The sequence below is a fragment of the Dipteris shenzhenensis genome, chromosome 32, assembly GCF_047967505.1.
Source record: "Dipteris shenzhenensis isolate YYH24624 ecotype China chromosome 32, Dip_SZ_1.0, whole genome shotgun sequence".
NCBI lineage: Eukaryota > Viridiplantae > Streptophyta > Polypodiopsida > Gleicheniales > Dipteridaceae > Dipteris > Dipteris shenzhenensis.
Window position 1 is genome coordinate 28,712,522 of NC_141627.1, and position 51,768 is coordinate 28,764,289.

Below are 51,768 nucleotides of genomic sequence, written 5' to 3' on the forward strand. Positions count from 1 at the left end.
TGATGATGCAACCACTCATGGGAGCAACTAGAGGAGCACATTGAGCAGCTTGGCTCCAAAGTTGCCAATCTCCTCACTACATAGGCCATAGCTAGATCGAGCATCTAGGATTGTTGCATCGCCTTAAAAGCCAGTATCAGTCATCCTTTATTGCTCCTCAAAGCTCAACTGAGGGCAGTCACCAATCCGTCAGATTCACATATCTAGCTAGACCTAGACAGGCTTCAATAGCTCACAAGGATATTGAAGAGTGAGCACACATCCATATGGTAGCACTACATCAATAGCTGCACCTAATCCTCCAACCCAACTGTAATTGTATGGTAATGCTCCAAAATGATAGATTAGAGCCAGATTGTGAGTGCTACCTCCCCCTTACCTGGCCCTATAGATCACGAGTCCAAATGCAAAGGGAAATAAGGACCAAGAGGAAATCAAAGTATGGGACTAGCAAGAGGACTAGTATTGCCTAGGGATCTAAACTCTGAAAGAGCAACTCAATGCATTGCACGTGTGGAGAAGGAACCAAGACTCGACCCTAACAGACCCTAACTCTTGACATCATGGTTTGACCACTAAATAAATGCCACCTTCTACCCCACTTCCAACCCAATCGGCACCGGCTTCGACCCTAACGATGCTCCAGAGCTAAGAGCAGGGTCAAAATGTTTGCACCATGAGTCAGGTTTTCTAGTTGATGGAGATGCATGCCAAGATCTAGAACTTGTGAATGGGCAATAGGGATCTCAATCATCTTGAAACCATGAGTCCTTCTGGCTAGGGGTTGGTGGAGACCTAGCAATGGCTTGTGCCCCTGCAATCAAGATTTGGCAAATATATGCCAAGGCGCTTAGTGATTATCCTCCACGATGGCCGAAGCCTAACTTCCATAGTCATGGTGGTACCCCAACCTCTCTGCCCTTATGCAAGTTCATGTCGAAAACCATGCGGCCCTTTTGTAGCTACTTCCTCTACTCCCACCTGCGTCCACATGTCCCCATGGTCACGCCAATCCCCAATGATGGTAGTGTAGAGATCATCCATGCATCAAGCCTTTCAACATGATGGAAGGTGTGGCAAGCAATCTCTAGTGTTTTGGCAGTGGTAGCATGCTTTTCCTTTTAACCCTCACCTCAGAGAAGTAGACTTAGACAAATAGCCTATCCTTTCAAGGCCATCTCCTGATTTTGGTGGCACATCAAAGTAGTTTGGGGCAACACATCACATGTGAGGTCCTCAGTTCGGACATTAGTAGTAAGGAAAATTTCTAAATTGGAGCTTCTAATGCTTACAACCCCCAAATAGCTTGGGGGACTACCTTCTCAACCTCAAACACCTACAAAATTTTCTTACAAGAGGCGTTCAACTACACAAGGGTGTTTGATGAAGAGCAGAAGCTCAAATACACTCAGGTTGCAAAACCCACTAGCCTCCTTACCAACTGTAGGTGCTCAACTACATGAGGGTGTTTGATGAATAGTAGGAGCTCAAATACACTCAGATTGCAAAACCCACCGGCCTCCTTACCAACTGGCTTTTGCCATCTGTGATCTTCAACGGGTGGGGAGGCAGCATCGTTCAAGTGATTTTCAACTCAAGTTAGCATTGTTTGAGTCATTTATGGGTTCTCATCCCTGACAGTGGTCCTAAACTAATGTATATACTCACATAATCTATGCATATTGCATCTGACTTTTCATCTAGCCATGAAGGAGTTCACGGATTTTTATGTATACCTAGGGAGTGCTATAGTGTTATAAGTATTGCTCATCCAACCTCTAGTATGTCCAACTCTGGGTAGAGCCTTGTCTGATGCCCTATTGGATCACTTATTATTCTCCATAAATTACAATGATTGCAAATTCATGCATTCAAGCCTTTGTTGCCACCAATTTGCTTCACTATGAGCAATTGCGTCTAGTGTCTAGCATAGGGTTGCTAACCTACATAGAGTAGCGTCGCTTGCACCATGTGGAAGAATTCCATTTCAATTGAATATTATGCATTTTTCATGGTCAAGGAGAACCTTGATTCTTTGACCAGTGATTTTTGATATATAATAAATGCTTAGCTTGCGCTAGCACACATGTTAGTTGATAGATGCATATCTATGATCCATCAATAGGATTCATGATGATATCTCCCATGCCTTCAACTAATAAGTTACTACCATCATGAAATAATATTCTGGGGCTTATCCCATGGCTTGATCAATCTAAACCAATATATTTTGAACCTCATATGGACATTGCATTCCTAAATCAACATACCAAATTAGAATGAGTTAGGCACTTTGGTATCCAAGCATGTTGAGAATTATTTTTTAGTTGTGTTATATAACCTCTTCTCAAGATTTAGCATCTTCATATTCCATAATGTGATCTAGCACTATTGAGAATAACTCTTTTGCACGAACTATGTCCTCCAACAACTCATTCTAATTTTGATTGATGTCCATCACTATTGTGAATAGCTTTATTGCCATACGTGCACTTGTCTTGCTAAGTTGGATTGTTCCCAAACTATTGTCCTCTCTATTTGCAAAATTTGCATGTGCTTGTGCTTGCAACCTTGTTGATTACCTTTTGGATTTGACCTGCAAGCGCTTGCCATATGGTTTTATTTTTTGCAAATGTAGCATATTACCTTTTGCTTTTATTGATATCACTTGCTCTTTTTGAGCTAGTTTCCCTTTTGCTGGTTATAATGACCTTTGGGACTTGACCCTTGATTTTGCCACTCATTGTATCCATTATGTTGACCATGAAATTTTCTATATTTTCCTTTGCACCTTGTTTTGGGCATTAGGGCTCAAGGCACATGCTACCATCAAATTAGCTTCTTCTTGAGTCGAGGTGTGATAAGCTCCTCTAATGTAATCTACTTCTCTCTGGCAAGGATTGTTACTTTGGTGGTCTCAAATCTAGTGGTTAACTTTTCATGATCTACTTCACAAATTATTTATCTTCAACTTTTAGGCCAATTTCAATGATCTTGTCTCTAAGAATGCATATATATTTCAATGATTCTCATCACTACGTATTCTCAATTTGATATTTGTATGTGTGCGGCGCATATGTATGCATGAATATCACATGGTCAAAGTATTGAAATCGACCCAAGGTTGATTTGCAATCTTTGGCTCCATTATTGTATTCACCACATATTCTCAGTTTCTAATGTATGTGTGTGCTCATGCATATGAGGTGTGCAGGGGTGTGGGGTTTATGTGCCTTTCTCAAATCTTTTCCATCATTGAAAATCGACCTTAGGTCGATTTGAAAACATAGAAAACCATTCTACTCTAACACATAATCCTTGCATCCCTATATTGCTTTATTTTAATTGACACAATTTATTTGAAAGTTTTTTTAATGTATAAATGACACAACTTATATTGGTTTTCATATGGGTACTTGACATGCGCTTCTCAATTAATAACTACTGTCAAGAAAAATGTTCAAGAAGATAAAGATATACAAGATCCTTATAGAAGTGTTCATATATATGAAAACTTAGATATTTATAATCCCCATAGGATTGTGGCTCATCCCACATTAAAAGAATCCCATAGAGTAGGACATTGCACATTAAGTGAATGTATTCAACTGAAACAAGATGAATAAAGGAAATCTATGCATATATTTAGTGATTGCTCACATGAGTCATTTAACCATGATGTGGATGATGCAAATTCTCTACTAGTACAAGAGGACATTGAGATGGACATTTCTAAAAAGGATTTAGGAGAAACTATAGAATGGTCTTCTAAAACAAATTATTCAATGCCAGAATCCATGCACGGTTCACTGCATACAAAGGAGACTCATAGAATTCATAAATGAGTCATCATTCTAGACTTAAATGGATTATTAATATGCAAGGTTGATAAGAGCTTCTCTGATAATAGATGTTATAACATTGGGAGAGAAGATATTGCTATGGAATGGATGCATAGAGTTTCTCCATGTTCTTCTAGAACACTTTAATGTGGGTATATGTTCTTGTGCCTTGAGGTGGCATATGAAGCGGAGAATTGAATTACTGGAAGAGGTAGCAAATAAAAAGTTGTCTTTCTTCATGGTATGGGGACAAGAGGAATGTTATAAAAGGCAAAATCCTCCATTGTTTAGTCTGAACAAGCAAAATGTAGAAGCATTATTCAAGCCACTTTATAGCATGTGGGAATCCTGGAAAGGACAATATGATCAGACAAATGCTATCTTGATCGATGATAGTCCATATAAGGGTTGAGTAAATCCTCTTGGAACTTGTTTGTTTCTAGAGCCATTTACCCTTCATAGTCAAGGCAATGTTGAACTTATAGAAAAATTATTGCCTTATCTCCTTAAATCAAGACATGTTTTAGATGTCCGATCAATGATCATAGCAGATCCCTTTGGTCAGTCTCCAGTGATACTAGGTCATCCCTTGTATGGATACTTTGAGAGTGTTATCAAGCATTTTCAAAACTTATGGAGTTGTATTCCTCCTTCGAAAATATTTTGGGAAGAAAGTTACTCTTCCTCAGACAAGGAGAAGAAACCATCAAATGTTTTGAAGCATGATGAATAAAAACAAATGAAGTAGTTAATGGGAAAACCAACACACTAAGGAAATTTTACACAGAACAACTTGACATATTATAATCAATGTGCAGTATGGATTCAATGAGTGATGTAGAACAACTTGGATTCATGGGTCAATATATTACAAGCACAATTGCAAGAATTTATCTTCGGCCTTTGGAAGATTGGAAAAGACAACATGGCAATAAGAGAACAAGTAAGAAATGACCCCATTTGTCAAACTCAATTACATATCTGGTTTCTCTATAAGTGGTGCTACTTTTATTTTTTCCTATTACTCAAAAGAATTAGCATCAAGTTTTGTTTTAAATTAGTGTGCTAGTGAAAATAACACAATGTTTATAAGCTTCAAAGAATTGTACTAACTCTAATTCTTTACTAACATACATTCATATCATTGAAGGATGTGATGCCAAAGTGTTTTGAAGTTAAGGCATTAGTATAATTTCTCCAAGTTTTGGAAAGTTGATTTAGATGAAGCAATAAGTTGGCCACTTTTTGGTCGGTTGCAAGCACAGATGAGTTGAAGAGGCATGAAGAGAGGATGTTGGCTATTACAAAGATCAATTCTGCAAATGTAGCTGCACTGAAGGAATTTGGAAGCTCATTTAATGTTAGGGTTATCATTCGACAGCAACCTCAGTACGTGACATTTGGTACAGAGGAGATTTTAATCCTCTCAAATCCTAACAAAGAGGTTAATGACAAAGTAGTGATGGCCATCCTCAGGTTTAATACAAAATTTTTCTTAGCTTGATACTTTAGTATTTTGATTGAATCTAATGAGCTAACAGTATGGTTATATCACAGCTTCCTAGATTAGCATAAAATTGTGTATGTATGCTAGATTCTCTTCTTTCTTCTATACTTAGCGAGATAAGACAAAGACCATAGATGATGTTTGTGCCTGGTTGGAACCTCTTGGATGGTATGCGAGTCATCTTTATGGCATATCATGAGGCGTAAGTAAAATTCCAAAATTATGTTTACTCTTTCATTGATGAGATTGTGTCAAATAATAATTATTCTTGATTAATTATGTAGCTCACATTGGAGTTTGATGGTTTGGGACCTTGCAGAAGAAGAATTTTGGCTTGTCAATTCAATTCCAGGCTTTCATGGCTCGGTGTTAATGTAAGTGTTCTCTTAATATGTATCACTTCCATGTTATGTATCTTATGCAATACACACACTCATTTCTTTTGTATGTTATGATGGGTAGGTCAGCACATAAGTTGGTATCTACTATTGGGAAAATCAAGCAGCACCAAGGTAACTTAGTAGAAAAAAAAGATTTCAAAAAATGCTTGGCGGTGTTGCAAAAGGATGCGCACACCTGTGGATGGAGAGTGGGCTACAACTGCATGTTCATCCTCCTCAGTGAAATTTTTGAACGGAACTCGCATCTCTCAATCGAAGCATATACAGAGATCAACCTACAGAGATCAACCTATAGGCATTTATGACTGAGACCATTCAAGATCTAATTGCTACAATTGGGATACAACATGCAATTGAAGTAGGTGAGAATCAATTTACACCCAAAGCAACACAGTAGGTGATTGAGTCTCCAAAAGCATCACAACTTCCATCAGAGTTGGAGATACAGTCTACACCCAAAGCATCTACACCAAAAGCATCCCAACTTGGAGGGAAAGAAGAGATCGAGTCCCTCTTGAAGGAATGATAGCCTGTAGAGGAATTAGAGATCTGTTCTAACTCCAAAGCATCATATCCTTGAGAGCATCACAAGAGTCTATAGACTCCATTGTGAAGAATGTAAATGACATTATTCTAAAGTAGTCCAAATTTCTTGTAACAAAAACAATAGCAATTGACTCATTATGTTGTTTTTGTTAATTATGTTCAATGTCTAAGAGAATGAGGGACATTTACTCATGATGTAAATTTATTCCATGTGTATTATATAATTATATGGATGCCTAATGATGTGGCTCTTTAGAAATATTAAATGTGGTGATGAAAATATAATTATTATATTAATTTAAATTGCTGAGAATGAAGCAAAGCGAGAAGCAAGAAAGAGCATTAAAAAAAGCATTTAAAGCAAAAAGCATTCTCCTTTTTTGTTGCAAAAAAACACACATTAAAAGCATCTGCATAATATTAAAAATGCAACCTGTACAAAAAACATGCAAATGTAAGTGAATTTTAGTATTAAAATTCAAAATAAATGCAATGATAAAGGATTTGAAGCCAAATCTTGAAGCATCTAGGAAATATCTACAATGCAATTTTCACACCAAAAAAAGATTTGGAGCCAAATATTCCATTGACTTTTGGTGATACAATGATCATACTAACTTCAATATCTAGTCATGAATGCTTGTTTCAAAATTAATACCATGCATGTTTGTTTCAAAATTCATGCTTTCAACAAATTCATGTTTCTCAAAATTTCATGTTTTTCACAAATTCATGCCATGCATGTTTGTTTCAAAATTCCTCTTTTTTAGACCCCAAAAATTGTGAGTGCGAAAAAAATTGATCTTAGATTCATTGATTTTTATTTGCCCTTTCCTTCATTTTCCCTCTTTTTTTCCAACAATATCACCTGAGCTTGTGTAGCTTGAGACCTGGCCTGGTGCTCTAGTTCTTCTAAATCTTTTTTGAGTCTATCCAGTCTTTTGGCATGAATAATTGCTCTATTCTTTTTGGATTCTTTTAAGATTTGGTGAGTGTTAGAGATAGCTAGTTGCTAAGCCTCAACAACTATAGGGGTTTCCAAAGAAAAGGCATGTATTCAAGCTCTCGTGATGTCCCATTGGACAATCTATAAATTAAAGAGTTTGGGATTAGCCCTAACCCAAAATGGGCTTTTAGTCCCTTTTCCAAAGTCAAGGGTTGTCATCGCTGGTTTGTGATAAAAAAGAGTTAAAGAGGAAAAAGCAATAGTCTTTCCAAGTAGACTCTAGGGAACATAAAATCTATCTAATATTGCTTCACTCCTAAAATCCCCAACTTGTCTATTGCTCCAGGTAAAAGTTCCACAAGTGTGCATGAGTCAACTAGTTGTAAGTTTTCTTTGAGCTCTTCCCAAACATGCAATTCAAAACCTTTTAGTATAGAGCCCTTTTTTAACCATCTATCCTTAAGAATTTCTACCATGTTAAAGTCCTCTAGTAAAATAATGTTCAATCCCAAACCATTTAGACCATCCTAAGGGCATCCCCTTGATTGTGAACCACTGCGAGCATAAACATTGACCACTGTAAAAGAAATGTTTTTAATCATGGATCATAAAGCAACCCACCTGCCTTCTCTATCAATCAGACTGTCAACAATACCTTCGTTGAAATGGGAAAGCATTCCTAGGGCTGTACCACCTCTGCCATTCTCATGCCTAGTGTAGTACTAGACTCTTCTACTATCAATTGTTCAAGGGTCTCTTCAATAACCTTAACTTTTTGAAGGGCAAGAAAAGTATGGGAGAGATCATTAGCTCTCAACCAATTGGCAAGTTACTAACATCTCATTGGATTAGTAAGACCACACACATTTAAGGTGAGAAACGGAATGGGTTTACTTACCATTTTTGTTTTTCCCCTTTTTGCATTGGGGGTAGAACTCTTTGGGGGGAACTCTAGCTCTTAACCCGAGAGATTCTTCTCTTGTTCTGAATGATAGCTTGAGCTTTAACTTTCAAGCTGAGTCCTTCTCAATTGTCACACTATGTGGGGGAGGTTCTTCTTCTGAGCGTCATTTGCATCACTGTCACTCATAATAATATCCCTCTGATTTCCTGCTCAAATTCTTGAGACCATCCTCGCTTTACATCTTCCTCTTCCATCTCTTGTTCCCAAATCCACTATTCATTTTCTTGATCTATGAGGGCATCAAATGCATTTCTAATTTCAATAGCCTTGGGAGGAGGAGTGACCCCTTGTTGAGGGAAGGGAGGTTTGGCGATTGCTTGGACTAGAGACAATTTGCTCCTTTGTTTTTTTTAATGGTCCATTTGGACTTGGGGGAGGGGACAGGAGGAGGAGGAGCAACTTCTTTGGTAGGTTTAGCTTTAGTCTTCTTGAGGGTGCAATTTTTCATAGTATGTGAGGAAAGAACACAAAGAAAGTAGGAATTAGGGAGGTTCTTGTAAACTAGGGGCTGTTCCTTATAAACCTCACCATTCTTGATGACTATCACCAGTGTATCAAGCAACTCTTTGGCCCTCTTCGGCCACATCTAGTTTGACACAGACCTGTGGATTGCCTCTAGGATTGATGAATTGCTCTTTTTCTACCCCTATAACCTCCCCTAGACTTCTACACAAATTTGCAACTTGAGGGGCAAGGGAGAAAGGTAAATCTAGTAATTCAACCCAAATAGGGATAGATGTTGATCTAGGCCTATTTGGGTTGAAATCCTCAAACCAGTACTCCAAATAAAGTGGTTGGTTTCTGATATTTCAGAGAGCATGATGTAGAGCATCATAGGCCATCTCTCCTTGTTCAAAGAGAAAAAAATTAAAGCCTTAATTAAAGGTGAAATCCTCAAACCAGTACTCCAAATAAAGTGGTTGGGTTCTGATAGTTCAGAGAGCATGATGCAGAGCATCATATGCCATCTCTTCTTGTTCAAAGAGGAAAAAATAAAGGCCTTTCCTCAAGAACCTAACACCGTTGACAACCATTCTTCTGCTCCCCTAGTTTGTTCTAATCCAATTTTTAGAAAGTTTGCAGGGGTTCTAGGTCTAGGTAGGAAGCCATTGAGTACATGAGTGGACAACCAGTCTATTGGCTCTAGGTGTAAGTCTTCATTAAGAAAACCAACAACTTTACCTTTAGCACTCACCACATAGAGGTGGTGGAGAGATAGGACATGCAATGATGCACCACACAAAGGTGGTGGACAGATAAGTCACGTGGTTATTTGTTGACATGTCATCACATCCAACAATCTACCATTTGTTAAAAGTAAGCAAGCTTGCTAAACGATAACATGTGAAAGCTGGTACCATGCCAATAGATCAATGCCACATTCACATAGCCACATGGCCTTACCATGTCATCAAGGCCATATCATCACTACCCAATATAAAAGCCTCAGTTTCAAAAAATTTAAAGCTTGCTTGATGCATTTTTAGACATGACTTTAAGTGTAATATCATTCAAGTGCATTCTTTAGCAAAGTGATCATAACTCTTTTTATAAAAAAAACTAAACAAAATAAGGCCGACTTTCATTAAGGGGAGGTCACCCTCAAGACCAAATGCAAAGAAAGGTCCATCAAGCAAGGCAAAATGCCCGTGGCCTACACTGCATAAGCAGTTAACAAACAACTACAGAGAGTTACCAGTACAGAGAGTTACCAAAACACAAGAGAAACTTGCCAACCAATGGGTCTTTTATGGTTACTAGCATTCCAAGATCCCGAAGGTTCTCCCTCAGTTCACACATTATCCAAGGTACTCGTGACCCAAAAGCAATAACACTTCGAAGGATCAAATGATTCCTCATAGACCAAATTGCCAGTAATAGGGTAGCCCGACAGTAGAACCAACAACTAGCCAAACTTAACAGAATCTGAGCAATGTGCCCAAGCAGAACCATACGCAAGTTAATTCCCATCCATAAACTAAGAATATTTAGGACTATCGGATCTTGATCAACAAAAGCATCACTACTTCAACTCTTCAAATAAAACAAAGAATTAAAAATCCTATTATGAAAGGCTAGGAGGATTCTTTTTATACATTTTAAAAATCAAAACGAACAATAAAGAGTCCGATTTAGATGAGCTTTATTTGCTTATGCAATTTCATGTACAAAGTGAAGGCATTTTGACAACCAAGTGGAGACACATTAATTCAACAAGTGATAATCTTAATCAAGGATGAGTTAACATTATCACCCTATACTTGCCATCATACAAAAAAAGGGAATTCCACCCCTACATTATCTCAATGAACGAGGATAGCCAAGTCGATCTCTTAATAGGCATTGTTTCCAATTACCACTTGAGTAGCATTAAAGATGCATTTGAAAGCCATACTTGATACTATTTGAGCCCAAGTGACATACCTAAAATACGTGTTACGACATGATGGGTATATCTCCATCGATCTAGAAAGTGTTGCTCCTGTTAAGAGGAGAAGAAGAAGGGCCGTAGACATGAATATTTTGAGTTTTTGAGATCCATGATCCAATATATCAAGTGTGCAGACATCAATATTTGAGTTTTTCTAGGACCCATGACCCATCTATATGTGAAGATAGTATTAACAACAATGCACAAGTGACGTGGGTATTGCCTCCTAAAATAGTGGTAAGCGGCGCTTTTGGATGCAAAGAGGAAGCAAATGAATTTTCCAATATATAGGAATATACTAAAAGGCAATTTTAGCTTGAAGTCAAAAGCGTTGATGAATGATCTCCATAGAAAGCAACCCAACGAAGGAGAATCCAATCCTCCACTATAGTACTATCTGTAAGGAGGCAGTGCTAATTAATGGCATATTCATCCATTTGTCTAACACAAGTCTAAGGAATGACTAATTTTTTAAGGCAGTTTTAGCTTGGAGGTGAAAGCTTTGATAGAATGATCTCCATAAAAAGCAGCCCAACTCATTTAACTTTTGTAAAAAATTACATGTTGAAATTTGCATAAGAAGAACCACTCGAAGAGATTATGAATACGTGGGTTCGATGGAAGGAGGATGATCAATTGGTTCATTCCATACTCATGTTTGGGGAGTGTTTCCTCTAATTGTTCCATTTTTACAACAAAAGCCTTGGTGATGTTTCATATGGTTAAGTGCTTATGATGAGAATTGGAGGAATTGGCTAATGGTTCCATTTATCTAACAAAAGCCTTGAGTGATGGGTGATGTTTCATATGGGTGATGGATGAATGAGAAATGAAACAAGCTTGAGGGATGGGTTTAGAGTATTTGCAGCTATGGCTTTAGCTTGAGAGATGGTGTTAGCATAGTTTCTACACTGTGTGATTGGAGCTATGGCCTTATCTTGCAAACAGCTTCATTTCCTTCATCAGTCTCAGTGCTTTCGTCCTCCGGAATGCTCTCTGTTCCCTCGTTTCCCGCAGCAATCCAAGCCTTTCCCCCCCTTCTCTCAATCCTCCAATGTGCTTTCGCATCATCGGTCCTCGAAACTTTTCCCTGTTGCAGCCTCGCAAAAACCCAGCACTAAACCGTCTTCCAAAGGCTCCGACAAAAATATTGGCACCAGGAGGAGAAGCGACCTTCCCCCTGACTTGGAGGAAATTTCCACCCCCTTGCCAGAACCTCCGAATTATTTTCTCTGGGCTGCAGGTGAGGCTTGTCGCTTGTAATTTGGTTTACCGTGAGCGAATGTGCATTGCGACACACGCTCTGGGCTGTCGAAATCATCTAAAGAAAATTTGGCCGGACCTTCTGGTTCACTCAATGAATGAGAGAGAGAGAGAGAGAGAGTAGAAAAGGTCACTCTCCCCGCTGCAATACCAAGTGCAACAAGGATGTTCTTAAGGGTAATTTGTTGATCATTGTGCTTTAACACTAGAGGATTCGGAGTTCATTGTCTTCTAGAACCTTGGTTGCAACGTTGGACGGTGTAAGATATCATAGTTGTCAAGGCCTCTCCATAGTTCCAGTTCCAATCACTGTTGGCAATCCAATTGACACACTTGGTTGAGTAGGAGATGGGATATATCCGAATTTTCCACGTTGGAAAGTGACAATAGGCGATGCTGTCCGGAAGATTGTTGGACTGGGCGGATAAGGGTGTTTTCACCTTTTGACATATTTGCATATGCATGTGCTCAATTACCATTATCTTATTCTGTTGATGGTTCTGTTGCTACGAACCCAGGTCTTGCAATGATATGCTAAGCCTCCTCTTCAGCAGCCTTCAATTGCGGCTACATTTTTCAGATGAGATATCCCCTCTATCCTATGTCTCCCTTACCATTTTTCTGCCGGGCTAGTTCGCAGTACACATCCTGCCAATTCCCAGGAGAATTTAGACCTATCATTCTTGGGTACCTTTGTGAATTTTGGTTGGAGCCTGGCTTGCCGTGTTGGCATGATTATCAGGGTTTTGATTTCTGACTACGCCTCATGCTTTGAAGAGTTGTCCAACTTGTACTATAGCTTGCCCCAGACTTTCTAGTCCCCTTGTACTCCTGTGGTAAAATCTTTTGCAGGAGGAATGCTTTGCACTAGTTTGTTCAACTTTGATCTGCTCCTGGTCTTTGAGGGTACATCAGGACCACCATTACTTATCTCGGATGTTCTCTGTAAGGCTTTTTGTCTTTTCTTTGTTGGCCTTTTCGTGGGTGGGCTCTTCTTCTCTGGCCTAGAGCAAAGACAGAATCAATGCTCTATCCTGCTCATCTTTAGCATCTCAAGCCTCCTGTTCCCACTCCTCTTTGGCTTCTCAAGCCTCCTCATCCCTTTCCTTTGCTGCATGGTCCCGTTCTTCGCGGGCTTCTTTATCTGAGCACTCTTCCGTGGCACGGGTTTCCTGATGCTGTAAAGCCCTGTTGTGCCTGCATCTGCATCATTGCCTGGTGATTATGGCTAGCAGACTAGCTAGTGTAATCAATGCTTCAGGTTTGTAGACCACCTCCTCCTCATCACTTGAACTGCCTGGTACCGCTGTACTCATGGTGACCGTGCCGGAGCGAGCTGTAACCATACATTGGTTGGTTGTGTTGGATCTGGTGGATCTCCCACCGAGACTGAATAATAGATGGCAGTCATGGAGGGACTACCTGAGGTAGACGACACCCGGGGTGTCCTCCTTCCCCTCCCTACCCCCCCTACTGCTCCTCACATGTCAGGGAAAAAAAGTTTTGAATCTCTGATACCAATGTAATACTTGATGAAGCATCATAGCCTAACACACCAAGGCTCACCCCCAAGGCCATTGAACGTGTTAGGAGTAGAACAATCGGGTATGGAGAACCCTTGTGGATGTGCGAAGCGTCATCAATCTCGTACGGCATGTTGGTAATTTAATACCAGGTGGAGGGTGATCCGGTAAGATAGTCATTCGACTCGTCAATTCACTGGTGTGAAGTCCACCCCATGCACTAGCTTCTGCCATCCTATCACTGGATGTGACTGTGATGGATACTGAAGATCCATGGCCATGCTCAAGATGGCGTGCTGAAGACTGTAACAAAAGACCATACTAAAGATGGTAAACATAGGCTATGCTGGAGATGGCAAACCAAGACCGTACTGAAGATGGTAGATCACACTGAAGGTGATAGAGCCACGTTAAAGGTGACTGGTCGTGCTGAAGGCAACAGATCGCACTGAAGGCGATAAGAGTTCTGATGTCTGGAAAGGGTCACACTGAAGGTGACAAGTGCTATACTGGAGATAGCAATGCATGGTGATCAGCCATGAAAAGAGAGTACTCTGAACTGCCGATGAAGATGTGCACATGGTAGCAGAAGATGCCCGGCCGGGATGTGAAGTGACAAGTCCTGTCACAAGAACTCACATAGAAGGATACACACGTGTGGTCAGTAAAAATGAGATCTCAAGAAAGTAAAAATAATGATAAAAAAATATGGCAGTGAGAAAGAGTCATTGTTACATTCCCTCCATCGCCGAGCAGGGATGCCTCTTCCATGGAGCCCTCTGTCTGTATGAGTGTAACCATTCATGAATTCAGTTTACTTTGTTGGTATTTGGCATGTGGAAACTGCAAATTGAACGCACACATGAGGGTATCTTTGTCGTGTCCCCCCTTAGGATATCTGCCTTTTTGTTTAAGGAGTCCTGGATCATGGGAAGCCGACCTATTTGGCTATCTAATTTAATAAGAACCTTCTTCAAAAATTAGTCATATGGAGACATAAGAAGGTTGGTTTTAGCCCTGTGAGGTTATTGTTCATAATTATGCATCCTTTTTGTTAGGATTCTGAGATTTATAGGTGAAGTTCCATTTCAACTGGACTGCAGGTACGCTTCTTCTCAGGGTGGGTGGAAAGGTTGGTTTAAACGCTTGCCTAATTTTGTCTTTCTGTTATTTGTAGGTGGTATTCTTCTTTATATCACTCGGCATGCTGTAGCAACTGAGATCATCCAATGGGTTGCAATAGGAGGGGCAATTGGGCTGACTCTGATTCAATTAGCGCAGGGGGTCCTTGGGTCTGTCTTACATTATACAGTCCAACTATTATACGTGCCACTTTCACTTATGCTTACTTTGATTGGATGGGCTGGGCTGTTCACAAGGGATGTCTATATTTTCATTATCAACACCACTGCAGTGTGGCCTACTTTAAGGGCAGTACTCCTTGCTACAATGGTCCTAAGCTTGGGAGAGGCCACAAGGAGTACTGCAGTTAGTGGCCAGCCATGGACTTTTCTTTTCGTTACTTTGCTTGCAATTGGGGCAGTTCTAGGAGTGGTTCACCATACCGTTTTTGTTTTTCTGCTGCTACTTACGGTTGGCTATTCTTTATTGGTGCAAAAGAAGGATGCTGTTTCTGCATTCATGCCAGTAACTGCAGTATTAGTTGCCATAGCTGAGCCTCCAGTAAAAGCAGTGGCTTTTGGCTCCTTTCTGGCACTGGCGGTGTACGGTCATTGGAAGAGTCCTGAAGAGCAGGCCAAAATTACAGATCAAAACAAAAGAATTGTGCACCCCGTTATCATGGTTGCCGCAACAATGGTGCTGGGTATCACAATTGCTTCACGGTATCTTGATGCTTGGCAGGTTCTTTGGCTTGCAAAATAATTCAAAACTCTGTAAAGACTCTTGATGTCCACAGCTTTGGCTGTGCTTATTTTTTGCAGATAGATGAAAGCTATAGCGTAGTACATGTTCACTGTAATTCAACGCAACTCCTAAGTGTCCTCTTCAACCATCCTTCATAGAGGATCTTGTGTCGTAGAATGCCAGGTGCATTGCGTGTTAGAGGTGTTGTAAGGGGCAATCTTTTTGGATTAGGGCTTGCTAGCTGATTTTTGAATAAGATGTGTTACATTTCTTTGTGAATGTTTTAGAGTGGGGTGCTGCCAAGAAGGGAAAACGTAGACATGTGAAGGAAATCTGTTCTGCAAAGACAGCATAAGATTTGCGACCCTTATATGTTAATGAAATGGTTATCTCATGTTGTTGAACGCGAAGCCAAAAAGAAGTATTCTTCATCGCTATCTATGAATGACGATTGTTGAGGTTTCTTGATCACTTTCATGAACGACCAGTGCCTCTTCTCTGAATTATATTGTAGTTATATCTTTGGAATTTCATCTTTGTGTATGTTTAAAATCCTCGAACGTAGAATAAAAATCCCAAAGTGGGGAGCTTCAATGCCTATTTTCTTTTTAGTAGTAGCTTTGTTCTATTTTTGGAAGTCATCTACTCTTAGGTATCTGTTTAGTTTAGTTTAGTTTAATGTCATTATTAAAAAAAAAAAATCTCTCTCCCTCCACACTTTTATTTTATTATTTATTATAATTTTTATATTTAACATAAATAAATAAATAGCTAACTAATTACAAATAATGAAAATAATTATTTCCATGTGTTTGTGTTGGTGTTTCAATTGTTTTCTTATATGTACGTTGGTTTATCTTTGTTCCCTTCTATTAGCCCTCATTTTTTGGGTATTATGATGTCTCTCTCTCTCTCTCATTGTGTTGTTGTGTGTGTGTGTTCGATCCTTGTGGTCGACTTCGGATACGTCTACTGTGTGCGTCTTGGCATTGTTGCTACGAAGTAAAAAACTCTCTCTCTCAAACGTGTATAAGCCATCCTTCCCCATCAAGTTTTGTAAAACCTGCGTGGGTCTTGGTGGTTGAGGCTCTGGTTCGTGTCGTTGTGTGTGTGTGTTCGATCCTTGTGGTCGACTTCGGATATGCCTACTGTGTGCGTCTTGGCATTGTTGCTACGAAGTAAAAAACTCTCTCTCTCTCTCTCTCTCTCTCTCTCTCTCTCTCTCTCTCTCTCTTTCACTTGCATTGTATTGCGTAGCACTTAGATGATATTCGACGATGCCTCTTCTTTGTGGCACGTTGATTTTGTGCTATCTTATATGTAGAGTTCTTGATGTCCCAGGCCCATTTTGGCCTTTAGTGGACAATAATACACTTTCTTTCTTTCTTTCTTTCTTTCTCATTTCTCCTTTTCTCCATTTTTGCAGCCCTTCAGTCCTACGGTTCTAAGTCGCAGGTAGTCTCCACATAGCTAGCTCTAGCTCATTGAGCAGCTCGTTCTGTCAGCAACTACCTTTGAGTTCATCCACAATTCAGTCGCCTTTTAGTTAGCCTAGTTTCAATTCAATAAACTTTCCAAAGCTTCCCTAGTTTCAACACTTCAAAGGTCTAGCCTTTCCCTAACCCGAGTTGAGCTGAACCACCAACCCAAATCAACGCAAGGGTTGTCCAATCCACCCACCCATTGTGCTCAATGGGGAAGCCATGAGACCTCCTAGTGTTGCTACCCGGAGGTTATCCCCCAACACATGTACTAGCCAAGGCCACCCCTGACCTTGCCCACATCATCAAGTCCATCCTATAAGGGGTAGTTGATCATTCAAGGAGTCCCTTTTTCCAATAAAGGACAGTGTGGCTTTGGGTGAAGCATTAAAGGCTAAAAAGTGTGCACTTTCCATCGATCATTTGCCAAAATCTAATTAAACAATCCTAGCTGAAGCCATAATTAAGTTAGTCGATTCTCAATTGGTAACTCCTACAAAAAAATCACCGACTCGTGATCATTTCAGACCCACGAGCAGATATATTACTTTTAGTAGGAAATACGACTCGGAAGGAAGGTATATGATGCACAACAGTGGAAAACAATAATTTATGGCAGAAGTAATACACATGCAACATATCACTAGCACCACAATGGGTCTCCCCCAGTTAATGAGATGATCACCAACCAAGTAAGTTTTATAAAAGAAGAGATGGTTACTGATGCTGGTAATAAAGTAAATAAAATTGATCTTTATATGGAAGTAAAAGAGCATGAATCTAAAGTGAATCTTAGGTGTTGGGAGGTTGTCAGATGGTTGTCTTCATGATGATGAGGAGAAAGACGTAGATAACATAGTCACATGCCTTAAGAAGGAAGTGCCACAAGTTGATTGGGATAAAAATGATATATGCAATATTAGTCAAAATGGCTCATAAGCACATGTCTACTTCCGAGAGAGGGAGTAAGAGGTAAAATTCTTAGACAAACAACTCACTTCGATCCAAACAAAACAAAGAAATAGTGCACTCACCAAAGTAAAGGAAGCATGCAAAGCATGAAAATGGGCCGTTTATCAAGATGGAGCATGGATGATTTTTTCAATCTAGTTTCGTTAAGAATTTTATATTGGAATCGAGCGTTTATATGCCCTAATAAAAATAAATGTTTGAAACATTCGACATGATTTGAAAATTTAATGCAAAAAAATTTAAGGTTTTGCCAGGATTTATATTTTTTCCTTCAAAATTTAAAAGAAAATATTTATAAAAGGACTACATTCTACCAATATTGTGAAACTAAAAAAAGGAGCTTGAAAACTTTTGCCAAGATTTTATATTAATATGTAAGCATAGCTTCGATCAAAACATCTTTGAGATGGAGAAACACAAATTAGGAACTTCAGATCTAAACCCAAAGATTCTGTCTTAAATCGATGTTATAAAAGCCATTCTATGATAGTATTGAAATATCGGCAGTATTAAAATGCAGTTATGCCTTATAATAACTCGGGAGGAGCTAAGCTTTGTGTACTCCCTTGATTCTCAGGTTATCTAGAGGTAGTAGGTCTCTTTTTTGTGTTTGTACTTTGTCTCATAGACCTTTGAGGTCTTCTGTAAACATTTATAGATCTCTCTCTCTCTCTCTCTCTCTCTCTCTCTCTCTCTCTCTCTCTTCTTTTTCTTCTTTTCTACTTTGTTCTTCTTTTTTGCTACCAAAGTTTTCGTTGTTTGGGTTGGGATTTCAAAGCTTAGTAAGCATTGGATTTACCCAAGAGATTCAAGAATCTTTCAAAACCTAGATGGCAATTTATGTTTGGGTATTGGGTACTGATGAGAACATGAGTGTTACTTTGCTTACCAGGTTTTTTTAAAAATTATTTATCATTTACTCATAATTTTGTTTAAAATTGCTTACAAACTCTAGTCTTTTCTTTGTTCTTTCGCTTGTTTTATAAAAACTTTGATTTGTAAGATTGGATATATTCTAATCTTATGAAGGTATATATAAAGTGCCTAATTTGTGTATACTTGGGAAGGGAGACAATTTTTACAGTGCTATATTTGACCTACACATCATTTTCACTTTAAGGCTGCAAGTACATTTGTCTAATCTTGCTTCATTGCCCAGTATAGGCTTAATTTGAATCAAGTAGACAACCTACTATTATGAAGCGTTGGAATCCAATTTGTTTCAATGAACCACCCTTACAAGCTATGGTTCGAATGTCGCATGCATCATGTGAACTAGTTGTCACAATTGTTTTCTTTTTCATTTCTAGGTAAGTTTATAACCAATGGGATGGGTCCCTGTCAATGGCTAGAGTTGAGTATGTATATGATTGCATCTTTGGAAATATGCCTAATAAGGTGCTCTTAAAATGATGCATACTTGCCTTGGAATTTTAGTGTGGAGGCTACATTTATCATGAAACAAAAGTCGAGTTTTGTAATGAAAGTATGAGAGATCCTAAGTTCTGCGTGGTATGTGTCATGATTGATCAATTTTGTTAGAGTTGATAAAATGCGAGTACTCCTCGTCATGAAAGGAAGTCCATATATTGCACTTTCCTCCCAAGGACTGCAAGCTGAAGCTTGAGCTCTCTGATTTCTTTTATTGCAAATAATAGATTTTCTTATTTGGGTTTGAGATGATCCTTTGCCTCAAATGAGCCTTCACATAGGGAGTGGGTGCTGATAATGCTACAATGGCAAAATATGAGGGCTTGCTTACTAGAGTTGAGAAAGCAAACGAAGCAAATAGCTTCATCTTCGGAAGCTCCATATTGGCTTGTGTGAATCTAAGTGCCCCAATGCTGTAACTAACCTCGATGTTGGGCCCAACCCCAATTGGGGGTTGATAATTTTGAGCTTTGGAGCTGGGAAAACTTTAGATCTAGAAAAAGAACAAAAAACACTGAAAGGTGGTGCCAAAAAAAGACCTTCAAATTGAAGTAAATCCTAGAGCTTGCAAGCTAAAGTGAACGAAGAGCCTAGGGTCTCTTCGACCTGGCCCACTACTACTCGTGTGATGGCTTGTTTGGAGCTTTCTGGTAGCAACACTTTTTGTTGGCGACAGCTTGTTTTTGTTATTGCCACGCTATTGCTGGTGACCCTAAGGGAGAGGCGGAATAGGTTGAGGGAGAGGCAGGGTGGGATGCAGGTGGGACGGGCTGAAGGAGGGCAATGAGAGAGAGAGAGAGAGAGAGAGAGAGAGAGAGAGAGAGAGAGAGAGAGTTAGTCTAGGAACATGCAAAAACTCATCCTCTAAAAATTAAAACAATTAGTGTGTTTTTACCCTCTTGAGAATCACCTACAAAGTCAATTGAATATATAGCTTTGGCTATGGTGTTTGAGCTGTCTTGAGATCTTTTAGTATAACCATTTATATTTACAGACATTTTGAGCCATTTGATATCTTAAAGTGTAATATTAGTAGCATTGGTTGATAACCTTATACACGATGACACAAACATTTTGAGCCATTTTGAAATCTTTTGGTGCATCTATTAGAAGCATTGGTTGATATTCAATAATCTTATAGGTGTGTGCATGTTTGTGGGGTGCATGCATGTGTGCATGTGTGTGTGTGTGCGTGTGTGTGTGTGTGTGTGTGTGTGTGTGTGAGAGAGAGAGAGAGAGAGAGAGAGAGAGAGAGAGAGAGGGAGAGAGAGAGTCTAGGAACATGATCCAAACTCATCCTTTAAAATTAAAACAAGTAGTGTATTCTACCTCATACAATCACCTATGAAGTCAATATCATAAGCTCCATTATACACAACTGGGACTAGAAAATGTGACATGCCTACTAGCTTAATCAATGCCCAATATTAGTGTAGATTATAGACAGTGCCGGATCCCCCTTTTTTTTTTTTGGCAAAGAAAATTATGTGTATATTTTGATCATTTGTACAGTGTTGTCAAACCTTTGACAAAAAAGTTCACCTCTAATGAGGGCTGCCAGCATACAAAAAAACCTCTTTCTATAAATAAGAGGAAACAAAACTTTAACAAGTTAAGTCTCAAAATATGGACCCCAGTTGAATCCTTGATAGCCCAAGGGAGAGACAAAGTTCCATGGTAAACAGAAGAAAACAACATGAACTTGTTGATATGCCATCTTTCAACGCAGGAGAATTCACCAGTAAGCTGTGCATAGATCATAAACAAGTGAGGAGCAGGATCCAGTTGGAGTAGACTATTCATCAGGTTCTTCTTTGACTAGGCAGAGTGGAGGGAGGAGTTGAGCCTACATGTCCAACCTTGCACTAAAACATCTTCCTACCTCTTGAGTGTGTTCAGACAATTCTGCTTTTGCAGTTGAGTAATCTCATCATTGTAGTTATGAAATTCCTGATCTAGGAGGAACGTTTAGGTTGTCTCTAGTTAATAAAGCATACCCTGTTTTATAGTGATTAATCCTTGACACAGATGCTCTACAAAAAATGTCCATGCACTCCATTGCTCTTTGGATGTCCACATATGTGTTTCTGATTGTGAGGGTAGTGTCATTTGCACATTGCTGATTAACCAATTGGTTTCCTGAGGGGAGTACTATGCCATTGATTTCACCTACATCCACTTGTTTGTTAATCAGCCACCCCAAAGCATCAACAACCAAATAGGAGAGGGGCTAGACGGCACCCTTGTCTGATGGACCTCTTTAACATAAAACTCTGAGACATCTCCCCATTCACACAAATCTTTGCAGAAGTATTTGATAGTAGCAAGGCTACATAGGAGATAAAGTTCTTCCCCAAACCCAAGCTTTTGAGACACTGCAAAAGAGCGTCCCAGTTGAGTCTATCATAGGCCTTATCAAAGTCTGTCTTAATAAGGCATATCTCTTGCTTGGTTTCCTCAGCATGGGTGCACCCTTCCTAGAGATTGATGATAGCCTCCAATAAGTGTATGTTCTTGATGAAACCCTTCCAGGATCCACTTGTCCATCTTGTGTCTGAGTCTCAAAGCCATTGCTTTGGCATATATCTTATAAGAGCAGTTCAGCATAGTAAGGGGCCTCCAGTTTTTTAGCACTGTTCTATCCCCTTCCTTTGGAATAAGTTTAATGACACCTCCATTTAGATGCTCTGGGAGTAGCCCCCTTTGGATACTCTCATTCCAGATAGCCAGTAGGGAAGGGCCAACTGTGTCCCAAAAGAATTTGTAAAATTCAGCATGAAGCCCATCCTCTCCAAGGGTTTTCCATCAGCCATTGCAAAAACAGCCTCTTTGAGCTCTTTAAGGGATAGCTCTAATTCCAATTGGTTTCTATCTAGATTAGAAACAAATGGTTATCTGGCTGCATGGCACTTCATTCTTGCCTCTAGAACATTATGGTCTGTTAAATCCATTGTGCCTAGTAGGTTTCTGAAATGGCTGACTATTATCTCTATATTTTCTGTTTTTGAATGGGCCAAGTCTCCATCTTCTTTTTGTAGCAAAGGGATTTCCTCCTGTTTCCTCTTTTTTCTGATCCTCCTGAAATTCTCTTTGGTTGGCCTGTCTACCACTCCCTAAAGTAGATGTTGGCATTATAAAGCTTGATCTATTCTTGTATTTTGACTTCCTTTCTTTTGTATAGTAATTGTTGTTGAGGATTGGTGTCATTGTTTCTAGCTCTTTGTTTTAAGTCCTCAATGTATTTCTTAAGCTTGTCCATCCTTTTGGCTCTAATAGCTGCCCTGTTCTTTCTCGCTTCCTTAAGAATTGCTTGCACCTTTTCAATAGCATCCTTCCATCCCTGTGCCATAGATTCAGCTGCTGCAAAAGAAAAGCACCAAATCTCTATGATCTGTTTTTGTACTGTCTGCAGCTTGAAAAGAGAAGGGTCAGCCTTAAACCAGGAGTTACCTTTCTTTCCAAAACCTAGGTCTAAAGAAGCTAACACTGGTTTATGATATGAAAGAGCGAGAGAGGAAAAGGTGACTTGCTTGACATCTAGAGCTTAGTCAATCAGTGATTGAGCCAAGTATACTCTATCTAGTCTGGCTTCTCTTCTTAAGTCCCCTACCTGTGTGTTGCTCTAAGTGAAAATACTAGGAGACCCAATGTCAACCACTTGAAGAGATTCTTTGACATCTTTCCAAATCTGATGTTCAGATCCCCTGAGAATTGAACCCTTCTGCATCCATCTATCTTTATTAGTCTCAACCATATTGAAGTCCCCCAAAATGATACAATCACTCCCTAAGTTCATCAATGAGTCCCATGTAATTCTTCTTTCCAAAGAGCCTATGGGAGCATACATTGAGACCACTGTGAAGAAGAAGCTTTTTGTTCTACAGTCCAAAGCAATCCATCTGTGGTTGGGGTCCTATCTACATCTGATAACACAGTTCTGGTAGTGAGACAAAACACCAATTGCATTGCCACCCCTGCCTTCATCATGACTTGTAAAGAACCAAATTCTTCTATTGTCTACTCTTTTTGGTCTCTTTTCCAAAGTGTCATTGGTCACTTTAACCTCTTGTAAAGCAAGAAAAGTTCGAGACAAAGAGCTTTCTCTCAGCCATTTGGCCAATTCCTGACTCCTCCAAGGACTAGTTAATCCACATACATTAAAGGTAAGAAAAGAGAATGGTTTATTTACCATTCTTGCTCTTCCCCTTTTTAGCCTTAGGGGTTGGGCTCTTAGGTGGGGCACTCTGACCTTTTACTTGGGAGATCCTTCTTTTGTTTAGAGTTGTGGCTTGAGGTTTAACTGGAGGTCCAGGAGAGTTATTTTGTTTTTGGGCCAAGGGGAGTTCTTCCTCAGAGTCTCCTGGCTTTGACTCACTCATACTAATATCAACTTCCTCCATTTGGGCATCTTGAATCCACTCTTCAATTTCTTTGTCAATAAGAGCTTCAAAGGTATTATTGGTAGCCAAAGGAAAGATTACCCTCTCCTTTTCTAGAGGTACAACAGGTTTCTTCTGAACCTCTGTCTGTTTGACTGATCTGTTTTCTGTCCATGTTTCTACAGTTTTCTCCAACTCTCGATTTTTTGCCTTTCCTTTGATAGTCCACTTTGGTTTGGGAGGAGGACTGGGTTGCTATTGAGCTGGCTCCTGTACTGGCTTAAGTCCATTTCTCTTTAGTGGGTAGCCTTTGACTGTGTGTGTTGAAAGTCCACACAGAAAGCAAGAATTGGAGAGGTTTTTTGTAGACAAGGGGTTGCTCCATGAATACACTTCCATTCGTGTTAACTATAACCAGAGTTTCAGGAAGTTCTTTAGCTACAACTAGTCTAACACAAACCTGAGGGTGACCTCTAGGGTTAATAAATTGCTCCTTTTCAACATCTATAACTTGGCCTAAGCCTCTACACAGGTTAGGAGCTTGATTGACTAGGGAGAAAGGCAGATCAGGAAGTTCTACCCAAACAGGAACAAAAGTGGATCTTGGTTTATCAGGGTTAAAATCTTGAGATCAAACCTCAAGGTATATGGTTTGATGTCTTATAGTCCATAAAGCATGGTGTAGGGCCTTCCAAGCCATATCTTCAGTTTCAAAACGAAAGAAAAAGAAGCCTTTTCTTAAAAAGCTGACACTAGTAACTACAAGGCCTTTTCTAATCCAATTATTTCTAAGCCAATCTTCTTGGAAAGTAGCAAGGGGCCTAGGGCCAGGCAAGTATCCAATCAAGGCATTAGATTCTAGCCAGTCAATTGATTGCTCACGCATGTCTTCATCTAGGAAAGCTACCACCTTACCTTTAAAAGGTGAGCTCTCCTCAGCTTCAGGCTGTTGATCCTGATGTTGAGGTGGTTGTGTGTAATGCATGGCCTTTAACTTCTCTTCTGCTATCTTTCTGGTTGATTCCTCTCTCTGTTCCTGTGGATTTGGAGGCGGGTCCTGGGCCATCTGTTGGTTGAGCATAGGGGCATCCTCCCTTTGCTTTTCTAGCTACGTTTGCATCAACCTGGTGGTGGGGAGTGGGGTTCTGGCTAGGCAACGAAAGACTCTCTTCCTTCTAGCTCTGAAAGAGCCCATTAGGTGAGCTGTCAGAATTAGGAGTGCTTGACCTTCGTTCTAGTTATCCTTGTTCTGGTTCTCCATGTGATGAAGCTGTTGCATTCCAGTCTGGTATATTGTCAGTGAAGCATGGCCTGAGGGGGCTGTAAGCTCCTCCTGTTCCTTCATGGTTACCTTTGCTGGCAAGGCTAGCAGTACTATGTGTGAACGGGGGGGTGAATAGCCCTCCTCTGAATTCTTGGTCCACCCCTATGTAAGAGGGCCTTAGAGTCTACTGGGAGTCTCTACTGCTAGAAGCTAGAGTGAGAGAGTTTGCAATGAGAGGTCTTGCACATCCATTATCAGTAGGTGGCAAAGGAGAGAGGTCTTAATGGGAAATGAGCGTTGTTTCGATTCAGGACGTCGTTGTCGAAGTTGTCTTTGTCAAATCCATGCATATGAGAGGTCACATCAGGAGAGGAGGCTAGATTTAGAGGTATTATGTCTTCGGTATCTGTCCCCATTCTCCCCGGTTACCCCACAAGCCTATCTAATGGTGTAGATTATAGTAAAAGTATTTTCTTTGACATATATATGCATAGTGGGTGTTGACTATAATAAAACATCTGTATGCATATCCATGCATCCACGCACAAATGAGTACATATCTATAAAAAAGTATTTGTATTTAGTTTTTATCAGCACTTTTGGGTGAAGGGTAGACTAACCATGAGAAAAGGGAGAAAAGGTACCAGTAAGGGAGATGGATGGCTAATAAAGAAGTACTCCACATTGTCTTTTAATGAAGCTACAACCATGTTTAAAGGTGTGCATATTTAACTTTAATGGCCCATTTGTAAGCACAAAATCCTAGAAAAGATATTTGATAGGGAAATACTCTGTTGCATGTAGAAAAAATTAAAACAATATCATTAGGTTTCAGAAGGATGAAATTTTCACAAGGTGAACTTCACATGTTGCTTATATGAAAAAATAGATATATAGAAAAGTCTAGGAATAAGCATCATTTAAAGTCAAAGTAAATAGTGGAGTCATGACCTCATGGCAATCACTTGCAACATTCAAATCCATCATTCATAGCAAATACTAGCCCGTACATTGTGCCATTGATGTCAAAAGCGTCAATTGATATTTGTAGACCATCGCTATAAACAATGCTCTCACACATATATAGATATCCATACACCCACACTAGCATTCTTTTAGATCAAGGCCTTCATACCTAGATTCAAGTGTGACAAGGGATAACATTAAACGAAATAATGCTAATCATAAAGTAGTCCACATTCTCTACAATTGTATGTGAAGATGTGAGTATTTCATTACGATTTCTTCCAAGTGGCAATACTACATCGTGATCATAAATTGCTGAAAATGGGCTAAGCATGATGACATCCGAACTATCATTTTTAATTTTGGAATCACATGGGGTAAACCATGGTCACAACTATTATTTGATGGAGTTACTTGATAATCTATTTTAAAGGTTTTTTCAGGTGGGTTCATTTGGCTCTATAAAGGTGGGTGTAACGCCTACACATGATGACAAAATGACACCACTCTTGTGGATTTTGGTTCAAAAGTAAAGTGTTGGGATAACCATGTCAAACAATTGCATCAATGAGGAGAATGAATTGCATTTATTTCTATTCAAGATTTACTTCTGTGTCACACTTATTCTGTGAAAATTATGATTTGTCGATCTCTTGTACTTGCTTATTTGAAAGGCTCAATCATATCCCAAGATCCCAAATTAAAAGGGAAATAGATAAGAATGATTTGGTGCAACTTGAGTGGCTTAGAACAAATATCTTGCCAATATAGGAATGCTCTCTTAAGTATGCGATCTTTGATGAACTACTGAGTTGCATAGAAATGTCGTGTGCTAACCATATGTATAGAGTGTGCTTGGAATAGTTTGTTCTAGAGAGAGAACTAGAATTTTATAGAGACATAGGTGTCCAAATAATGGTGTCAATGAAATTGTTAACCAAAATGTATTAAGCCTTTGTGCACACACATGCATTAGTATAAAGTAAAGTTTATTTCTCTAGTATTAAAATTATCAAAATCCAACCTTATAGAGATAAAGAACTGGTTGAAATCTTGATCTAATCTTATAAAAAGGCAAGAACATGAACTTTGTAATTGAAGTTCTCAACCAATTTATTAAAAAAGTTAGAAAACTTGACCTGTGGTTGTTAAAAAAGAAGATGCTTGTTGTGAACCTTTTGCAAAAGTGCGAGCACAATAAATCAATTTTTGATACACAACTTTTTATGTGCACTTGTGAAACCATAAAAAGGTCCTTTTGTGAGATGTGACCTACACTTGTGAAAACATATAAAGGTCCTTTTGTGAGATGTGACCTTGCATGTAGTACCCCTTTGACTAATGAAAAACCCTAAGCCCAACATTAAGGACAAATTTATGTTAATAGCAAATGTTCTTATGATGAGAGTCCTTACATCCATCCTATTTGGTATTCAAACATGTCCCACACATAAGCAATATTACCAACCTACGATCCTAGCACTCATAAGCTCTACCGTATCTCTCTCTCTCTCCCTAACTCTATCTATTTATTTATCTATCTTAAGGTTACATGAGGGTCAATGGCTTCATATAGACTTACATCATAGTAATATTTAAATAGATTTCACAATAAATTGTGCATGTAGAGTTGGCATCATTGAATTGGGAATGGCATTGGTTTAGTCAGAGGCCAAAAACAAGTTTAAGAATATGAAGAAGAAATCTCTAGATACTGACCATTAATTTGCATAAAGGAAGCATAAGAAAGAGTAAGAGCATGCATAAAGAAGTGTCTTGCACTTGAGCTTCAATTTTTTTCTAGGAGAGACATGGATAGTTCTTAGTTAGTCATATATGCATTAGGATAGATAATTACAAAGATTATACCTTGCTCAAATGGTAAATTTTGCATAAGTTGCATCAAGCTACCTCCATTAAAGTATGGTATGATAGTCCGCAAGGGATCCTCTGGAGTTATTGCAATGACACTCAAACAAGCATAGGATGCCAAATTTGCGTTTGCATCTCTTTCCTTGCTTCTTGTGTGTGATCTCCTATGTCACCCTTGCATTGCTTTCCACATACCATATCTGTTGTTGTAATAGTCCTGGAGCACCTTCCAATCATACTTTGCAAACGAATCCTCTTTTCAGCATCACTACCTTGCATTTCTTGCATTATTCCATGCAAAGTTCCTTCATCTTCATCTTCTTTTGCTATTTCCTCACCCCTCTTGAAATCAATTGTTGACTTTTTTCTCTCATGTTACAGCTAATATGGTTTTCCTATCCAATATTTTGACCTTTGTCTTATTTAGATACCAAAACAAATTCCATAAATCCATCTTTAACTCACTAACATCATTTGCAAATGTTGGGTTATTGCACATGCTTCATGAAACATTGAATATGCCAAGTGAAATCTCTGAACTGTTGATGAAGATAGAACTACAGTATATAAAATCTGATATGTATTACAAGGCTTATGGCAATGATGCCAGGAATAGCCAAGAGGCTTTACAAGGCTGAAATGATGTGCACGATGCTGTGAGATAGCCGAATAGGCTTTATAATGGTGGCATGTCTGTGTGAAATCAAATGCCATCTGCCCACTGAAACAATCTGCAATGCCTCTGAACTCTAAAGTCTGCTCAGTGAACTGATGAACGTAAGATTTCAAGTAATGTAATGATGTGAAACCGTATGTGTGCGTATGGACTGACTCTGAGTAGGTACTAGTCGGGAATTTCAGGCATGGCTTAGATTAGCAACTTAGGGAAATTCAAAGCGTCCCCTCTATGGCGATCTAGTCTATTTTAATCTAGATCTAGACCAACCGTCGATCGATGAAAGAACAACAAATAATTCCTTTTCTTTTGTTCTTTTTAAGTGCTGGGTCATATGCGTCGATGTAGAGGCAAATGTGCGTGAAGGAAGTGGTTTTGTCGGCGAGGCTCAAATGTGAGTGTAACTTGCGCCAAAATGTGCGTATGATGTGACGAGCGCATAGAGCACAAAAAAATGAGCGACTTTCCTTTTTGGAGCGCCCTCAAATTCTTCGTGGATCAAGAGCTATGACTTGATCTAGGTGGAGGGGCAAAAGGAGTGCAAATGGTGCTCAATGATGATGTGTCACTGTGAGTCACATGTAGTGATGATGTGGCATTGTGCCTAGCAAGAGGTGTGCCAGTGGAGTCCTGTGCTGATGTGGCAACTGTGTGAGGTGGCACTGGCTGAGGTGGCAGATAAGGTGCTGATGTGGACTGCTGACGTGGCCTACTGATGTAATAATGATGATGTGGCTGCCACTGTGGCAGATGACATGGCACTGTGGATAAGGGTGCCATGTGGCACAGGATAAGATAGGTACACGTGGCACATCCGAGGTGCCTGATGACATGGCAATTGGATAAGACTTCACCTGGGAGCCCAACAGAATTTTAACAAGATGTGTCGAAATCTTCAAAAGATTCCGTTCGTGCTAGTCATCTGCAGGGATCAAAGACTCAGTTGGAGCCTTCCGTCATGTGAAGAGTCGGCTAGCTGTGTATAGCCCGTGAGCTTATCTATAGTGGTGTAGGGCGTAGAGGGTGGCATAGGTGTGAGCCAAGATCCGAAAGCCTTGTGGAGAGTGTTGGCAGAGGTTGGAGGTAGCCGTTCGTCTGACAAGCCAGGTTGCAGCCGTTGGAGAAGCTTGGTGCATTGAGGAGCTATGAGACCTTGAGGAGCTCATAGAAGTCGAGCTGTAGATCTGATGATGGCGTTGGCACTACGTTGCTAGATGAGGTCAGGCCTAACTAAGCCGATTGGGCCTTGCTGCTATTCGATGGCTGTTGATGAGAGCATCAGTCAGCTGAGGGAAGCTTGGCTTTGCTGGCCGATTGTTGGAGAGGTTGCGTCGTTGGGGCTACGAACTGGCATTGTTGCAAGCAGACGTGAGGCTCGAGCAATGTGCAGGAGGCTTTGGAGGTCGAGCATTCGGTGGAGGTCTAAGGCTATTGACATTGCTGGCTGTGGAGAGCCAGGAATCCGAGTTGGTGGGCTGAGCCTTTGGAGATGGCCTTGTGTGGGAGCTTTGGTCGTTGAGGGAGCTTTGGCTATGACAATCGACATCCATGTTCTAAGATGCAAAGCCCGTATGGTTGTCGATTGAAGGAGAAGTCATAGATGCTTGAGCCATCTATGCTTGTGTCGCCATTAGAGCCATTTATGGAAGCTTGTTGATGCTACAACAACTGAGTCCTCATACTCCCATATCTTTCTCTTAGTTCTGTAGGAGGCTCTAGACCAGACCTTTTCTCTCTCAAGAAGACTTACAAGACCTTAGGAAACTCTCAAAGAGCATCACAGTGAACAAAATTCTTCCCGAGGGCTCAATCTCTCCAAGAAAACACACTAAATCCCTCTTAATGAACGGAAGTATCTCTCTCTCACGTGGACGGAATCAAATGATGGAAATTTCTTTCAATGGACAGAATTTTCTCTCAACGGAAGAGAATGGAACACTCAATCTCTCTCGATCTCTCAATCTCTCAATCACTCTCACAAGAAGGATGGCGCCTCAGTGGAAGGCAGAACCATGCTCTAATACCATGACAAAATATGAAGAGGGGAGAGTAGAAGAGTGGAGATGAGGAGAGAGGGCATAGCTAGAGAGCACACCACAAATGACTAAATATACACTAGATTTAGTTGAAAAAATAGAATATATACAAACCCTTTTAGGGTTAGGGTTAGGGGATCTAACCCTTTCCTTTATAGCACTCTATAAGGTTAGTGCTATGCACATATGATCACGTGATGGTGCTATGCACACATGATCACATGATGTTGAGCGTGAACTCTCAACAAACTGATCAATATATTGAAGCATTGGATGCGTGGCTATAGCATACAAAATAGCACTGAGAGGGCAATCTTGCTGAACTGAACATTTAAGTGTCCAAGATTTTGATAAATCTCCAAAGAGAATGCATGCAACTTTGCTATCTTGATAAAGCCAAAAGATAACATGCTATAATTTTTGACCAAATCCCAAAGCCTTCATGATCAGAGCTATAAAGTCTCATCGAATGGTGTCAAATGCCTTTACAATATCTACTTGCAGAATAAGCACATCTTGCTCTGTATAGTTGGCATACTTAATTCCTACATAAGCATTTGCAATGTTATGAGTAATATGGCATCGTGGAATAAAGCCATACTGTGCTGGGTGCAGGCCATCCTATAAATATTCCTTTATTCGATCAACCACCATTTTGGTGACGATCTTGCATATTACTCACAAATGGGCTTCTTGTGAAGAAGTTTAACCAACCCTTTCTTCCAAGCAGTTGGCATACATTGATTTTGCCAAGCAGTGTTAATCATTTGCAGCAAAGGCATTTTCAGCGAATCCCAAAATGCCAAGAAAAATTCCACCGTGAGACCATTCCAACTAGGAGATTTCCATCTACCATAGGATTTAACAGCATCATTTAGCTCTTGTTCAGTGAAAGGAGCTTCCAAATCCAAGGCCTGTGTCGAAGAGAGAATTGGAATGAAATGTTGTAATAATTTTCCTCTTGCTGTAATAACCTCTTGTGAGGGTAAATCTACTTTTCCAAACTGAGAAGAAAAATGTTGAACACAAGCTGTAGCAAGCTGTCTTGGAAGAATTCCAAACACCATTTGATAACTAAGCGCTGCAAATATTTTGAGAAGACCTTTTGTAATGCAGCCCTTTAAAAAAGGCTTTAAAGGAGTAGCCTTTATCCAAAAAGGCTCTCTGACTTGCACGTGTTTCCCATTTAGCTATTTTCCTATTGTCATTGCATTGCAAATAATATTTTTCTTGATATAACATCTGCTTTTCTTGATAAGAAAGATTCCTGAGATGACTCAACTCTGTCAAAGACTGACACTGAGATTTTACCTGAGCAATGTTATCCCTTAAGGTCTTTATATAACTTTTGCCATAGCTATGAATGACAGCTTGCATTCGTGTAACAAAGGCTTCCTAGGCAAAATCAATACCCATGGTAGCCTGTTAAGATAGTGGCTGAAGCGCATCTTTAACGAGATTCTTGTATGCTTCATGCTGCAAATAACTGTTGTTGACATGAAGCAATCTTCTATGAACAAGCCTGTCATAAGGTATCTCATGGAGAGCAATCCTCAACCACAAAGGGGCATGATCAGAATAAGTGAATGTGTAATCCACCCATAAATTGACAGTGAGAGAATCATAATGCTGAGGATCAACTCTATACCATCGATCCAAACGTGCCCGATAAGCAAACTGAGCATTATGTTGAAAGGTAAAACCAGGGAGCATAGGCTGTGATTCTTTCCACAAATCAATAAGAGGAAGCTGAGTCAATAAAGCAGACCAATGCTAATGCTCAGTTGCTAACATATGAGTATGACCTAATGTATTATCACCTGGTTGAGGAGCATTATTAAAATCTTGACAAATAAATGCATGCTGTTTTCAAGGATAACTTGCATATGAGCCCAAATCAAACCTTTGCTATGAGAGGATTGTGGTGCACAAATTGAAGCAAACTCAAAAACTTCCCCCTGTATAAGACATTGAATAATCAACCATGTACCTTGACAATCATTTAGAGCAACCACTGGCTATAATTTATGTTTCACCAAGAAAACCACTCCTGAAAAAGTATGTTCTCATGCATAGAAGATATTATAGCCAGAAAAATGTCCATATTGACCAACATACATATGCTGATTATGCTTCTGCAATGCAACTATATCAAGCTGCATTTGATGTAGATAACCCCAAACTAACTTCCATTTCCTGGGATCATAGAGACCCTGTACATTGAGAGTAAGACACTTTATGTATGACAGCATATTTACAAAGTATATACATTTGAGAACCCAAAAACTCAAGATTGCATTTCAACCTCAGGATCTGGCCCCTAACCCTGAGATGAAACTAAAGTCTGTGGAGAAGATAAAAGAGCAGCCACTTCTCTTCAGGAAAGAGGGTATGACTGGCTGTTACTGCAGCCCATGTAATTCCAATCCCTGAATTTTCTTGAGGAGTGTTCCCACTTGAAGACAAATCAAAGAGGTCTTCTTACTATCATAATATTTCTTGGAGTCTACCAAGCTTCTTGCAAAGTTTTTTCCCTTGCTTTCGATTGAAAAGTTGAAGGCATCAATGCAGAGGTATTAGTATTTGATGTAGCAGGAGCTTTCCCCTTATCTTGAGCTACGTTTACTAGTTTATTGGACTTATTCTTTGCTTGAGAAGAGACAGAAGTATCCTTGTGATGCATGTTAGCAAGCATGGCATCTAGAGGCATTTTATGCAAAACTAGCAGGCCTTGTGAAGCCATGTGCCCAAATTTTTGCATTCAAAACAAGCTCTTGCAAATAAACCCCATTTCAACTTGTAAAATGCATCGCCCATAGCAACATTGTTTACTGTGACAGAACATGAGTCTGGAGTGGGATTATCTATATCCCATAGAATGCAAAATCTATTCGAATTGCCATTCGGTCGTGGTTTCGGTCGTGGTGGACACACCACCTTTCCTAAAGAGGCTATAATTTTTGGCAACAAAGAAGCAAGGCATTGAGGGAAGTCCACAACCTCTACCCACATAGGACAACGATGCCTAATCAAAGCCTAATAGTCCTTGCAGTGTGACTAGGGAAAACCATGTACCATCTGCTGGCCATAGAAAAGAGAGGAGTGCTCAAGTAGCATCTACTTGTGTTGTTTATCCACACCACGATCACTTCAAAGAAGACCCTAGCTGCATAGTGCACTTTGCGAACAAAACAACCCCCTAAAGTGTGTAATTGGAACTGGAACTGGAACTCCAACATCTGCTGCAACTGGAATCCTTCCTCAATCCTTCGTAGAAAAAATATAATAACTGCATGCTTGGCATATTCATGCACCGGATCCACAATATCCTCTACTTCCACCATAATTTCAACGATGGGAGCAGGATCTTTTCAATCCTTGCATGTATCATCAAAACCTTCATGCATCACATCATAAACTATAACTGAGCCTCCAAAGAAGCATGCCTAGGGTCATCCTGACCCAAATCTCGCTTTTGCCTTTAATTTATGTATGTCTTCATAGTAGCCATTGAGAACCTATAAAGCGGAGAAGGAAAGGTAGGAAAGGAAGAGAGATTTGAACAGAATTACAAGGTAAAATCAAAAGAAGGGAAGAGAAAGGCTATTATATACTGAACTGAAAAGTTTGGGACAAAGATTACAAGAAGATAATGGAGAGGACATCAAGAGAAGAGAAAAGGAAAAAACATAGTAAATAAGAGCTGAAGGAGAGAGAATTGGATGACAAAACTGCCAAAGAATAGAAAACCAGCATGCAGATAATCCCAAAGTGGCCATACAAACTGTAAGGAATCCGTACAAGCTGTACAAAACAGTACGGGCATGTATGATATCAAGACGGGACCTGTAGTAGGGATTCAAAGGCAATATATGGCTTCGAAGGCAGTATATGGCGAATAAAATAGATCTGGAGTAGTGCAATTGCACTTGGATTGGTGCGGGATATGAGAACAAGCACAGGAGGCCCTAAATGGAGGGCTAGCACACGGGTTAGGCTGGCTGCAATGTAGGTCCACTCGTCTACACACTCAGCCACACCACACACACACACACAAACACACACAAAGCTCCACCCGCCCCTGCCCCCCCTTTCTCTCTCTCTTTCTCTCTCTCTCTCTCTCTCTCTCTCTCTCTCTCTCTCTCTCTCTCTCTCTCTCTCCCCCATCAACTATCAATCTACTCATAAAAGTAAAAAATGCAATGTTGTCGAGCACATCATGTTGTTTTCCCTTGCTATAGAGGTTTGATATAAAAAACAAGCAAAAACCAATGAAGCCATCCTCCTTTGTGAAGATTGATATGTATCTTGGATTCAAGGGGCATCAAACTCATACTATAGATTGATTCACTTGGGACAGAGTATTGTGGTTTGAGCTTGATTTTCTTTTTTAAATTAAACAATGCCATAAGCATTTTCTTACCCAAGCCATGTCTTCACTACGGTTAGAAAACATTATATTGAAAACTAGTATTGGAAAATAGCAAGAAAAAAATCAAAATAAGTGTTAACAAGCATTGAAATAGTTTTAGGACAATTGTTGATGCTTGTATCGACACACGTGGGAAGTTTTCGATGCTTCTATTGCTTCTATTGTAGCAGTGTATCATTGCTTTTTTGAGGTTTATATCAAGGTTTAAAAACTTGGAGAGGCCCTACATGGGTCTTCATTTGCATTTGGAGGATGAAAATTGGTGGGGATTTTTATTATGGTGGGACTAACATCCTACCAATTTTGGTCTCGTTTAAACCTATGTGAATGTTACACTTGATTTTGAATACTAACCCCTAAAAGCACTAAAGTAGGTGCATCATTTGCATGCTGTGGGATGGGGTGGCCCAAGTTGGATAAAATGCGGTGGCAATCTAGACCATGGAGGAATCCATCATCCTACCACTTTTTTTTCCTATTTGGACAATTTGAAAGACCACCCTTTTATGAATGCTATTATTTTAAAATCATAATCCTATCTAGGCATCCACCTAGACACTTGGGGTGCATCATTGGGCATGTTGGCTTAAAGTGACCCAAGTTAGACCAAACTTGGTGGATCTAAGCCATGGTGTATCAAAAATTCTAACAATTTTGGTCTTACTTGGACCTATACAAATTAAATGTCATTTTCTCTAAATTTATCCCCATCTAGGTAGTGATTTGCGGTGTATCATTGGCATCTCAAGATAGAATGACCTAAGATGAAACAAAGTTAGTGTAGCTCTAAACAAGTAGTATTCAATGTCCTACCAAGTTTGGTCTCATTTCAACCTATGAGCACTTGCTTTTTAATCGGTACTTTGTTTTTCAATCCTATCACACCTAGAAGCTAGAGTGACCCAAGTGGGGCCAAACTTGGTGGGGATCGAGTATAATTGAACATCCTACTAAGCTTGGTTGGTCTATGAACATCTTTTTTTTTAATGGACATTATTGTTCTTTTATCCTAACCCCAACTAGGCATTGTACTGAAATGCATCATTTGCATTTTCAACTAGAGTAAAAAAGGTGTTCAAAACTTCATGGGAATCTAGCATCCTACTAAATTTGATCATCTTTGGGACCTACAAGCACTCAATTTTTAATGGATGTCATTGTTTTTAAATCGTAGCCTCACCTACCTTGAATGGAAGTGCATTATTAGCATGCTGGGCTAGAGTGACCAAGTTGGACACTTTGGTGGGGATGTGAACCATGGTGGGATCTATTATTCTGTCAAGTTTTGGTATTATTTGGATCACTTCCTTTTTAATGGAAGAAGTTGTTTTAAATCCTTAGCTCACTTGGGTGTTGAGTTAGGGTGCATGATCGGCATGTTGGGCTACTATGACCAAAGTGCAACCAAACTTGGACAAGATTGGTCTCATTTGGACCTATGCACGCCCATTTTTCAAAGGATATTATTGTTCTTTAATCCTAACCCCATCAAGGCACTGAACTAGGATGCATCATTAGCATGTTTGTCTAGACTGTCCCAAATGGGACAAACTTCATGGGGATCTAGACCATGGCAAGGTAATCATACCAAGCTTGATCTCATTTGTTCTCATTTAAGAATCCATTGGACACCATATCTTACCGATTTAGTTTAGAAGTTAGGAGATTCTATGAAGCGAGGGAGTGTATCTTCTTTCATCTATTGCACCTACCTAAGTTGCATCAATGCAACCAAAGAAGTTGAGATCTGACAATCTATCACATTTCATATCATAATCCCATGTACCCTTAAGATACTTGATAAATCTACCTAAAGATCAAAGAGGTTTCAAATATTTCTATGTCTTCGTGTGTCTAAGTGCAAGGTATGATTAAGTCAAACAAAATTTGGATATGCACACACTGCGAATAATCACGAGCTAGCTAACATTGTACAAATTGAAGCATGTGGTTCGTTGTTCTAGTCATTTGTGATTGGGGAGGCCCATTTGAATGTTAGACTTCAAAACAATCATGAGCTTACTAACAAGGTACAAGTTGAAGTCTGCTGGCTTGTTCAAATTCTAGTATGCATGAGAATTAATAGTATTAAAAGCAAAATACATGAAAGATAAACTAACCTAGAGATTGAATGAAGACAAATCTTGTGCCGAAAGATCAATTATCAAAAGAATACTATGTTCTGCAAGTGTTCATGATTATACAAGGTGGGTCGAATGGCTAGCAAACGATGGAACTATTAACATTTAATAGGAAAGTTAAGAGAGAATTAACACCCTTGGATCATAAGTAATCCAAGGGCTCCAAGTTGCCAATGTGGCTTAAAAGGAGAGGCCTTCTTTTACTTTCATAAACTAAGCTAGTCACATTGTAAAAATTGTTAAACTTTTGACTACAAAATATTACAAAGTGTGATTAAAAAACAAAAACTATTCCAAATTAAATTTCAAAGCCTTTTATTTATGTTTTTGCTTTAAAAATACGTACTTTCAATGAAAACCTTTACTTGAAGGGTTTTGTCTCTCTTAAGAAAAATGTTCTTGTGAATACGATTGAAATTTCCAAAGCTTACATACATAAGTGAACGCTGAAATTTCCAATTGAGAAAAGTTTACTCGGGATCCTTACGTGCCCTTCAATGAATTAAATGAATATTCGTAGAACTGTGTTGAGGCTCGTATCCGATATGCAAGTTCAAACTGATCCTTGGATTTTAGTTATCCCGTTGATTGATGTATCACGATACTGGATCCAAAATTAATCGATCACATGAACCACAATGCTGAATCAAATCGATCCTTGGATTTTGCGCATCCTGTTGATTCATGTATCACAAGAATGTCCACACGGTGTTGAAAAATGAGAACCTGAATACTAAAAGCTCCACCATGCTGCCCTCAATAAATGAATCTCAAAATGCATTCAAATCAATGTGAACATCTTGCTACCTTGTGCTTGCAGCTGCAGTACGCTCCTCCATGCTGATGATCTTTTGGTCGCTGAATCACAAACCTGGACCTGAATTCAAGCCCATAGCCTTATGAACCGATGGACCACCGTGACGACAAATGATGAGGCAATCCGATCCTTCTTGAATATATCACAAAATCTCCCGTGAATTCGAGTAAAGCAGCTCCATCTTATGAATTGTCAGATAATTGATTTATATGAGGACATAAGAGACAGTACAGGAAACTAGCCACCATAAGCATGCCCAATGTAATCTCTTACTCGGAGCTGTTCAGTGTACGAGAAGCACATATGTTTTGGCTACGAAATTAGCAATTGTCCCAGGAACACTGCTGAGTCGGCTTCGTCAACAGGATGCTCGGTGAGAGTAGGTCTGCGTCTGCAGATCCTTCCTGCTGTGTTACGGGGCACAGCACGAAAGTGCGAGCACCTAGGTTTTGAACGAGCTCTTCAGCATCCAAGCCTGCAGCAGAAGAACGTTTAGTATTCAGAACTGTAGGAGAGCGGGGACGACGAAACACAAAGGCTGCGTAATTATATGGGTGGCGTTGCGGAACTTATTCATCTTCGATGCGATCGCAGATTAGTTGATCTTGTTAAACATGACGATGTCATACTCTGCAATGAGAAGGCGGAATAATGCAACTGATAAGCATCTGGATTCCAGCCTCGCGGAGGGAGGCGCTCTTGCAAGGCGTACTCGTTCAAGGCGGCTTGAATCGTCATCTTTACGGTCGCATCGTAACGGATCAGTACCTTAACGGTATGAATTGTGCCCAGCATGGTAACGGTCACCAGCTGCTTTCTTGCTCGCGTTTGAGATGCACTGCTCTGCTCAAGCAACATCTCGATGACTTTAGGGCCTGCATCGGCAAAACAAGAACAAAACAGGACAGAAGTGGCGATAGTTAACCTCCAAATCGCTCAAGAGATCGTTCACGGTCGATTCTCTACTGCCGCACAAGAACAGCAAAACAGCCAAGCACATATTCAGGATCCAGCTGCAAGGGGATTTCTCCCTCGACGGTGTCTTCTTCCACGCGCCAAGCGTAGGAGATGAATCAGAGTAATTGCCAGAATTTCTGAAGCTCTGCCTTCTGAAATATGTTACGTCGCCCTCCGCAGCAATTTCTTGCGAGCTCCTCTCAGACCACCGCAACCGTGGCTCCGACAGGCTTCTTCGAGTAAGGCGACGACTTTCCCCGTGATATTTCCTTCCAACTTTGCCGTCCGATCTTCTAAAGGTGGAACAATCTCTTCTCTGCCCATTGCTCGAATCTGCTCTTGTTCTGGATCTGGAACTGGATGATGAACCGGGAGACGTGGACAAACATTCAGCCAGGCTCAGCTCCTGAGAAGAACCGGGACGCCTGGCAATTGTGCGACCCATAAGGAATCAAAACTGCACGAAGGAGTAAAGAATGGTGAAGTTCCGATAGGACGGTTTCTTTCTTTGAAATTTGCTAACACGTCGAAGTTGCTACGGACACAAATTGCTAAAATCTCCGAGAGACTCCAACTGCGCAAACCTCGATCGAAACTCAGGCACAGAGCACCCTGCAATAAAAGAGACTGATCGGCCATAGATGCAAATGTCTACAACCCGAGGGCGCTACAGCTCTTGAAAGAGATGTATGTGTGGAAGATGATTACCAATCGAGCGGCGACGGTATTACGACCCGTGAGTTTTCGGAACACTTCGGAGGATCATCAACAGGGAAATGGGTTTGCATGGATGGCTGTAGACGTTATTCAACGAATTCTTCGACAGAAAACTGCTGATGAAGATCGTCAGTAATCGTCGTTACATGCGAAAACTGGGATCGATGAAGAAGATGACGATACCTAACAAAAACAGAAAGCCTAACCGCGATCCGGCCGCGATCAGCGGTGAGTCCAAAACCTCAAGTGAATCATCTCTTCGTCTCCCTCGTATCTGCATCTCGCCATTTCCATTTCTTGTGATTAATTGTGACTTGATCGCATCCTGCACGCGCTCTCTCTCTCTCTCTCTCTCTTCGACGTTTAGCTGTGTGTCATTCGAACCCAACAATCCAACAGGAACTCGTGAACTGCCGACGACTAAACAACAGTAAGTAGTGAATGCAAAGCTCTATTGAATTGATCATCTATAATCTTCATATCTAATTAGATCTCAATGCTATGTTCAGTGACATTAAGATCTCTCTCTCTCTGTCTGACTCTCTCTCTCTCTCTCGATAAGATTAAACAGTACCTTCGCTGACGAGAGGCACCAGCCTCAAGCCAATCGAGAGTCGAGTATCCTGTAGAAGGGCCTCATGACCACGCAAATCTTCACGAGGGACACCATATTTCCTTTTCAAAATTTATGGTTCGTAGCACACACATTGTTCTCGCTGCCATCAATTTAATGCGAGCTCATGAATGCTTCCACAATGCACAATGCACATTGGACTCGCACTATGGTACAGGGACCACTAGAATGGCACCTACTATGAATGCAGATAAGTTATCTGAGTACTTGCAGAGTGATTGTGGAGTCCAATAAACTTGGGGTTTCAAAATTTTGAAGGTTTCTCTCAAGATCTTTATAGCTAAATTGCCTGAAATTTGAAGGTTTTACAAAATTGAGAAAATATTTTTTTACATGGAAATATGAAAATGTTACATAGTTTGCATGTTTTCTTTTAACATCTTGAGGACCCTAATTGAGTGTACTAGTACTCCTACTCTCTATTCTAAATTAAATTCATTAATTTGTCTGGTACTCTCCCTCATTCCCAATTAATATAAGGTCCTACTTGATTAATCTACCTCATCGCCTCTCGCCGCCGGCCTCACTAATCTACTCTCCTATCGATTGTTCTACCTCACTGCCTCTCTTCACCCTCATTGGCTCCCTTGCCGCCCCTCTGTGAGCCCTTTGCTTCCTTCTCTCCACTCCTTTGACCCTTTCTCGCTCCCTCCTAGACCTCTCTGCCTCCTCCCCACCTCTCTCTCTCTCTCTCTCCTCTCCCTCCCACTCTTTCCCCCTCTCCTTCCCCTCTTTATAGCTGCTTGGGAGCCTTGAAGCTTCTGGACAAACGTTCTAGACCACCTTCATTTTTTACCATCAATATTAGGTTAAATGGGCTTTCAACCCTCCACTCCCGCTCATGTTAATACAAATGCCCAAATAAAGCACATCGTGGATGCCTACTTGATTATCTAATCAAAACATTAGTATGTACTTTAACCTTTGTTTCATAATTTGACTCATGTTGCAGCATCATATTATCCTTAATTGACTTGTGTATTTAGATCCTGAACATGTCAAACTCATGTTTCCAGGATGTTACTTCACATTCAAAAAAACAACCCATTCTAGTTACTTAAAGTTTCTTGATTTGTATGCTAATGGGTTGAGCATTTTGCATGTTATTTCACATTCCCAAAAAAAAAAGCATTCTAGCTACTTCATGATTGTATACATAATTGGGTGCAACATGCTCCATATATTGGGGTGTGATAAGGAAAAGTAGATATACTCAAATCTATGTGACTTGCATTCTTCTCATGGATGTAATTTCAAGTAATATGGACTAGGTTATGATTGAATTTCATGAAGTCCTTTGATTCAACCAGCTATAGTTGATAGGAGGCTGATGGACTCCACCCTTCAAGACAATCCTCCTTCCAATTACAAGGAAAACAGTCAAAACTGTCAAGAAATAGAGAGCCATGTGCTGTAGCTAACTCCCCACAGTTGGTACTTGGATCTTCCACATTGTGGGATCATAGTTTATAAGGGGAAGAGCCCAGGGAGGTCATTTTCCATAGATGGCGATCTTCAATAGCAAGGACCTGCCATTTTCTTGAAGATGACTCACCTTATTCTTTCCTTGATGTCGAAAGCCCACGTAGCCTTGCCCCCGTGTGATGATGACCTCCCAAGACTAATGGTGACCTTCTTTTCTCATGTCACAGATAGCTTTTTACTTGTTATAGATCTCAACTTTCTAAGGTCACTTTTTGAGCTGCAAGGCAACTCTTGGCCTTGAGATATAGGGGAATGTGCTAAGGTAGACTGCCTTGGAAGGAAAATCATGTGGTAAATGACAAGCGACCAAAAGGCCTTTGCTAGTTGATGGTATCTTTTTGCTTACATAATGATGAAATCTTTTTACTACTAGTTAATTGAGGGAAGACAATATTTCATCTAAGAAAGTGGACAACTGAGATTGAATATCTCTTGACCTCGGACCTTTATGTTGAGATTAAATCTCTACTTAGCTTATTCAAGAGACATTAAATCCAAAAGAACATAGCAAGACAAATCCAAAAGATGCCTCAACTTGAAAGTGCCAATAAAATTGATAAAGAATGGGGAGAATAAGAACAGCACTAAGCTTATGTTCCTTCTAAACGAATCTAACGTGGCCACCCCTTCAGTGATTGCAAGGTTATTAGCACCTAAATAGCATAAATGGTGGTGAGGAATGAAGGTGCATTGGTACTTGCTTGATTACCGACCCCTCTACCTATCTTGTCATTTTGAGCTAAGCCACACTCACCCTTTGATGTGAGGTCTAGTTGAGGTGTAGACCTCTATAGAGATCAATTTAACACTAGTTTGGTAGCTCTACAAGACATAAAAGTGTCCATTTTTGGGTTCCAAATTTGTTTTTTAACGGTTTGAATCTCTATCCAATGTAAGCACCCTTCAAGACATGTATTTTTGAACTTATTCAAGAACATGGTAAAAATACATCCATAGAAAAAATGCTATGACAAAGCCTCCATTTTCTTTGCAAAACTTGTGTGGTTGCTATTTTGACTCGTACAAACTATTGGATGAACAAATTTCAAGCATATAACTCTTTAAAAAAATCTACTTTTAGTCGTATTATTTTTGGAACATAGTTTTAGTTTAGAAAATAAATTTGGGTGCAACTTTCAATACTAAAAAATATATTATGGTCTTTAAAATTGAATAATTATGTGTATGTCATTGTTTGCTACAGCGTACCATAGAAACCTACATCTTATGCACATAAAAAAGTTTAAGCCTTGAAATTTTGTTTTCCATGATATAATATAATATCAATCCACGAGTTACAATCATTTTTTGACCATTATATTAGGTTTCAAAAGCTCATAGTCTGACACAATGGAGAGTATGCGTCATTGAAACCTTTTATATCTCATCTGACAGCCTTATATGACTATACAAGTGCCGAAATATATCTTATTATTACTATGTATAACCATGCATGACATGAAATATTTCTTAAGGAATATGTTACCTTTAACTTTACACGATATTACTCTCTAGGCACACTTATGATAATTCATCATTTGCATGGACCAAAAAAAAGATGATAAAACCCTCACATTCAACCACTTTAAGGACTTGAAAAATATAACATTATCTTTAATATACAAAGAATTTTCCATCCATATATAGAACCTCAAAATATAAATACATATTCTGAGAAAAAAATAATTGATTTACGAGTCATTTTTAGCATGTTTGACAATAAAAATAAGAGAAAATAGCAATTAAATCCTAGATACATCCCTAAATTTTGGGCTTTGTTATTCAAAGAGGATGCTTTTGACCATATAGCAATGATTATAATTTTAAAGATCCAAAAAAGTATGCATTACGACCTTGTAAGACCGACTTTTCACAAAACCTGAAGTTGTTTTTGGGTGTTGTTTCGACCATCAGGAATTTAGGGTTGAGAAAATTCTGTAAATTTTAATCCTAGGACACGTAATTGATGAAGTGGAGGGGGAGAGAGAGAGAGAGAGAGAGAGAGAGAGAGGAGTGCACATGATATAGCTACCTGTAGACTATGTTGTATTGAACATAAACATGAATATATACATGTGTACCCATTAGGGTTAGGGTTAGGGTTTGCCCCTATGCCCTATCTAGATGGTGCAATTTACACCATCCTTAACCACTCCTCTTAAATTGCACTAGGTTAAGTAGGGGATGCATGTATAGGATCTTTTTGTGTTTTGTTTGGTGCATATGATAGTGATAGTATACAAAACCAAAAAGAAAACATAAAAGAATCATAGTAGTATGTGTGTGTGTGAGCACACTGACTACGTAGTGGAAGCATGTACAATGAGTACAACTTACAATCATGTACATAAATGTGCATTTCCCTCTCTTAAATTGTGGGTCATCCGAGTCATCTTTGGGAATAAAACCGAGAAGATAGGCCGAAGGGAAGAGGAAGGAAATATGCATAAAGTAAAGTCCGCTTGAATCAAAGACTAGTCAATTGAAAGATGACTACATGAATGATGGTGCGTATGGCTGCATGTTGAACATGTCAAGGCTAAACATGTCATAAGTTGTCGTGGGTTGTATAACTGCTCTAAAGAAGAGGGGTTTGAATGTGAAGCTAGTCGATGTAGCTATGAAGATGTGATCCGATAGACTGTGACATATGAGAGTGTCACCAACCCAAAAGAATTGACAACAATGTTGGAGGTATGCTACAATAGAGTAATCTCTATCATATGATGCGAGCTTGAATAAGACCACGTAGACGGTGTGGACAAAGTGATCTAGGGGTTAAAAAACTAAGGCTGAAGGTGCAAGTATGAAACACTACTCTGTTGATGAAGAGGTCCATTTAAAACTAACAAGGTACGGCAACCTGTCAAACTTGCATGCTCAACTGCCATGAGTCGAAGGTCGTCTGATGTGTGCATGGCTAAACAATGAACATCCATCGACATGGGATGTAGCATCTGTCATAGGATTGTTAAGAGGGAGATGGCAATACAAAGGCCCAGAAGCCTGAATATCACTAAAAAATCACAAGATATCCCTACGGCATATTCGGTGTTGAATGCTAATGTCATGATTGATCTGTAGTCTGGGATCCAAGAAAAGTTTTATAAGGCTTGTGAAAGAAGAGCCTGGTATAGAAAGTGTTGTCTAGTTACTGTGGGGTTCCTGTGCTCACAGGCAAGGGCTAAGGGGCACCATTTCGTGGATCTCTCAAAGCTTGAGAAAAGACATGTTAATTTTTGTTTTTAAAGTTTTTGGTCTCATGAATACACGTATGCATTGGTAGTTTGGCATGCATGCCATAATGCATTTATGCTTTCATGTATGAAATTCTAGGAGCATGCAGTGGTGCATGGTTCCTACACTCATGAGGCAAGGGGCTAAGTGAACCATAACTCGAGATTTAGGCTTCTCATGGATCGATCAAAAGTTGAAATTTTTTATGTTCTGAATATATGTACTCATATAGTTTAGCATGCTTTATGTAATGCAATCTTATGCTTTCATATATAAAAGAAGTACTTGGTCTAGGAATTGGTGTCTGGTTCTACGCCTACAATGCAAGGGTCTAAGGGGCACCACGACTTTAGATTCAAGTTTCTTGGATCTCTCAAAGCTTGGGAAAATACTTGTTAATATTTCTTTTTTAAAGTTGATTGTCTTGAATACACGTATGCATTGGTAGCTTGGCATACATGACAAGCTTGAGAAAAGACATGTTAACATTTCTTGGATTTCTCAAAGCTTGAGAAAAGGTATGTTAATATTTCTTTTTAAAAGCTTTTTGTCTTGAATAGACCTATGCATTGGTAGCTTGGCATACATGACATAATGTATGTATGATTTCATATATAAAAGGAAAGCGTGATCTAGGGAGTGGTGGTTAGTTCCCACATTCACAAAGCAGGGGGGAAAGGGGCACCATCCTTAGGATTTAGGTTTCTCTTGGATAGCTTAGAACTTGAAATTTTTTATGTTGTGAATATATGCACTCATGCTAGTTTGGCATGCTTTGTAGTCTTATGCTTTCATAATTAAAAGGAGAGCCTAGTTTGGGAATCGTTGTCTGATTTCTACGCTCACAAGACGGGGGGATAAGGGGCACCAAAACTTGAGGCTCCGGTTTGCTTCGAACGTGAGAAAACGTATGTTTACTTTTTTTTTTTAATTTTTATGTTGTGAATATCATATGCATTTATTATTTGGCATGCATGACATGATGTGATCTTTCCTTTTGAATGCATTTACTAGTGCTTTGTATGGAGTAAGTTGATCCCAATTCAATGTATGTTGAGCTATGATAAAGCTATTCCATTTCTACGTGAAGTTGATTCATATAGAGATCTTCACGACACTTTTGAGTACATTTCTTGCACCATGTCGACTAGCAACCTCAATCTGGAGGCATCTGCTAAGTTAGACAACTCCATTTACAGTACATGGAAATACCGAATGGAGACCATTCTTGTAATTCAGGATAAATGGGAGTATGTCGATGGGTCTACACCTAGACCATTGGACAATCCAGCCACCAGTAGCTCTACTCCATTTGTTGTCACAGCACCAGCAACAGGATCTACATCTACACAAACAGTTTTTGCACCAGTAGCAGATCTTGCCATTGCCCGAGCTCAAGCAAAATGGGATAAGAAAGACAAGTATGCCTATCACCTGATCAAGCAGAATGTGCAAGATGTCATGCTAGGACAACTCAACATAATCAAGACATCAAAAGAAGCATGGGATATGTTCGTTGCTCTCTACGAGTCCAAGAACACATCCAAGATTCTCACCCTGAGAAACCAAATAAACCAGAGGTTCCGCAACAGTAGTGAGACCAGTCATGCTTATGTACTCCGCATAAAAGACTACAACAATCAACTTGCAGTAGCAAGAGAGACTATGAACCCCGAAAAATGGTTCAAGTCATTCTGAATGGACTAGGAGAGGGATACAAGAATCTAGTCTAGAGTATTGCCATCCAACGGCAAATTCTGACACTGGAAACTTCAGTCAGTCCTACTTGGTGAGAAGAACTCAGGACTCATGCCATTCAAGCATGTAAAGGTCATTCTAATGATCAGGCATTCACAGCTTCAGACAAAAGCAGAGGCAAAGGCAAAGGCAGAAGTAGATCGTACCAGAAAAGTAGTCATCATCAACAAAATCAAAGTCAGAATCAGCATCCGCATCAGCATCATCCTCAGCAACATCAGAATCAGCAAAGAGGAAATCATTCCAATCGAGGAAGATTCCAAGGATGAGGAAATGCATCCACCAATGTGTCAAACATTCAGTGCAACTACTGTCACAAGTTTGGACACTATGAAAGAGATTGCCACAAGAAGCAGTACGACCAAGGCGGTCAATGCAACAGTAATCGAGGGAATTCCTGAGGAAGAGAAAATCATCGTGGTGGACATTCTAGTCACAATCATTTTGCAAATGAACATGGAAATATGTTTCCTGCAAGCGAGAAATTGCATCAGACTGATACAGTGTACCTAGACACTGATTTCAATCCCAAAGAAGATTTCAGTTATCAAGTCGACCAAGTGGAACAGGATCCTTGGTACATAGACAACGGTGCATTATCTCATATGACAAATCATCAGGAATGGTTCACAGAAATGAAGCCATTAGAAGGACAGAAAAATGTCATCTACATAACAGACAATACATCGAATCTAGTTCAAGGGACAGGTGTTATCCCTATGAACAATTTCACTGGTACGAAAGGATTAATCAAACAAATGATGCGACACAATTACAAAGTCATCTTCGACGGTGATGAATGCACTATCAGAGACAAATCCAAAAGATGTCAGCTAGTAGCAAAAGGTGTCAAGGAAGGACGATTATATAGAATGCTAGCTACAATACTAGATAAGCATGCCCTGTCAGCTCAACTGCAACAGATGCCACTATCTGCAAAATGGCATAAGAGATATGGTCATGTCAATTTCAAGTACTTGTTAGATCTCAGGAATCAGAATATGGCAATTGGGATTCCGAAGCTACAGTTTCTTGGAAAGGTTTGTGAAGCATGCTGCTTCGGCAAACAAAAGCGAACCAACTTTGTCAGAAGTACCTCTCGTGCACGAGGTATTCTTGATTTGATTCATACAGATGTATGGGATTATGCCCAGACCCGTAGCATCAATGGTTCACTTTACTACTTGACCTTCATCGATGACTACAGCAGATATTGTTGGGTCTACTTTTTGAAAGAGAAATCTGAAGTGTTTTCCAAATTTCAAGAATTCAAAGCCATGGTAGAAAACCAGATAGGCAGAAAGATCAAGGTCATGAGATCAGATAGAGGAGGTGAATACATGTCTTCAGCATTCATGAACTTTTGCAAAAATCACGGCATTCAAAGACAATTCACATGTGCAGATACTCCTCAGCAGAACGCAAGAGCTGAAAGGAAGAATGGGACTTTAGCAGACAGTGCTAGAGCAATGCTTAGTGAAAAGCATCTTCCAAATCAGTATTGGGCAGAAGCAATAGCTACAGCAAACTACTTGCTTAATCGGCTTCCTACCGAACCGATACAGGGTATGATTCCTTATGAAGCATTCACCGGACATAAGCCACACATTGGGCATCTCTGCATATTTGGTTGCATAGCATATGCCCACATACATGATGATCATCGTAGAAAATTGGATGCAAAGTCACGCAAATGCATCATGGTTGGCTACAGTGAAGAAAGCAAAGCATACAAATTGTATGATCCCATCAACCGCAAAGTCATTATCTCCAAAGATGTAATCTTTGATAAGGAATCAGAATGGAAAACCTCACCTACACAGGAGATAGAAGCATCGACTTCACAGTCATCTCCAAAACAGGTTGATGAAGAAGAGCAAGAATTGCCAACAACACCCCAAGCAGAGCCATAGCAGCTCAGACGGTCTACTAGGGAAAGCAGACCTCCAGCCAGATTGACATATGCTCAGAAAGGCAAAGCAATTCAGGTGGAAACCACCAACTATGCTCTTATGACTACCATCATGGCTACAGAAGAGCCAGTGTACTTCGAAGACGCAGTAGACAAGCCAGAATGGCAAACTACTATGAATGAAGAAATGGATGCTTTGTATAAGAATAATACTTGGGATTTATGTGACCTTCCACCATGAAAGAAGGCCATAGCAAACAAATGGGTATACAAAGTGAAGTATAATCCAGATGGCAGTATTTAGAGATACAAAGCCAGATTAGTTGCAAAAGGATTTGCACAACAATATGGTCAAGCCTATGATAAGACTTATTCTCCAGTAGCAAAAATGGATTCCATACGATTCTTGATATCACTAGCAACACTCAGCAAATGGAATGTGTATCAGCTTCATGTCAAGAATGCATTTCTCAATGGTTATCTAGACGTTGGTTATCCAGACGAGGAAGTCTACATGCGACAACCAGCAGGTTATGTTGAACCAGGAAAGGAGAACAAGGTTTGCCATCTCAAGAAAAGTCTCTACGGCTTAAAGCAAGCTCCCAGAAGTTGGTACAACAGAATTGACAAGTATTTTGCTGATTTGGGATACATGAAGTCTAATGCAGATCATACTCTCTACTACAAAGTTCAAGGGGAAGACATTACTATTGCACTTTTCTACGTAGATGATCTGATTGTGACAGGAAGCAAGGATAGCTTCATCAGAAAATTAAAACAAGACTTATCTACAGAGTTCGACATGAAAGATCTTGGACTTATGAACTATTGTCTTGGAATTGAGTTCTGGAGAGATTCAGATAGCACATTCACGAGTCAACTCAAGTATGTTGACAGTCTCCTGAAGAAGAATCATATGGCAGATTGCAAGATTGCAGCTACTCCCATGGAACAGAGTTTGAAACTTACTAAAGATTCAAAAAAGCCTACAGTCAATGACAGATACTACAGGCAGCTCATTTGATCTCTTATATATCTGACAATCACATGGCCAGATATTTATTATGCAGTAAGCTCACTAGCACAGTTTATGGCAAATCCAAAACAATCTCACTGGAATGTAACCGAAAGAGTCTTCAGATACATAAGAGGTACAAGACAATTTGGGATAGAATATAGAGGAAGTCATCCACGGTTGCATGGATACTGTGACAGTGACTATGCCGGAGATCATGAGACCAGGAGATCGACACAAGGATATGCATTTTTCCTTGGTCAAGGTGCTATATCATGGTTGTCAAACAAATAGCCAACTGTTTCTTTGTCTTCGATTGAAGCAGAATATAGAGCACTCACTACAGGTGCATGTGAGGCTATATGGCTCAGAAGACTATTGTCAGAAACAGATTACTTTGATGAGTCAAAGCCAACAACAATATACTGTGATAACCAATCGGCTCAAGCATTGGCAAAAAATCCAGTATCTCACTCCAGGACAAAGCACATTGATGTCAGAGAGTACTTCATCAGAGAAAGAGTGTTACTTGGTGACATCACATTACAGCATTATGATAGCAAAGAAAATGTTGCAGACATCTTCACCAAACCACTCAGTAAAGAGCTATTCGAGAAACACCGACTAGCTCTTGGTTTGACACAGACAAAGGACATTCCCATTAAAGGGATGTGATGGAATGTAATGCTCAATCCTTCTTCGATTCCCCATAATCATCATCTTGAGGGAAGGCCTACTTCATAATGTTGATCTTGAGGAAAGGTGTTGAGAGTTCACGCTCAACATCATGTGATCATGTGTGCATAACACCATCACGTGATCATATGTACATAGCACTAACCTTATATAGTGCTATAAAGGAAAGGGTTAGATCCCCTAACCCTAACCCTAAAAGGGTTTGTATATATTCTATTTTTTTAACTAAATCTAGTGTACAGTTAGTCATTTGTGGTGTGCTCTCTACCTGTGCCCTCTCTCCTCATCTCCACTCTTCTCCTCTCTCCTCTTCATATTTTGTCACATTTAGTGGCGACAAATATATTACATGGGTTGGAAATTCTTGCAAGTCGCTCATTGGTTGCTCAGGCTTATGCAGATGGTTTTTTCTTCATGCCAAAAAACACTCCAAGTGATCTTTTTTCACTAATGCAAGCTCTTTCTTTGTATGGACTGGCTGCCGGCCTACACATTAATTTTTAGAAATTCCATTTGTTGCCTTTGCATACCCAGGATTAGCAAAGGTTGCTATGGCCAAGGAAAATTATTCCGCCAACTCAATTGATACATCATCTTGGATATCCTTTAGGTTGGAGCAACTTGCATACGTATTGCTCCTACTATTTGCTATCATTAGGACCCCCCGAAAATCTCTCATATCGTTTGGAATTGCTTTGAGACATAATTTCTTGGGCATTCTTTGCGATAGATTGAGATTGAGATTCCCTTAGGCTGTTTTTAACAAGCATTTTTTTTTGTTTGGGATATATCCCAAACAACTAGATTTTTAAAGATTTTAAAAAATAAAAAAAAATAAAAATAAAAAAAATAATGATAGTAATAAAATAAGGAAGAATAGAGAAAAAATTGGATTTGTTAGGAAAAAATAAAAGAGAGAAGCAAGGGAGTTAATTTTGGGGGGAAGAACGGGGAGAGGGGAGAGGGGGGGAAACACAGAGAGAGAGAGAGAGAGAGAGAGAGAGAGAGAGAGAGAGGGAGATTAATATATATATATATATATATACACACACACACACATATATATCTATATTAAGAAGGGAAATAGTTTTAACTAGGGATAAGTTAGGGTAAAGATTAATTGGTGGGGTTTTTGCAGAGATAAGAGAAGTAAGACGAAGGGGAGGAGAGTGAAATGGGAATAATGTGAATATCTAAATGTCAGTAACTATATGAATATGAAGTAAGACCAAGGGGGGGGGAGTGAAATGGGAATAATGTGAATATCTAAATGTCAGTAACTATATGAATGTGTAAGAGTGTGGATTGTGTGTGTGTGTGTATGTGAGAGAGAGAGAGAGAGAGAGAGAGAGAGAGAGCTTTCCCTTTTTAGGAAGCTCTCTTGTAATATAAAGCCACGAAATTTCACTTTCATATATAAATTTCTTTTTTAGATGTGTGCATGTGCATGTGTGTGTGTGATTGGATTCTTTTCATCCTTGGTTGAGACAGGTTTTGGACCCTATGGTTCAAAAATTCAAGTTGCCAGCTTATATCAAGAAGAATCACAAGGGAAAGAAACAGCTTTGTTTTATAGTCGGTGATGTCACTCCGTTGCATCA

At 39.7% G+C, this 51,768-nt stretch overlaps 2 protein-coding genes across 9 annotated transcripts; one reads left to right on the plus strand and one right to left on the minus strand.

The window, feature by feature from the left end:
* Positions 1 to 11,483: 11,483 nt before the first annotated feature.
* Positions 11,484 to 15,673, plus strand: EMB1923 (embryo defective 1923). The gene is made up of 2 exons (XM_087370968.1): positions 11,484 to 11,880; positions 14,601 to 15,673. Exons 1-2 carry the CDS (start codon positions 11,565 to 11,567, stop codon positions 15,305 to 15,307), a joined length of 1,023 nt encoding a protein of 340 aa, XP_087227094.1. The 5' UTR covers positions 11,484 to 11,564; the 3' UTR covers positions 15,308 to 15,673.
* Positions 15,674 to 37,333: 21,660 nt separating this feature from the next.
* LOC147880567 (uncharacterized) lies at positions 37,334 to 40,068 on the minus strand. Of its 8 annotated transcripts, none has more exons than XR_015540568.1 (6): positions 39,815 to 39,923; positions 39,422 to 39,755; positions 38,682 to 39,325; positions 38,386 to 38,599; positions 37,747 to 38,231; positions 37,334 to 37,613 (listed from the first exon to the last, which is right to left on the minus strand). XR_015540568.1 is itself a non-coding variant. In XM_087370936.1 (6 exons), exons 3-5 carry the CDS (start codon positions 39,156 to 39,158, stop codon positions 38,077 to 38,079), a joined length of 846 nt encoding a protein of 281 aa, XP_087227062.1. In that variant the 5' UTR covers positions 39,159 to 39,325; positions 39,422 to 39,755; positions 39,815 to 39,923; the 3' UTR covers positions 37,334 to 37,835; positions 38,030 to 38,076. The 8 variants fall into 8 exon arrangements, 7 of the variants coding, with proteins under 7 accessions (XP_087227062.1, XP_087227058.1, XP_087227059.1 ...); XM_087370936.1 differs by having other exon boundaries at positions 37,334 to 37,835; positions 38,030 to 38,231; XM_087370932.1 differs by lacking the exon at positions 39,815 to 39,923 and adding an exon at positions 40,005 to 40,068 and having other exon boundaries at positions 37,334 to 38,231.
* Between the last annotated feature and the right edge of the window lie 11,700 nt (positions 40,069 to 51,768).

What these genes read in the sequence shown, in the direction of transcription:
- EMB1923 (XM_087370968.1), top strand. Translation starts at nt 11,565, where the DNA reads ATGGCCTTATCTTGCAAACAGCTTCATTTCCTTCATCAGTCTCAGTGC. An exon ending in TTATTTTCTCTGGGCTGCAG is followed by an intron (nt 11,881 to 14,600) that starts GTGAGGCTTGTC and finishes TGTTATTTGTAG; the next exon opens with GTGGTATTCTTCTTTATATC.
- LOC147880567 (XM_087370932.1), bottom strand. Translation starts at nt 39,158, where the DNA reads ATGGGTCGCACAATTGCCAGGCGTCCCGGTTCTTCTCAGGAGCTGAGC. An exon ending in ATCTCTTGAGCGATTTGGAG is followed by an intron (nt 38,600 to 38,681) that starts GTTAACTATCGC and finishes TTGCTTGAGCAG; the next exon opens with AGCAGTGCATCTCAAACGCG. An exon ending in TTCCGCCTTCTCATTGCAGA is followed by an intron (nt 38,232 to 38,385) that starts GTATGACATCGT and finishes CTTCTGCTGCAG; the next exon opens with GCTTGGATGCTGAAGAGCTC.